Here is a 67,662-nt window from a genome sequence, read left to right as displayed (position 1 = left end):
CCTTGATACCTAACCCGATTTTTCAAGGCCTCCCAGTGACCTTGCCTCTGCACAAGTCCGTGAAGCAGCCCTTCCTTGCATGTAGAGCCAAATTCATAGGTAGCAAGAAAAAGAAGTGAGATGGAGGGGGATTCTTTGGCTGAGGAGAGGAAGGTTGAGCTCCTTTTTCATTATTACCTTCCATGAATGCTTCCCTGATGACTATAATAAATGTCACTTTCCTGCCTTCACATCTCCTCTGTTCCCACCCCAGCCATGAAAGGGGTCTTAGTTTATTCACTCTGAAAATCTGGTCATGCTAAACATTTAGGTTAAATTAAGACCTGCCCAACTAATCATCTGGAATGGTTGTGGAGATCAGGGGACTTTAGGACAGAATGAGTGGTTACTGTTACTGTGAAGCTGTTACCAGTATCAGCATGGTAGACCTTTGTGCATACACAGGCTTTCGCCACATGAAAAAACAAACAAAAATTCCCCTGATGGATGTTTTGGCAAAGGAAAGTGGCATCTGCCTGCTCGTTAGACCAAGGGCTTCCCATTTTACAGCTTCTAGGACTTTTATATTATATTATATTTCAGCCTTGTTACCAATTTCAAAAGCATTGAGTCTTAGTTTACATTTGTTCATATTCTTGACAATTTCTGATTTGCATTTGAAAATACATTTAAAAAAATCATATCTATTAAGAAAAGTGTGTATTTCTGTTATGAAGTATAATTTTTCTCCGATAGTCGCTGAGTCCCAATAATGTCAAGTGTAATTTTTCAGCAGTATGTTGCTAGTCAAAGATGTTAGCCAGTTCTGTCCATCTCTGCTTCTTTACTGCATTACCAAATGGAAGATAAACTTTAATATGCATTTGAATAATAACTCAGTATTGAAGCTGAATAAAAAGTGACTTGCCAGTTTCTTCAGTGCCACCATTCATTTAATGAATAGTTACCAACAGGAGGTCAATGTTAATTGAATGTCAATTTTAATCAAAATTCAATAGCTGCCATTGTTGTTTGCAGTGTTGTTGTAGCTGTGTTGGTCCCAGGATATTATAGAGACATAGTGGGTTAGGTAATATCTTTTACTGGGCTAACTTCTGTTGGTGAAAGAGACAAACTTTCAAGATATAAGGAGCTACACAGGCCAACCAATCTTCTTCATGCTTCCCAACATATACAAACAATGGCTGCCTCTGTGAGTCGTCAAAGCATGTAAGGACACGTGATATACTCATGTGCCTCAGGACTCCATCTTGGGCCAGTAACTTTCCACAGACAGGGGCTGTGGACTTTGTTTGAGACAGTAAAATTCCTTACATATGGCAGAGGATATAAAAAGGCTCCTCAGACAGCTCCATTTTGTCTTCATTTTCTGCTTCATTTCTCTGGACTGTATTTCTAACAAGGAAGCTCTAAACAAGGACTGATGACCCCCAATCTGTTTGTGTGATTCCAGATTATCACTGCTACAAACCTGATACAAGGACTTTGCAATCACTTGCATGTGTATGATCTACTAACCATTTATAACTCTCTTCTTATTTTCTTTTATTAATAAACCTTTAGTTTTTACTTACTAAGGGATTGGCATCAGCGTGATTATTGGGTAAAATCTGAATTATATATTGACCTTGCTAGGTGGCTAGTCTCTTGGGATTGGAAGGACCCCATAACTGATTACATTGGTTTTCAGTAACCACTCAGCATAAATCTGGTGTCTGGGTGGTGAACCAAAGGTTGGAATGCCTAAGCAGGCTGTATTTTAGACTTCTTGCTAACCAATGTGGTGATACAGAAGTTCTATCTAATGATAGAATAACCACCAGTTTGGGGTGAATCTGCCCCATTTCTCAGCGGTCTGTCCTGAATTTGGAATCCTCAGTTGTGACCCACTGAGACACAGTGACACCTAAATGCCAATCTCTATCATAATGATGGCATCACTGCCTGCCTCAAATATCTACAAGGTAATGCACAACACTCAGATATCCACTCAAAGCATATTGCCAAACTCACCCATTTCATCCTCACCCATAACAATTTTACATTCAGTAACAAACACTTTGTCCAAATCATGGGAACATTCGTGGGTACTAGGATGGCTCCCCATATGCCAAACTCTTCCTGGGCCACATTGAAGAAGAATTTCTGGACAAGTGCACCACAAAACTAATGATATAACTGAGCTATATCAATGATATTTTTATGCTCTGGAGAGCTGACCCATATTACCTCATAGATTCCCACCAGAAGTTCAACAAGCACCATGAATCTATCAGATTTTCTCTAGAACAGTGCAACACGAGCACCAACTTCCTGGACACCACAATCTGCTTCAGCAGTGGAACTTGTATACAAGAAACCCATGGATCAGCACACCAACCTTCACAGATCCAGTAACCACCTCAAACACACCAAGAAATGTGTTATCTACAGCCAGGCACTTAGATACCACAGGGTATGCTCTGAGAACAAAGTCCTGGATGCATACCGTAACGCACTTAAAACCACCTTGTAGCAAAGAGGCGTGGATGCCCTCTGAGATTGACAGTGAGGGATGGCCAGATGCCCCCTGTGGGTGGAAACAAGGAAGGCCATGCTTACCATGCCAGAAGCAGAGGGGACAGGAACAGGAAGTATAAAAGGCGGGCCCTGTAGCTCAATTGAGCAGCATCTGCCAAAGGAGATGAATGTGTTCTCCCCACTGCTGATATAGGAGCCTGCAGAAGATTTCAGTTACCTTGAGGACTCGCCCGAGCTGCTTGACCCAACCAATGCTGAGGAGATGTTGGGGTTGCCACTGGTGGTGTACCCCGAAGAGACACCAGACTTTCACCACACTGAGGTGCCACCTCCTGGACCATTGCAGCAGAACTCCTAAAGATCTTCGCCTGGGTGGACATGCCCATGACATCCTCATGGACCAGGGCACAAACTTCACATACTGACTCCTTCGAGAGGTCTGAGGCCTCTTGAGGATCAAAAGACTCCAGACATCCGTATACCATCTGCAGATGGATGGTTTGGTTGAGTGGTTCAACCAAACATTAAAGCTCATGCTCTGGAAATTTCCCCCAGAAGAACTTCACCACTGGGACCAACTTCTTCCTCCCCTGTTGCTCGCTCTTTGGGAGGTTCCACAGGCTTCCACTAAATTTTCTCCATTCGAGCTGTTATCTGGCTGTGGGGATTGATGTATCTCATGAGGGAGATATGGGAGCAGACCTCATCCTGAGCCCAGGGCATATTCCAATATGTACTGCAGCTCCAAGAACCCTTGGCTCCGGTAGGGGCCCTCATGAAGGGGAATCTCCAAGGAGTCCAGGTGGGAGGATATGATCGGGGCACATATGTTCGGACCTTTGAACCGGGAGACTGAGTCCTTTACTGCTACTCTCAGATGAGTCAAAACTGCTAGCATACTGGCAAGGTCCGTATGAGGTCATCCGCCAGACATGCCTCATCAACGATGAGGTCTGACAGCCTGACCGGAAAAAGAAGTGCTCGATTTGCCATGTTAATCTTCTGAAACCCTGGTGCGAAAAGGAAGGGCTGTTAATAATCCTGCAACCCCTCCTCCCCTGGAACCCGAACTGGGGCCACAGGCCCCCGTGGGAACAGAACCTGAGATGGTTAGGGATACGCTCTCGGAGGAGAAGCTAAAGCAGGCCAGATGTCTTATTGAGGCTTTTCCTAGGACTTTTACTGCTGTTCCGGGAGAGACCACCCAGATCCACCATACCATACCATCTACACCAAACCCAAAGAAGTCATCCATGGAACAACCCGACCACTCCTGTGGTCCCATGCAGGACACAGTAGAACAGGAGGTCTAAGCTATGTTTTTGGAACTCGGGGTCATCGAGCAGTCCTCTAGTGAGTGGAGGAGCCCTATAATGCTCATCCCCAAGCTGGATGGGACCCGTCAGTTCTGTGTAGACTTCTGGAGGGTTAACGCAGCTTCTTGATTCGATGCCTACCTGATGCCATGGATAGACAAGCAACTTGATCGCCTCGGGGAGGCATAGTATGTTACTAACCTTGATTTAATGAAGGGATACTGGCAGATCCCACTGGAGCCCAATTCAAGGAAAAGACAGCCTTCGCCACCCCCAGTGGACTCTACCAAGATGCCCTTTGGTTTCCACATGCCCCCTGCAACGTTCCAGCACTTAATGGACCATCTGCTGCAGCCCCGCGGTGAATATGACGCAGCTTACCTGGACAACATGGTCATATACAGTTGCCACTGGGAGGACCACCTGAATCCAGTGGCGGCTGTCTTGAGGACCCTCTGAGGGGCAGGTCTCACTGCAAACCCCAAGAAATGCCAGATTGGATGGTAGGAAACAACTTACCTAAGGCCTGGTCTACACTAGGGGGGGTTCGAACTAAGGTACGCAAGTTCAGCTACGCGAATAGCATAGCTGAACTCGAAATACCTTAGTTCGAAGTACTTACCTGTCCTCACGGCGCGGGATCGACGTCCGTGGCTCCCTCGTCGACTCCTTCACCGCCGTTCGCGGTGGTGGAGTTCCGGAGTCGATGGGAGCGCGTTCGGAGTTCGATATATCGCGTCTAGATGAGACGCGATATATTGAACTCCGAGAAGTCGATCGCTACCTGCCGACCCGGGCGGGTAGTATGGACGTACCCTAAGATACACCTTGGGGTGGGGCAAGCTGCGCCCCCTACTCAGAAAAATCCAGACGATCCAGGATCACTCGGCCTCAACCACTACGAAACAGGTCTGGCAATTCCTGGGACTAGTGGGGTACTATCATCGCTTCATCCCAAACTTTGCAACTATCGCTTCTCCCTTGACTAGGCTGCTTACCAAAGACGAGCCGCTGTGGGTGCAGTGGAACCCCGACTGCAAGGTAGCCTGTCAGGCTCTGAAAGAACATGTATTCCAAGCACCCATACTATAGAGCCCTGATTTTACATACTGGTTCATTGTCCAAACCGATGCTTCAGCGGTGGGAGTAAGGGCTGTCCTCTTGCAGGACATTGACAGTAAAGAGCACCTGGTAGTATACATCACCTGTTAGCTGTTCCTGCGGGAGTGGAACTACTCAGTAATTGAGAAAGAGGCTCAACTTGTCAAATGGGCCTTAGAAGCACTTCACTACTACCTCCTCAGGAGCCCCTTCATGGTAGTGACAGACCATGTGCCACTGAAATGGCTCCAGGAGACGATAGATATCAACTCCCAGTTGATGCACTGGTACCTGACTCTATATTCATTTGCCTTTACCATTCAACATTGAGCCGGTAAGGAGCACGCCAATGCAGACATGTTGTCACGACTGGAGGAAGGGGACCTGACCAGACTGGGAGCTGGGTTTGAGGGGTGTGCGTGTAGCAAAGAGACATGGCTGCCTTTGGAGATTGACAGTGAGGTACGGCCAGATGCCCCTGGTGGGCGGAACCAGGAAGGCCATGCTCACCACACTGGAAGCAGAGGGGACAGGAACAGGAAGTATAAAAGGCGGGCCCTGTAGCTCAGTTAAGCAGCATCTGCCAAAGGAGACGGATGTGTTCTTCTTCGAGTGCTTGCTCATATCGATTCCAATTAGGTGTGCGCGTGCCGCGTGCACGTTCGTCGGAAGATTTTTACCCTAGCAACACTCGGTGGGTTGGCTGGGCGCCCCCTGGAGTGGCGCCGCCATGGTGCCGGATATATACCCCTGCCGCCCCAACCGCCCCTCAGTTCCTTCTTACCGCCCGTGTCGGTCGTTGGAACAGTGGAGTGCGGTTTTACTGACCTCCACCTCCCTAGCTACTCATAGTTCTCTAGTTATTTTTTTGTGTATATAGTTCAAACTTTTTATAGTTGTAGTATAGTTAATATTGTTCATAGTTAGTTTATAGTTAAGAGGGGTTCGGGGATTAGCCCGTTTCCTGTACCCGGTGCCAGGGCCCATGCCCTGTTCACTGGGTTTCAAACCGTGCTCGGCCTGCCGCAAGCCGATGCCGACAGGAGACCCACACGACTCCTGTCTTAAGTGCCTTGGGGAATCGCACCTGACAGATAAGTGTCGCATTTGCAAGGCCTTTAAGCCTAGAACAAAAAAGGAGCGGGACTCTCGGCTAAAACAGCTCCTCATGGAGGCGGCTCTTACCCCCCCATCATCGGCACCGAGCGCTGGACAATCGGCGGGCAGAAGCGCCTCCTCGGTACCGGACCGCCCCGGTACTGCCAAGACTTCCCGGCACCGGCCGTCGCCGGCACCAAAGTCGACTAGACACCGCTCCTTCTCCCCGAGGTCGAGGAAGCCTAAGACTTCTGCTGCTTCCATGCCACCTGCACCGCAGCCAGAGAGCTCATCTAAGTCGGATCGCCCAGCACCGACGACGTTGGCACCGTCGATTCCGGTCCCACAAAGGCCGTCAAGTCCGGTGTCTGTCAGCTCCCCGGTGCGAGCCGTGGTTGAGCTTACTATTCCATCTATGCCTGAGACATTCTCAACGGCGCGGCATCTGATTGCCACGACAGAGTCGACGCTGCCTCGTCCCCCGGCACCGCCGGTGCGGGTAATTCAGTCTATCGGCAAGCCTGCCTTGATACGACCATCCTCTGTTGGCACACCAGAGCGGCACCATTCCCGATCACGGTCCCGCAGACGTTTTCATCCCGCCGGCGCTCCCACTCCCGACGCCGCTCACAGTCCCGGCACCGTTCTCCTCACCGGTACCGGTCGCACTCGCGGCGTCGTTCAGTATCCTGTTTGCCAGCCCGCCACTCTCGGCACCGTTCCAGCTCCCGGCACTGCTCCAGGCACCGTAACTCCCGTAGCCGCTCCTGATGTTGAGCCTCGAGATCTCGGTCGACCTCCTGGCACCGCTCCGGTCGCAGGTCCCAATCTCGTTCCTGGTACCGGTATGCCTCCTGGTACCGGTCCCTGATGCCGAGTAGGGCAAGGTCCGCTAGAGACAGAGACTCTGCCCAGGGCTTCTCAGGTCCTCCATGGCCATCCAGACACGCATCAGGGTCTTCCCACGCGGACAGCTCTTATGCGCAGGGCCATGACTCTGATGTACCCACCAGAGTCTTCCAAGAGACCCAGACTCAGGACCAAGGCCCGCAGCAGTGGTCATTCTGGACACCCTGGGCTTACCACCAGGCCCAGGGCGTACCAGTAGTGCCGTCCCGCTCTGTCCCATCAGAGCACAGAGCGCCAGAGGCGACGGTCAGCCGTCCTCCTCCGACTGCTACGGAGGACGCCCCAGTTCACCCACCGGACTCCCAGGTTCCACTGGAGCAGAAGCTTGCCCAAGAGCAAGAGGCCACACAGGATCCGCTTGTCCCCGGCATCTCCTCTTCCTCTTCTCCAGATGAGGTGGTGGCAGGAACATCCTCCTCGGGCCCTCCTCCAATAGACCTGAGAGCCCATCAGGACCTTCTCAGGAGGGTAGCGCTCAATATGAACCTCCAGGTGGAGGAGGTCCCGGAGGTAGAGGACCCGGTAGTGGACATATTGTCGGCGGATGCCCCCACTAGAGTGGCCTTACCGTTTATTAGGACCATCCAGGCCAATGCAGACACTATTTGGCAGTCTCCAGCCTCTATCCCTCCTGCGGCCAGGGGAGTCGAGCGTAAATATATGGTGCCCTCTAAAGGGTATGAGTACTTGTATATCCATTCTCCTCCCTGCTCACTGGTCGTCCAGTCTGTTAATGAGAGGGAACGCCATGGCCAGCAGGCGCCAGCCCCGAAATCAAAGGAGGGTAGGCGGATGGACTTACTCGGCTGCAAAGTTTACTCTGCAGGTGCCCTATAGCTCCGGGTGGCAAATCAACAAGCCCTGCTTAGCCGCTATAATTATAACACCTGGGCGGGTGTGGGTAAGTTTACGGAGCTTCTCCCTCAAGACTCCCACCAAGAATTCGCTGCCCTCTTGGAGGAAGGGAAAAAGGTGGCCAGAACCTCCCTCCAGGCTTCGATGGATGCAGCCGACTCAGCAGCCAGGACTCTGGCCTCGGGTGTTGCCATGAGGCACATCTCATGGCTTCAGGCTTCAAGCCTCCCACCGGAGCTGCAGTATACCATCCAGGACTTGCCATTTGATGGTAAAGGCCTATTTTCGGAAAAGACTGACCCCAGGCTGCAAAGCCTGAAGGACAACAGGGTCATAGTGCATTCTCTGGGCATGCATACGCCGGTGACCCAACATCGGCCTTTCCGTCCCCAGCCTCACCGCCCATTCCCTGCGCCTAGACAAAGACAGGACTTTGGCAGGCAGCGCGGCCGAGGTGGTCGCAGGCAACCTTCAGGATCCCAAGCAGACTAAAATCAAGGTCCCTCGAAACCACCACCGGGACCGAAGGCGAACTTTTGAAGGTGCGCCCGAGATCGACGTACCAGTTACAGGCCAGGATCCCTCTCCTCCCTTCTCCAACCGTCTCTCCTACTTCCTCCCGGCGTGGTCCCAGCTGACTTTGGATCACTGGGTCCTATGCACGGTGGAGTATGGCTACCACCTCCAATTTATTTCAACCCCGCCCTCCCACCCTCCAACCCCGTCCCTCTTCAGGGACCCCCTCACGAGCAATTCCTCTTACAAGAGGTGCGGACACTCCTCGCCATGGGCGCTATAGAGGAGGTACCAATGGACGAAAGAGGCAAGGGGTTTTACTCCCGTTATTTCCTAATCCCCAAGTCGAAGGGAGGTCTCAGACCTATCCTAGACCTGCGAGGACTCAACCAGTTCATGATAAAGTTGAAGTTCCGCATGGTATCCCTGGGGACCATTATCCTGTCCTTGGATCCTGGAGACTGGTATGCTGCCCTCGATATGAAGGACGTGTACTTTCACATCGCCATTTTTCCTCCGCACAGGAGATTCCTCCGCTTCGTAGCCAACCGTCAGCACTTCCAGTTTACGGTCCTGCCGTTTGGCCTTTCTGCAGCCCCAAGGGTATTTACAAAGTGTATGGCCGTAGTCGCCGCCTACCTCCGCCGACATCGGATACACGTTTTTCCGTATCTGGATGATTGGCTCATACGAGGGGCCTCCGAGACACAAGTCACTCAGCATGTGGGCATCGTCAAGGACCTATTCACCTGCCTAGGCCTGATGATCAATGTAGAAAAATCCACTCTGGTTCCCACGCAGAGGTTAGACTTCATAGGAGGTATCCTGGACTCCAATCTAGCCAGAGCCTGCTTACCACAGCCACGCTTTCAGGCGATGGCAACAATCATCCGAGGTCTACAGAATTTCCTGACGACCTCGGCTCGCACTTGTCTCGGTCTCCTGGGTCATATGGCTGCCTGCACATTCGTAACCAAATACGCCAGGCTCCGCCTCCGCCCACTGCAAGTTTGGCACAACTCTGTATACCGCCCGGGCAGGGACCCAATAGACACCATTCCCCCGAGCACCCTAGGCTCCCTAGACTGGTGGCCAACTCCCTCCCTGGTGTGTACAGGGCTGCCGTTCCATCCGCCCCAGCCCTCAATGTCCCTGACGATGGACGCGTCATCTCTCGGCTGGGGTGCTCACCTCGGGCACATTCGTACTCAAGGCCTCTGGTCACCTCAGGAGCTGACATTACACATCAATGTCCGAGAACTGAGAGCAGTCCGCCTGGCGTGCCAGGCATTCCAGCATCAATTACAGGGCCGTTGTGTCTCAGGGTACGTCTACACTTACCTGCCGGTTCGACGCAGAGAGTCTGATCTAGACGCGATAGTTCGAACTCCGGAAGCGCCGCGATCGACTCCGGTACTCCACCTCGGCAAAAGGAGTTGGCGGAGTCGACGGGGGAGCCGCGGAGTTCGACCCCGCCGCGTCTGGACGGGTGAGTTGTTCGAATTAGGGTACTTCGAATTCAGCTACGCTGTTCACGTAGCTGAATTTGCGTACCCTAATTCGACCCCCGCCCTTAGTGTAGACCTGCCCTCAGTGTTTACAGACAACACAACAGCCATGTACTACATAAACAGGGAGGGACACGGTCCTCCCCCCTTTGTCAAGAGGCCATCCAACTCTGGGACTTTTGCGTAGCCCACTCGATAGACCTGGTAGCGTCCTTTCTCCCAGGGGTTCGGAACACTCTGGCGGATCGACTCAGCAGTCCTTCCTGTCTCACGAATGGTCGATCTGCCCAGATGTTATTTATTCTGTTTTCTAGAACTGGGGATTTCCCCACTTAGACCTGTTCGCTTCCCGCGCGAACAAGAAATGCCAGATGTTCTGCTCCTTCCAAGGTCTCTCCCCAGGATCGATCTCGGATGCTTTCCTGATGCCGTGGAAGGGCCAGCTCCTTTATGCCTTCCCACCATTCCCGCTGGTTCACAAGGTCCTGCTAAAACTCCGCAGGGACAGAGCGCACCTCATCATGATCGCTCCAGCGTGTCCCAGGCAGCACTGGTCCACCACGTTGCTCGACCTGTCGATAGCCAACCCAATTACCCTGCCACTCCACCCAGACCTCATAACTCAGGACCACGGCAAACTTCGCCACCCAGACCTGCAGGCCCTTCACCTCACGGCGTGGCTGCAGCGTGGCTAAACCAGTCAGAGTTGCATTGCTCTGCATCAGTATGACAAGTTCTCCTGGGTAGCAGAAAACCTTCCAGCCGGTCAACGTATCTGGCCAAGTGGAAGCGTTTCTCCTGCTGGTGCGAAACGCATAATCTTACTCCCACTGAGGTCTCGATCCACTCTATTTTGGACTACCTCTGGTCTCTCAAACAGCAGGGCCTAGCAGTATCATTGCTGAGGGTACACCTGGCAGCCATCTGTACCTTCCACCCAGGGGAAGGTGGCCGTTTCGTGTTTTCACACCCTATTGTTTCGAGGTTCCTCAAGGGCTTGGAGCGCTTGTACCCCCAAGTATGCTGACCAGCCCCGACCTGGGACCTCAACTTGGTCTTAACCAGACTTATGTCTCCTCCATTTGAGCCGTTAGCAACCTGCTCGGTACTCTACCTGTCTTGGAAGACAGCTTTCCTTGTAGCCGTTACATCGGCCAGACAAGTCTCCGAGTTTAGGGCTCTTACGGTAGACCCACCGTACACTGTGTTCCACAAGGACAACGTGCAGTTGCGACCACACCCGGCATTCCTCCCTAAGGTGGTTTCAGCCTTTCATGTTAACCAGGACATCTTTCTCCCAGTCTTCTTCCCAAAGCCACACTCAACGCGAAGGGAGCAGCAATTGCACTCCCTGGACGTCCGTAGAGCGCTCACTTTTTATATCGAGCGGACAAAATCCTTTTGGAAAACGCCCCAACTCTTTGTCGTGATAGCAGACAGAATGAAAGGCCTACCTGTTTCCTCTCAGAGGATCTCATCTTGGGTGACGGTGTGCATCTGCACTTGCTATGATTTGGATCATATTTCTCCAAGCCACATCACCGCGCATTCTACCAGGGCTCAGGCTTCATCTGCCGCCTTCCTGGCTCGTGTACCTATCCAGGAGATATGTCGTGCAGCTAGCTGGTCTTCGGTCCACACCTTTGCATCACATTATGCTCTCGTTCAACAGTCCAGAGATGATGCAGCCTTTGGCCCAGCAGTTTCGCATTCTGCAACATCTCACTCCGACCCCACCGCCTAGGTAAGGCTTGGGAATCACCTAATTGGAATCGATATGAGCAAGCACTCGAAGAAAAGAGGGTTACTCACCTTTGTAACTGTTGTTCTTCGAGATGTGTTGCTCATATCCATTCCAAACCCGCCCTCCTTCCCCACTGTCGGAGTAACCGGCAATAAGGAACTGAGGGGCGGTTGGGTCGGCAGGGGTATATATCCGGCGCCATGGCGGCGCCACTCCGGGGGCACCCAGCCGACCCACTGAGTGTTGCTAGGGTAAAAATCTTCCGACGAACATGCACGCGGCGCGCACACACCTAATTGGAATGGATATGAGCAACACATCTCGAAGAACAACAGTTACAAAGGCGAGTAACCGTTTTTTCTCCCCACTGCTGATGCAAGACCCCGCAGAAGACTTCAGTTACCCTGAGGACTCGCCCAAGCTGTCAGACCCAACCAATGCTGAGGAGCTGTTGGGGTTGCCACTGGCGGTGTACCTGAAGAGACTGCAGACTCTCACTGCACCGAGGTACCAAAGCTAGAGAGAGTAGGAAGTAGCCCAGGGAAACTAGACAGCAGTCTGGTAAAGTGCTGGCCTGATACAAGGTCAGCGTGTTGTGGGTGGATCCCTGCTGACCCAGTGGCAGACCACTCTGCCACTGTTAGGGCCCTGGGCTGGGATGCAGTGGAGTTGTGGGCCTGTGTCCCACTACTCCCTGGGGTAGCAGCCTCCCCAGCTTTGGCCTGAAGGCCTGTGAGAGTCTACAGTCCACTGAGCTAGGATGCTGGACTGTGTGGGGTGCTCACCTCTTCGGAGCCCTCTAGATTGTGTGGGGCGCTCACGCCTCCCTAAAGTCTTACCTGCTCTTGCCTGGAGCTCTAGACTGCTTGGTGCCCTGCTCTGTTAAACAATTGGGTCCACCTTGTATTTAGGTGTGATACTCAAAGTACCTTTCCCAGCCCTGAAGAGGAGCTCTGTGGCACTTGAAAGCTTGACTGTTTCATCCACAGAAACTGGCCAAGTAAAAGATATTACCTCTCCTACCTTGTTTCTCTAATTCTAATTAAGAATTTTATTTTCAGATCGATTGTATAACTCATTGATGTTGAGATGCAAAGTTTCAGGACAGTTCAGTGGAAAGTGGATGCAGCATTCTTTTAAACTGGTTTAACCAAATGTAATTTTTTAAGTACAAATGTCTGTTTTTGTTAGAATATGTAAGTGAGAAGTCAGCACACTGAAAAGATACGTTTTGAGTTTTGCTTATGAAGGGCTGGGTGCAATTTCTATCAAGGGTTAGACAAATGTTAACATCTACTGGACAGTATTTTATTAAGTCAAAACTTGCTGCCATTTGATGGAGGACAGATTTTGCTTAAGGGCATGACAAATAAACAACCATGTATGTTCTGAAGAAGTGTGTCATTGTCATGATAATTGAGAGGAGTGCATAATACATTTGTACACTCCATTCAAGACATGAGGCATATGCTGTGCAACTCGCCGTCATATTAAAGTGGAATTGTTTGGCTGAAGGTCTATACAAACTTATAATATTCTTTAGTGCTATATAATCACTATGAATACAGATATACAACTTTAATAGATTTAGTTAATATTATTTTCATGGAGCCTGAAACCAAAACATTCAGTTTTAATTTGTCAATAAAAGAGTGTTTTTCATTGTTAGGTGAAAATTAACCTTAATCCAAAAGTTTGCATGGCTTGACCATATTGTTATAATGAGTTCCTGATCTGCACTGAATGTATATAGTTTTTTGATAAACAATGTCATGAAATGTCTTGCCCTCAGACTACAGATATTGTCACTGTTAATGCAAACTATCTGTCCTGTCATTTCAGGAATACCAAGAGTTGCTCAATGTAAATTTAGACTACCCTTGCGGTTAATTTGCTTTCCAGCTCAACCTTCAAAAACAGCAAACCACAAACTAACTATTGATACCAATAAATCTCCTGTCAGTCTTGTGAACCTTTTCCCAGGTAGGACTTTTGATGATGATGTGTCTGTAAATAAGAAATGTTAGGAATTCAGATTGGAATCTTTCATCATGAAGTAATGATAGGGTAATTATAAGATAATTGCCAAATGATAAATACAAAGCTAAATATTTTTGGTTGGCTTTAGTGTACGAAGGTATGATATGTATTATCAGGATAAATCAATGTAGGGCTTTAAATTTTGTTAAAATATTATAATAATTATTATGGTTTACTGCGTGGAAACCAATGTATCAAAATGCTTCATTTGTGACTGTGATGTTGCATTACTTCAAGTGAGAATATTTTTCCTTTTATTTATTTGCAAAATACTGTATGTATTGATTTTCAAATGTATTTAAGCTTCAGGCAAGTAATCCTATAAAGACTTGCCTTTCTGAGTTTTTGTGTCTTCTGCATTTAGGTTTCAGTATAGGTTCCAGTGTTATCCGAAAGCTTTGAAAATTTTTCCCTGAGTTTCTGTTTTATAGATTTTTTTTTAAATAGTGCATTTTATTTTATAATTTTGTGATTCACATCAATATTATTTTATTGATCAAATTGAAAAATGTAATACAGTTTTCAAAAAGGTAAACCTATATAGAGCAAAATTTACAATTTGTCCAACGGCCCCAAAACTGTTGGTACTGGTCCAGAACAACACACATAATTACAGTATTTAATTAAAACATATGTTGCAGACTTGTAGCCAAAAGGGTGCATCAAATTGTGTAGCTTTAAATTCATCTTTTTTTACAGTGGCTGAATAAGGAGCTGAATAGATCCTCTTGTGATCTATGAGGAAACTGGGGGTTTGTGTGGGTCCATTAATGCTTATTGGCTATTCTCTCCCCTCCTCCTTCTAATTTTTTTTGCGATGATGGTAGAGTTATGTACATACCCTTGGTCCAGCCCTTTTAAAACCAGGTGTGCTTTACAGTGCACTACATACAGTAGTAAAATTGCATAGTAGCTAATTTAACAAGGTAGATGGTGAAGAATGACTATGTACTGAAAGATGACTGAACTCTGAAAATCTAAAGGTCTTTTTCCAATAGGTTATAGAGTTGTGGGGCTCATCTGTGAAATTTCCACAGAACTTTGAGTAGAGGGCAGTGTGGAATTGCATCTCCCCAGGGGGAGCATTCTGGAGGTACAGTCTCTTCTAGGGCTGCATAGGATTCACCCTATACTATCTTAGGGGATGTTAGGTATCAGAGGGGTAGCCGTGTTAGTCTGGTTCTGTAGAAGCAGCAAAGAATCCTGTGGCACCTTATAGACTAACAGACGTTTTGCAGCATGAGCTTTCGTGGGTGAATACCCACTTCTTCGGATGCAAGGGGATGTTGCAGATTGAAACCCACAGTGTCCTGGTCATGTTCTGTTAGGGTGACCAGACAGAAAGTGTGAAAAACCGGGACAGGGGGTAGGGGGTACAGGAGCCTGTATAAGAAAAAGACCCCAAAATTGGGACTGTCCCTATAAAATTGGGACATCTGGTCACCCTATGTTTTGTGGGCTGGTGCATTGGGTGGGAGAAGGGGCCATGGCCATGCTTTATCTCTGCCTCTTTCTGGATTATTTACTTCTTCTTCGAGTGATTGCTCCTATGCATTCCATTTAGGTGTGCGCGCCGCGCATGCACGGCTCTCCGGAACTTTTTTACCCTAGCAACTCCGGCGGGCTGGCTGGGCGCCCCCTGGAGTGGCGCCGCTATGGCGCTGAATATATACCCCAGCCGGCCCGTCCGCTCCTCAGTTCCTTCTTACCGCCCGTGACGGCCAGTTGGAACTGTGGAGTGCTCTCTGTCCTCCACAACCCTAGCTCTCGCTACTTGTTTTGTACATAGTTAGTTTAGTGATTAGTTTTTATAGTTCTGTTAGTTAGATAGTTAGTGTTTAGATAAGGTTAAGGGGGGTTTTCCCCCTTTGCCTCCCCCGGTGCGGGCTCATGCCCAAAGCACCGGGCTTTAAGCCCTGCGCATCGTGCCAGAGGCCTATGCCTGTCGGAGACCCGCACGACGCCTGCCTCCGTTGCCTGGGCGAAGGACACCGGACAGATAAGTGTTCGTTCTGTTCCGCCTTCAAGCCGCGAACTCGAAAGGAGCGGGACATTCGCTTGAAGCAGCTCCTGATGGAGGCGTCCCTCCAGCCCCCGGCACCGTCCGCGCCGGCACCGAGAGCTTCATCGGTGCAGAGCGCACCGGCGGCATCAAGCTGCTCCGGCCCCGCGGCCTCGCAGCCTCAGACAGCGGCTCCGAAGACCTGGCACCGCTCGCTCTCGCCTTCAAAAAGACACAAGCTGGTGAAGGCACTTGCTAAGGCCCGCGCTGAGGACTCAGCAAAGACGATTGCGCCACCTGCGGCTCCCGCGGTGGCTGTGCACAAGTCGTGCACCGGGCCATTGACTCCGGCACCGCAAGGGCCGTCGAGTCCGGCGCCGCCACGCTCCCCGGTCCCGACCGTGGTTGAGTCCCGGCTGCCATCTACGCCGGAGACATTCTCCTCAGCGCGTGAGCTTATCCAGCTCATAGAGGCACCGAGCCTCCGGCCCCCGGCACCGCCGGTGCGGGCTGTCGTGTCGGCGGGAAAGCTGGCCAGAATGACCCGGCCGCCCTCTCTGGACAGACGACACGGACGACACTCCCGGTCCTGGTCCCGTTCCCGGTCCCATGGCAAGTCTCCGTCCCGTCGTTCGCGATCTCGACACCGCTCGCCATCGCGGTACTGATTGCCGTCGCAACGTCGGTCGCAGTCCCGGTACCGCTCATCATCGCGGTACCGGTCGCACTCCCGGCATCGCACCAGGTCCAGGTCGCCGTCGCGTCGGCACCGGCGGAGGTCTCCGTCCCGGCACCGTTCCCGGCACCGCGACTCGCGCAGCCGCTCCCGGCACCGCAGATCCGGATCCAGGTCGAGCTCCCGGCACCGGTCGAGCTCCCGGCACCGGTCGAGCTCCCGGCACCGCGACGGACGTCGCTCCCGGTCGCCATCCTGGTACCGAGCGGACCAGCATCGATCCTCGCTACTGTCCGGGGACAGACTGCCTTATACGGCGGCGCACTCCGTCAGCGCCTCGGCACCTCCATGGCCATCCCGCCCCGCGTCGGTCGCTTCCGGGACAGACGGCTACGGCCACCTGCCACCTACCCCACAGGGCCATCCTCAGGGGGCACAGCCGTGGGGCTTCTGGGTTCCCTGGGCCCAGTATGAGACTCGGGGTGCCATTCCCCCCGAGAGCCCTGACGTCCGAGCGCAGGGTACCAGAGGCGACAGTCAGCCGACCGGCCCCTTCGCCACCAGGCGCGGGTTCCATACCACCTGAACCCCAGGGGCACACGCAGCCCGACCCTCCTGACGAGCAGGCAGCAGATCCATCGTCGGAGGCGGTCGTCCAGGGCTTATCCTCCTCGTCCTCACCTGACGAAGCGGTGGCCGGAGCGTCGACCAAGGAGCCTCCGCCGATAGACGTGAAGGCGCACCAGGACCTACTTCGCCGCGTGGCGACGGCTATGGCTCTCCCGGTGGCGGAGGTCCAGGAGGACGAGGACCCCATAACGAACATCATTGGGGCAGAGGCTCCAGTGTGCGTGGCATTGCCATTCGTGCGGACGATTCAAAAGAATGCCACCACACTCTGGCAGACGCCTGCGTCCATCCCTCCTACGGCCCGTGGGGTTGAGCGCAAATACTCTGTCCCTCCCACGGGCTACGAGTATCTATATACTCATCCGACCCCGGACTCGTTGGTCGTGCAGTCGGTCAACGACAGGGAGAGGCACGGTCAACCTGCCCCTGCGCCCAAGTCGAAAGACGCGCGACGTATGGACCTGTTAGGCCGTAAGGTCTATTCCGCTGGCGGACTGCAGATGCGTATCGCCAACCAGATGGTCCCCCTCGCCAGGTACGTCTTCGACATCATGGCATCCCTGGCGAAATTTACAGAGCTCCTGCCAACAGCCTCCCGCCAGGAGTTCGCGGCGATGTTGGACGAGGGAAGGAGATCATCTAGGTCCTCCATCACGGCCGCCCTCGACGCTGCGGACTCCGGAGCTCGGACCTTAGCCTCCAGAGTGACGATGCGGCGCATCGCCTGGCTGCAGTCCTCCACCCTGCCGCCGGAGGTGCAATATACACTGCAGGACCTGCCGTTTGACACGCAGGGTCTCTTCTCCGAGAAGACGGATTCCCGGACCCAGACCCTGAAAGACGGCCGCATTGCCATTTGCACCCTCGGGATGCACACGCCGGCAACACAGCGCAGGTCCTTCCGGCAACCCCCCCCGGTCCTTCAACCAACAACGCTACTGCCCATATAATAGCCGGAGACCGACTACAAACCGCCGTCGTCCTTCCGGCAATAGGCGTAGCCAGGGCCAGGCCTCTTTCAAGGCCCCTCAGGGGGCCAAGCAGGCCTTTTGATGGAACGCTCGAGGACGGCCCATCACTCTCCCTACCGGATCCTTCCCCTTTATTTTACAACCGCCTTTCCCATTTCTTTTCGGCGTGGTCCCAATTAACAACGGACAACTGGGTGCTTCAAACAGTCCAGTCGGGATACCGCCTTCAGTTTGTTTCGCCCCCGCCTTCCCACCCACCCTCCCTGTCCCTCTTCAGGGACCCCTCTCACGAGCAAGTCCTCTTACAAGAGGTTCAGACTCTGTTGAGCGTGGGTGCCATAGAAGCAGTGCCTCAAGACAGGCGGGGCAGGGGATTCTACTCCCGTTATTTTCTCATCCCCAAGGCGAAAGGGGGGCTACGTCCTATCCTGGACCTTCGCGAGCTGAACAAGTACCTGCTCAAGCCCAAGTTTCGCATGGTCACCTTGGGGACCATCATTCCCTCTCTGGATCCGGGAGACTGGTTTGCCGCCCTCGACATGAAGGACGCCTACTTCCACGTCGCGATCTATCCTCCTCATCGACGTTACCTCCGGTTTGTGGTCAACAACGCCCACTACCAGTTCGCCATGTTGCCGTTCGGGCTCTCCACCGCACTGAGGGTATTTACCAAATGCATGGCGGTGGTTGCCGCAGCCCTCCGCCGTCGTCGGATACATGTCTACCCGTATCTCGACGACTGGCTGGTTCGCGCACAGTCTCGACAGCTGGTGATGGACCAGTTGATGGACATACTGTCCCTCTTCCGACGGCTCGGTCTCCTCATCAACACCGAGAAGTCCACCTTGATCCCGTCGCAGCGCGTGGAATTTATTGGAGCAGTCCTCGACTCCTCGCTGGCCCGGGCTTGCCTACCGCACTCTCGTCATCAGACGATGATCTCCCTCATCCGGGACCTCGTCTCCTTCCCAACCACGACGGTGCGCTCCTGCCTCCGCCTCCTGGGCCACATGGCATCATGCACGTACGTCACCGCGTACGCGCGGCTTCACCTCCGCCCATTCCAGACTTGGCTCACGTCGGTGTACCTGCCGCATCGAGATCCCATTGATATGGTGGTCACAGTCTCCAAACCAACCCTCGAGTCCCTCAACTGGTGGCTAGACCCAGAGAGTGTCTGTGCGGGAGTCCCGTTCCATCCTCCTCGCCCGTCCGCCACTCTGACCACGGATGCCTCAGCACTCGGTTGGGGAGCTCACCTGGGCGATCTTCACACCCAAGGCCTGTGGTCGCCCCAGGAGCTTGCTCTGCACATCAATGTCCGCGAGCTACGAGCGATCCGTCTGGCCTGTCGCACCTTCTGCACCCACCTGCAAGGCCGCTGTGTGACAGTGTTCACGGACAATACCTCAGCAATGTTCTACGTGAACAAGCAGGGCGGAGCCCGCTCTTCCCTCCTCTGCAAGGAGGCGATGCTCCTGTGGGACTTCTGCGTGACCCACTCCATTCACCTAGAAGCGTCCTTTCTTCCGGGAGTACAGAACACGCTGGCCGACCATCTCAGCAGGTCCTTCTCCTCCCACGAGTGGTCTCTCCGTCCCGACGTCGTGCATACAATCTTCCGCAGGTGGGGGTTTCCCCGGATAGACCTATTCGCCTCCAAGGCAAACAGGAAGTGCCACCTGTTCTGCTTGTTCCGGGGTCACGCGCGGGGCTCCCTGTCGGACGCATTCCTGTATCCCTGGAAGGATCACCTCCTCTATGCCTTCCCTCCGTTCCCACTCGTCCACCGAGTGTTGCAGAAGCTGCGGAGAGACAGAGCCACCATCATTCTCGTAGCTCCGGCCTGGCCGAGGCAACATTGGTACTCCCTGCTGCTCGAGCTCTCCGTTCGGGATCCCATCCCCCTTCCGTTGTGGCCGGACCTCATCACTCAGGACTTTGGCAGACTTCGCCATCCGAGCCTACAGTCCCTCCATCTTACAGCTTGGTACCTGAGTGGTTGACCCACGCAGAGAGGGACTGTTCGGCGGCAGTACAGCAAGTCCTGCTAGAGAGCAGAAAGCCTTCCACTCGCTCCACCTATCTGGCGAAATGGAAGAGGTTCGCGCTCTGGTGTGACCAACGAGGCCTCAATCCCTTCGTAGTCCCTGTCCCTACCATCCTGGAGTACCTCTGGTACCTTAAGGAGCAAGGTCTTGCGGTCTCCTCCTTAAGAGTTCACCTGGCAGCAGTGTCCGCCTTTCGTCCATCCGTGGAAGGTCGGTCCATCTTCTCTAACCAGATGGTTTCCCGCTTCCTTAAAGGCCTGGACCGCTTGTATCCGCCGATACGGCGTCCTGCCCCGACCTGGGATTTGAACCTCGTGCTGGCCAAGCTGATGGGTCCCCCCTTCGAGCCCTTGGCCACGTGCTCCCTGCTCTACCTCTCCTGGAAGACGGCCTTCCTCGTCGCCATTACATCACCGAGGCGAGTCTCCGAGCTCCGCGCTCTGACGGTTAGTCCGCCATACACTGTCTTCCACGGGGACAAGGTGCAGCTTCGACCACATCCGGCCTTCCTCCCAAAGGTAGTGTCGGCCTTCCACCTCAACCAGGAGATTTTCCTCCCGGTGTTTTTCCCGAAGCCGCATGCCTCGCCTCGGGAGCAACAGCTGCACACCCTCGACGTCCGCAGGGCGCTCGCTTTCTACATCGAGCGGACTAAGCCCTTCCGGCGTTCGACCCAGCTGTTCGTAGCGGTTGCTGACCGCATGAAAGGCGAACCGATATCCTCCCAACGGATTTCCTCCTGGGTCACTGCGTGTATCCGGACCTGCTACGAGCTTGCTCGCGTGCCACCATGCCGCCTCACCGCACACTCGACGAGGGCGCACGCCTCGTCGGCCGCCTTCCTGGCACACGTTCCTATCCAGGACATCTGTCGAGCGGCCACCTGGTCTTCGGTCCACACCTTCGCCTCCCACTACGCGTTGGTGCAACAGTCTCGAGACGACGCAGCCTTCGGCTCCGCGGTATTACACTCCGCCACGTCTCACTCCGACCCCACCGCCTAGGTAAGGCTTGGGAATCACCTAACTGGAATGCATAGGAGCAATCACTCGAAGAAGAAAAGACGGTTACTCACCGTAGTAACTGTTGTTCTTCGAGATGTGTTGCTTCTATCCATTCCAGACCCGCCCTCCTTCCCCACTGTCGGAGTAGCCAGCAAGAAGGAACTGAGGAGCGGACGGGCCGGCTGGGGTATATATTCAGCGCCATAGCGGCGCCACTCCAGGGGGCGCCCAGCCGGCCCGCCGGAGTTGCTAGGGTAAAAAAGTTCCGGAGAGCCGTGCACGCGCGGCGCGCACACCTAACTGGAATGGATAGGAGCAACACATCTCGAAGAACAACAGTTACTATGGTGAGTAACCGTCTTTTCCTGAAGGCAGTATGGACCAAGCAATCTCCGCTCAGAGGGATGGCTGCTGTTCTCTGCCTTTGCCTTCATATGCAGATCCCTCATATGTGTTACCTGTGCAAAGACAGTCTACCCTTTAATGTGGATGAGAAGTTTGCTGCAATCTTTTACCGAATTATAGCAAGATACTTATGTAGTTTATTTTGAATTTTCTCTCGTAGACTTTGCTGATCAGTCTGATGAAGATCAAGTAAATGTTCTGGGATTCCAGTTCTTAACTGGTTCTAGAATCACTCTTCTTGCTTCAAAAACCTCACGTGAGTAATATTGGAAATCATTTAGTTATGGATTAAGATAAGATTATGGGCCAGATCATAAACTGGTGTGTGTATGCCAATTTCAACCAGCTGAGTGTCTGTCCACATGTAGTATATTAGTTGCTGCATGGGGAATTTTACACAGAAGTTCTCTTAATGTGAATAGGCGATCCCTTAGCAAATTCCCTGAACCTTCCAATAATATTTTAGAGAAGCAAGGAAATGCTGAAACTAAACAAAATCCTACTTAGTGATCATATAGTAGTTTTCTGAAAATCACTAAAAGGGTGTGAGATAATTTGGGTTTTTTAAGTTATAGCATATAAATTTTATAATGTCATAGGTCTTTATTCAAGACTGAAAAATTTCAGAGAGGAAATGGGCTTTTAGCCAGGTATTTAGGTGCTTCAAGATGCAGATAGGCATCTGTTGGAATTTACAAAACACGCAAGCAGGTTAGGTGTCTAATTCCACTTAACTTTCCATGCCCCTTGACTTTCAGTGGGAGTTAAAAAAACACCTAACAGATTAGGCACCTGTCTACATTTTTACATGCTAAATGCCAAATTTAAAAACTAAAATACTTGTTGTTGAACACTACTGAGTTCAAACCGGAGGACATAGAATGGATGATATATGAACACTATCTTGATTAAGTGACAGACATTAAAGCTAGTTTGTTGATCTGCAATATTTTTATCCAAATAAAATTACAATTATAAAAATTGGAGTTACGGACACGTCAGGAATGGAGATTGTCTGTAACTTGGAAATGTTCATAACTCTGAACAAAATCCAGCTCTGGCTCCAGCAGTTCAAACTCCAGGCCAGGTTCCAGAGGCAGCTAGGCAGCTTCCTTTCAGGCAGCTTCTTTCCCTGGCCTGGACAAACTTGTATCCACCTCCTCGCCAGGGTGGAGCGGTGAAAATAGTGCATTTCCCTCCTGGCCAGGGGGCAAGGAGGGAGGGTGAAAAACAGCACCCATGGCCTACAGGAAAGCAGCGCAGACCCCATTACTTCTTCTGGTCCGGCTGCCTTAGACGCACCGGGCGCTCACAGCTTTGCCTTTGAATCACAGCATCTTCACTTCCTAGCTGCAAGTGGGTGCCCCGTGTGTGGGGGTGGCGATAAGGGTGGGGAAAGACACCTTTCAGATGCAATACAGGCACAATACAGTATTTGGTTGGGTTTTTTTGGTCTCTGGTGCTGCCTGATTGGTTACTGCCAGTTTAACATGGTGTCCGGTTGACCAGTCAGTTCATAACTCTGGTGTTTGTATCCTTGAGGTTCTACTGTAATCCAAATCACTAAGAAATATGTGTTTTTAAAATAATTTATTCAAGATGGCTTTTATAAATATCAGTGGCATCAAGGTAAGACATTCAAAACTGTGAGAAAATACTTAATACCTTTTAAACAAAGCCATCAAAGCTATTAAAGACTGGAAACATCTGGACAGTGGTTAATAAAGACGTTTCACAATATCAGTCATTTTACATTTATAGGATTCATATTTGTTTGAATTAGGTTATGTGTGCACTATTTGTGTGCTGTGTTTTATTGTTTGTTGACTTTTAATATTTGTTTAAGTTGACAGTAGAATTTAAACAGTTTGAAATAACTGGAACATTCAGTAATAGTTTCTAGGAACCAAATAATTTAAAGGATATGTAAATAGAGTTTTACTTATAAACTGAAGTTAAAATCAGTTACTTAGATTCCTGTTTTATGGAATTGTTGTATTAAACATTTCACATGTATGGAATAGATCCATGTTGACTTACATGAGTTGATGATCTGACTCGCTAGACTGAATGTATTTTAACGTTTAGTGAGGACATGATTTTCAATCCTTCCACTCTAACCCCCAGGTTTTTCCTCTCCATTCTGATTTTGTTTATTCACAAGCTAGGAATGATGCTTCCAGTCTTAATATAAACTTTCCCACACTACCCTATTTGTTTCTTAGACCTGACTTGTAAGGATCACACTACATAGAAGATTTAAAACATTTATTCTTCCCCCTAATCTGACTAGGCATCATTTTTCTTGTCTTGTCTGGGAAGCCTTTTGAAAACAAATGAGGTGTTTCATGCCACTTTCCATGTAGCAACCTGTCGTATGGCTAATATCTAATTCAGATTGGCTGGGGTAGCTACAAAATACATCAAATCTTTTTTGGTTAAGTTGTATCTTGGAAAAAAATCTTTAATGTGTATGAAACACTTTGAAAAAATATTATACATAAGGAAAGTCCATGTAGTGGTATTTCATTCTCAGGGCTTCTATGAGCAAAGGTTATCAATAATACAAATGCATTTAAAATTATGTTGTTTGGTAGAATTTCATACTATTAAAATTAGTTGTGTTTGAATGGCTAAGTTGTGTGTGTCCTGGAGTGCAGACTGAATGTATAAGTATTAGGGATCACTCATTATCCTGTAATCATGTATTAGCTGTGTGTGTTTGTATAATAAAATTTTCCTTTTCAGTGAGATCATTTGGAAATTTTCTTTTTTTTTTTTAAAACAAAAAATGTGTAGAGCAAGTGACCTGTACCAGATGAACTAATGGTCCCTGGGGAAATATCAGTGCTTTGAGATTGAAGTCCTTTGCTGATGGAACAAGTACAGCATGGACCAGAGGAAGTGCAAACTTCTTCTGTGTTCCACCTCAAAGGTGTCTCAATGCTGATCTGGAAGGGCTTGGTGCAGTGGTGGTGAAAGTCTTTGTATCCATTTAGTTGATAGTTTCTTTGTTAAGGCTGCAAACAAGCATGCCAGTTACTGTGTCTGTTTTTACAATGTATTAGCTAATCCATTTTAACTAAGAATTAAAAAACCCTAATGTAGAAAAAGCATGTTCATCACATTAACTGATCAGTTTGAATCCTGGGGAGGAACTGGAGTTTCACCTTGAATGTATGTTAAAATTCAGCTTGCCCTGTATGCACTAAGATTTTAAAATGTGTTAGCCAACATATTTTAAAAATTAAACCTTTTTATCCTAGTCTAGAAAAAGCCTTTAGTGCTAATTGTGTTGGAATTTTTTGTGATATGGATGCTTGTCTCCTACCCACTGGACTGGAACTCCTTTCAGATAAACTACCATTGAGTTGTGAACACTTTCAGTCACTCTCATCCTCGGTTGGATTTGAAAGAGTTTGTAATCCATTTTTCCCCCGAGTCATCTGCTTTCCTATGTCAGAAATTTCTGAAAGAAATGTACTTGTAACTTGCAGTGAACAGCTTTTTCTACATTTAAATGTTAAATTGGTTGACTATTATAAAGGCACTTGGAAAGCAGAAATACAGCTAATTGTTACTGCTTCCATTGAATTTCTATTTTTAGAGCATTGATACAGTACAATTGAGGTTTCTCAGTTTCCCTTGTTCATATACACTTTTTCTCCAAATCTAATTAAACTTCTCCTTCAGCCTAACAGCCTACTAAGTCACATAGAGTAAATGACTATCTTGCCCCCAAATCAGGGGCGGCTCTAGGATTTGCGCTGCCCCAAGCAGGGCGGCACGCCGCGGGGGGCGGTCTGGTGGTCACCGGTCTCGCGGCTCCGGTGGACCTCCCGCAGACGTGCCTGCGGAGGGTCCGCTGGTCCCGCGGCTCCGGTGGACCTCCCGCAGACGTGCCTGCGGAGGGTCCGCTGGTCCCGCGGCTCCGGTGGACCTCCCGCAGGCATGCCTGCGGATGCTCCACCGAAGCCGCGGGACCACCGGACTCTCCGCAGGCACGCCTGCGGGAGGTCCACCGGAGCCGCCTGCCGCCCTCCCGCGGGACGCGCGCTTGGGTCTGGAGCCGGCCCTGCCCCAAATACAATTAGATTGTGTTTGTATTGACCAGCAAAAAATGTATTGAAACTATTTTAGGGAAAACTGGGTGGGTGGTGCGTCACCCCCACTTTAACCATTAATGTATTAGTTATGTCAATTATAAATGAAGTGGCTGTTGATTTGGTCTGAAACTTTCCAAGCTCATTTCATTAAAAGGAAAGAAAAGGCAAAATCCAATGCTGTATCCACTAGGCCCAGCCATTTCACTGTGAGATTTAAAAAAAATGGAAAGTAGGTTGAATGTTATCTTTAACAGATGGTGTTCTTGTCTTTAATAGACATGTTTTTAAATAAAACTTGCTTCTTTCCTGTAACTTTGTAAACGGAATTTGTCATTCTCCCTTCAGTGAAATGCATATTCTGGGAGTAATGCCAGTGTTCATGTCAAACAATCTTGGATTACTAATCTTGAGAAAATGTTTAATAAGAATACGAATGCTCTAAAAACTTCTGGTTCATTTGATTTTACTGTGAACTTTGCTAACGAGTAAAAAAAATTGATTAAAAACAATCTCTATTTTTCTGTATCCAAAACCTCAGTGACCTTTTGCATCACAGCTGCACTTTTGTATTTCCTCTCAGACAGTGTATTGATGGATGAATAATGAAAAGAAATATGGCAGTGTTGTTTAAAAATGTCTCTCTGGATAACCATTATTTAAAAAAAAATTATTATGGTTTTTAACAGCATTTTCCTTTCTTTACTTTTAGTTAGTGTTGATTTGCTGTACAAGAAACTGGAGAGAGAAGAATTGCATACAAATATGATGTATAATCAGAAGTGTAGTTTTTTTCTGTCAGCTGTATGATCTGCAACCTATTAAAATAATATTTAATTAGGTGAATTTGATGTTAAGGATGACATGGGCTAATGCCAATAACTGTTTTTTGTCTCAGTTTAATATTTTATTCTTACATTAACACCTTTTATCCAGCAGGATCACAGATCACATTACAAATTCTTTCTATACATTGACATAATTCCCCTATTATCTAAATTAACAACCTTTGAGGTGGTGTGTGCAGCCATTCTTCGTTAGGAAAGCAACACAATGCTTTTTAGGAGTTGAAGTGAAGAATGGTTTTCTGCTTGAAACTGTTGTGGGAATGTTGATGTAATGTAAAATGTAATTATTCAAGATAAAATAGCCATGACCATATATATATATATATGGTCATGGCTATTTTAAATGAAGGTTGTCAGGACCTTAAATGGAATGGGGCCTGGTTATCACTGGTACCACGACTTTGCTTGTATGATAATGCAGCAGTTTAAGTCACCAAGAGTGCTCAATCTTAACATTTTACCTGATTTAATCATGATGAGGCTAGAGTCAGTGAATTTTAAATGGGGAATCTTCAACTGGTAACTTCTCTTCCCCAGTTGGTTTATCAGAGTATAAATGAGCCAACACTGATCACACTGCAAGTTGTATCCGTGCTCCAGGGTTTTTTCTGGATGAATATTATCGATGGGTGATGGTGCTCAGAAAGGTTTAGTTTTGAAGGGATTATCATACATTGGTAAAATGTCATTGTGTAGTTTTTATAAAGATTGTGCACGAACCCAGAACACTGGATGGATACATTTTAAAAAATGAGATAAATAAATACGAGAAAGATGCCACCTCTGTTAGCACAGTGCTTCCTAATAAAACTGAAGTGATACTTGGGGAAGGAACTGGAAGATATGACAAGGTTTACATCTGCCCCTCTTATTGAGGGTGCATATCTGTCGTTTATTCCTAAAGTTCACAGTCTTGGTGCATTATTAAATTTCTAACTGCGGTTGAACAACTGTTTACCAGTAATATCTAGGCAGGTCTCCCTTTAATCTCAGCCTGCCCAGAAGTTTTCAACTGTTTCTTACAGATACAGATTTCGATACCATAATCTATGCTTTTCTCAAAATTAATTTACTGCAATGCATTCTGCTCTGGGATCTGTACTTGTTGCCTGATGGTTTCTCGGTAGAATTTAATTTGTTGATTTTATCTATATCTTTGGACATACAGGTCTAAGAGAGCCACATGTTTGTTCCCCTGATTCTTGACCCATACCATAACTCAGAGCATCCTAAAGGCTACTTAATGTTTCATTAATAGAGGTTCCGTAGGGATTGCTGTGCTGGCCTCTTGTTACTGGAGTGCATTGAGCTTGAGCTCTCATCCTAATCTGCCCAGGAAAGCTCATTAAACCTGGGTTGTGGAAGTGAACAGCATAGCGCTAGTTATATTAGCTTTATACCGCCACCCGAGGATTCCCCATACATCAGGGTAATCACTAGCTGCCATGTTAGGGCAGTTCTCCATCCCCTTTGTGCTCCATGATATAGCCCTTAGTTTACAGTAAATAGCATTCAAGCAATAAATACTTTCATACTTTGCTCGTGGTACAACAAAGTCAAGTAGTCTGATATTGCCCTTGTAGAATTAAGACTATAACATGGGACTAAACAGAAATAGCATTTAAGTTATGTACTTATTTTGGTGAAATCATATTTTGGGGACTTAGTTCTGCATAAAACAACTGACCTGGTTCAGGTCCTAGAAACTTGGGAATCAGGCTACAAAATTTTACCATTAAGTGTTGGAAAAACATGGATAAAATCACAAGGACTGGTAACTTAAAACTACCTTAGGTAGATGAAATGTGAGAAATACTTAAACAACACCAACAAAATTGTTTCTTTTATGAAGACTTTTATTAAAGATTTTGGAACTATTTCACAACTTGAACTAATTCCTTTGTATAATGACTTATCTACAGAATATGAACTAGTATATATGGCTTCACCTTTCTTTACTCCTTTTTTTGTTTCTTTTTTGTTTTTAAAGAGCGGTATAGAATCCAGAGTGAACAATTAGAAGACCTTTGGCTAATCACAAAAGAACTCACTTTTCGTCTTGAAGAACATTTCAAGAAGCAAAATAGCAAAGACTTCACTTGTACCTTTTCTGGTTCAGTTCCTTTACAAGAATATTTTGAACTAATTGATCGCCATTTTGAGGTATGTCTCATAATATTTAAGCCGTTGATACATATATCATTAATTTCTAATATTCAGTTTTGCTCACTATTAGTTGTCCCTAATCCCTACCACAGTATTTCTGTTTTTTTCAAATGTTAACCGGGGCAACCCCTTGCTACCTTAATGATGGGCTTCTGATCTAGTACATAAGAGCCTGCAGTGCAACAGAATTGAAGCTTGGCTTGCCTAGCGATCTGAACTCAGGAATGGGAATCAGGATATCTTATCTCTGATTTGACTCCCTTTGTGATGTTGGGCAAGTCACTTAATGTCTCAGTTTCAGTTTTCACATGTGGAAGATGGATATTTATGTCTTTGCATACTCTCACAGTCCAGGGCAACTGCACCTGTATTCCCCTTCCATGGTCCATTAAAGGCACTCACTCTAGGCTCCTGGCACCTCAGCCATCACCTCTCTTCTGTAGAGACCTGCGTGTGTCTCCCTCCTGACTGGGGTTTTGCCAGGCTTCACAGTCCCCTGTTGTGATATCCTCAGCAAACCAGACTTCCTAGAAGGCTGGCATCTCTACTTTTCTTTCTCCTTAGAGGTTATGAACAGTGTAATTGCCCACAGTTACAACTTACCACACAGCTCTTTCTAAGCACATGTATTCTTAAGGTGAAAGCATTACAGACAAAACATATTAAAAACAATAGAAGAACCTACCTGGATGCTAAAAAGCTTACCAGAGGTCACCCTAACTCCAAATTTGGTCTCTGGTGGGTATCAGTTCTTCAAAATCCACAACGGGGTTTTCCCTGAGGTTACAAGTTCATAACTGTCTCTAATTCAGAACCAGAACAACCATGAATAGTTTGATTTTTCTCTTATAAAGCTTGGGCCTGTCATCTTGGTCTCATGTAGCAGGTGACCCATTCCTCAGGGCATAGCTTCAAAAGGCATTTTTTTTGGTATAATCAAAGGGGGTCATGAGGCTATTACATGGGGGGGGGTCGCAAGCTGTCAGTCTTCACCCCAAACCCTGCTTTGCCTCCAGCATTTATAATGGTGTTAAATATATAAAAAAGTGTTTTTAATTTATAAGGTGGGGGGGGGGGTGTCACACTCAGAGACTTGTTGTGTGAAAGGGGTCACCAGTACAAAAGTTTGAGAACCATTGCTAGATATTCCCCAGGAAAACCACTTAACAAATTTTGTTCCCAAAGTCCCTTCTTGTCTGGGACATTGTTCAGTATAGTCCTTTGAACCCACAGGTCTAACATATGTCCCATTTCCCACCCACCCCATCCCGCCGGTGAGAAATTATATGCAAACCCACCCCACAATCATATAAAACCCATTAATTTAATACAGTGGACTCTGAAAAGACTTAAACTAATTCAGTGAGGTCTCCCAAGGATATGGCAGGAAATTGTCATATCTGTCACACCTACATCTCACAGCTATTAAGATTAATTAACTTTTTTATAAAGGTCTTTGAAGGTGAAAAGGTCGGTATTAGTGGTAAGCATTTATTTATTATGGAAGTTAATTTCTGAATACAAAATTATTTAAGTCAGTGATGTTTAAATGTAATAAAACCTAAAATTCTCTAGTGCTTGAAGTCACACTATGTTAGCCATTACTGTCAAAAATGTACAGTTGTTGAAAATTATTCTAAAAACCATTATTCTGTGTTTAATTTCTGGACATGTGTTAGCCTTGAGCGACCCTTGTGACTGGGGAGCATATGGTTTCACTGGGTAAGTGATACAAGTGGGGATGATACTCTGTGTACTCTCCACATTGTGCATGTGGACAGGAGCTGACCATAATCTGGCTCTAAATTCCTCACTTATTCACTTCATTTTAATGGTGAGAGTCGCTCTGGAATTTGTTACTGGTGATGTGCCAATTTACATTTGCTATTTTTAATAATTTAATGCCATGATATTGAAGCCATGAACATTTGTTTTGACCGACTCATTTTGTTAACCATAAAAAGTCCCTTTAGACTGAAAAATATTGACTTCCAGTTACCTCTTTTGTTAAGGCAGCATTACAAAATCATCACACACATTCGTTGGCCCAGGCACAAACTCTGCACAATTTCCCTCCTGACCATGATGATAAAAAAAATCCCAATATTTTAGCTAGCTTGTGTAAATTAAATAAAAAATAAAATAAACCGAACCAAATGTACTGCCCACTGCCCCAGGTAAGTTAGAATTTGGCAAGCTGCATGAAAGAGAGAGCTCTGTGAATACTGTTTCTTTTCAAAGGTAAAATACCACAGGGGTTCTCAGCTTTTTTCTCTCTGAGGCCCCCCCCACCAACATGCTATAAAAAACTCCGTGGCCCACCTGCGCCACAACTAGTTTTCTGTATATAAAAGCCAGGACCAGCGTTAGGGGGTAGCAAGCAGTGCCATTGCCTGGAGCCTCATGCCACAGTGGCCCCCAGGAAGCTAAGTTGCTCAGGCTTTGACTTCAGTCCCAGGTGGAAGGGCTCAGGGCCCCAGACTTAAGCCCCATGCAGTGGGACTTTAGCTTTCTGCCCTGGGCCCCAGCAAGTCTAACACTAGCTCGGCTTGGTGGACCTGCTGAAACTGCAAGTATGAATTTTATCATCTGGATATTTGATATATAATTTTGCCAAGTTTTTGTGGTTATTTCAAGAAAGCTGGCTCCAACACTCGACCTCCGGATACTTGGCGTGGGAGTGGGAAGGTTTCCCCAAAAAGAGAAAATCTAATCTCAGCAAAGGCAGAATTTATTACTTTAAATCATGTTCAGAGACAGTCATAACCCTTCTCTTTTTATGCAGTGAATATTATATTGAATATGTTATATGTATGTGCCACAGACACAGCATACTGAACTAAGGAGAAGTCCTCATATGCCAGTGGTGATGAGTTAATTTCAATCCTGTCATAAGACCTCATGATGAGATTTTTGTGCCTTATCACAGATTACTGTGGCTGTCAACAATTATTTTCGGTCTCAATAATAGCTGGCATTATTGCAACCCATTGGTAGATCTCATGATGAATGTGAAATTAACCACACCAATAGAAGCTGCATATAGTTACTGTGACCATAGAAGGTGGCTATTTGAATTGATAAATACTCTTAAATTTTCCAAGAATTTTATTATTATTCTACCATTTCATTATAAATGTGTGTTTTTGAAGGTAAAAATCTATCTACTGGATCAGATTATCTAAATTTTTGAAACTCCATCAATTGTAGCTTCGCTTGAATGCTGAAAAATTTGAAGAACTGTTGTCTGAAAGAGCCATACAATTTAGAGCTATTGAACGACGATTACTAACTCGATTCAAAGACAAGACACCTGCTCCCCTTCAACATCTGGACACCTTGCTAGAAGGAACTTACAGACAGGTCAGTGCTGTTTGTTTATGAACCCATTACATTGTTGCTAAAACTTAGTTTCAAGCACATAAGTTGTATTTTACGTTTACCAGCCAAGAGACCAGGAAACTGAATTTGTTTAACCTAATATTCGCTGCAAGTTTTCAGATGATTTGCAATGGTTTTATTTGATCTAAAGCCACAGAATTTCTACTTCTGGGTCACACCAACATAACAGCACATCATTCTTTCCAAACTGATGTGGATAGTGTAAATATTTTATAGTTCATGTGAAAATATTTTATAGTTCATTGCTTGTATAAATATTTTATGGTGCACTGTAAACTGGTGGGAATGGTTTGGCTGGTGAAACAGTCACAACAAAATAATCTGAGGCTGACCATGTCCTTCCTCAAAGGTTATTATTCCTGAAGGTTTCAGAATGCAAGAGCTACAATAAAAGTAGTAAAAACTTGTTATTTGGTGTTATCCTGCCAGAAAACAACAGAAAAACTCCAGTGTTGGTTACTACCTGAGCCCATATTGCTTGAGTCATCCCTGTCCCAAGGCATGTTCCTCTTTTGTCTCCCAAGCAGTCACTTTCTTAGCATTTCATATCTTTCTGCTAGGAAACCTGATTAGTCTGTCATCTACAGCCTGCCTTGTTGTTGCCTCCTGGTAGGTGCATGGCTCTGAGATGCTTTTAAATAGCATTATTGAATCTAATTTTTAAAAGAACTATCAAACAAAGTCTGATTCACCACATGGATAGAATGCTGCGCATATTGAAGTCATTGTGGCTTTGCATAGGCAAGCAGTCCTCTTGTGTCCTGAGAGTTGCTGGTTTGAGACCTAAGAATATGATCAGAATAAAATAGTTGAACTATGTTTGATCTGACATTCTGGCTTTATACTTGTGTGGGCACTCAACTCAATATCACATTTCTGACTGAATTTTTTTTTATAATAATATATAGAGATATACCTATCTCATAGAACTGGAAGGTTCCCTGAAAGGTCATTGAGTCTAGTCCCCTGCCCTCACTAGCAGGACCAAGTACTGGTTTCGCCCCAGTCCCTAAGTGGCCCCCTCAAGGATTGAACTCTCAACCCTAGATTTAGCAGGCCAATGCTCAAACCACTGAGCTATCCCTCCTGCCCTTTTTAAATCTACTATTGTTGGAAGTTATATTTACTACTACTGTAACAGAAGGAGAGCAAAGAAATATTTCTCTCTTCGGTCTATTTACTTTGTATATTTGACAGCATTTTCTGTATAACCAGTTTCACTGTTTCCTCGGTAGAGTCAGTTGGTCATTATCTTTTGTTTGTGTGACTCTCACACTGCCCAGAGGAGAGAGGCTTTTTTAAATTAAGAAAATATGGTACTAAAATCACAGTAATTAGCATGGAGATTTGGGCTGGGTTGTTTATAAATGACTAGATTTATTTTGTTAAATATTCTGGCATCTTGGACAAAAAAGGTTATAACAGCATTCTTATTAGCAGAATTTGTCTTGAATTAAAGTTAGAACTAAACTTTGGTGATAGTTTGGTTCTTGTTAGACATGATATAGTGAAAGGACTTTGCTTCATAGAATATTCGGGTTGGAAGAGACCTCAGGAGGTCATCTAGTCCAACCCTGTGCTCAAAGCAGGACCAACCCCAATTAAATCATCCCAGCCAGGGCTTTATCAAGCCGGGCCTTAAAAACCTCTAAGGATGGAGATTCCACCACCTCCCTAAGTAACCCATTCCAGTGCTTTACCATCCTCCTAGTGAAATAGTTTTTTCTAATATCCAACCTAGACCTCCTGCACTATAACTTGAGACCATTGCTCCTTGTTCTGTCATCTGCCACCGCTGAGAACAGCCTAGCTCCATCCTCTTTGGAACCCCTCTTCAGGTAGTTGAAGGCTGCTATCAAATCCCCCCTCACTCTTCTCTTCTGCAAACTAAATAAGACAGTTCCCTCAGCCTTTCCTCATAAGTCATGTGCCCCAGCCCTCTAATCATTTTCGTTGCCCTCCGCTGGACTCTCTCCAATTTGTCCACATCCTCTCTGTCGTGGGGGGCCCAAAACTGGATGCAATAGTCCAGATGTGGCCTCACCAGTGCTGAAGAGAGGGGAATAATCACTTCCCTCGATCTGCTGGTAATGCTTCTACTAAAGCAACCCAATATGTCGTTAGCCTTCTTGACAACAAGGGCACATTGTTGACTCATATCCAGCTTCTCGTTCACTGTAATCCCCAGGTTCAGTTTGGTGTTTTGTGTTAATTTGTTGTTGAAGCCAAACCCAAAGAACTGAGCATGAGTTTTAACCCTTCATAGGCTGGAGCAGGAGACATGCCTCCTGCTCATGTAATTAACCTATCTAGATATTTTATCCCATGTCATCACCACACCTTACAAGAAAGTAAAACATGGTTCATTGCCCACTTCTGCAGTTATGGTTTTGTAATTCCTTCGATCAGGCTAAACCTTTTCAAAGCATCTGTTTGTTCAAACCCCCCCCCCAACCCCCGGAATGTGCATAAAGATACGAAACCTGAGTGGGGCAAGTCTCTATGTGAAAGCAGCGAGGAAGCCAGCAGAACAGGAACAGGCTGGTGCTCTAAGGCTTGCTGCAGGACTGTGTGGAAGCAGCATGGCTCCAAAAAAGCAGCAAACAGTATTGGAAACAGCATGGTTCCAGGGGCACAGAGAAGGGTAAGCTTGGGAAAATGTGGGGGGGAAGGGTGTTATCCCCCTCCCCTGGCCCCAGAGACAAGGAAGGGCAGGCACAGGCAAATTACACAGAAGGGGACAGTGAAAAGAAGGGGAACTAGCGTCCCCTGCCCCAGATACTTCCAGCCACAGGCAGGCTGTGTAGGCAGGATGGCTCCAGGGCAGGGCTGGATTACCCAAGAGGCAGACTAAGCACGTGCTTAGGACAACAGCAAAGCAAGGGGGCACCAAAAACAATGTGATTTTTTTTTGAAAAAAATTGATATTTGATATTTCAAAGAAAGCATCAAAGTAGTCATCAAGGGAAAAATCAGAACTTTGTTAGACTTCCTTACACTCCACTACACACACTTCCCCCATTTTTCTGTTCTCTTTTTATTACTTATCACCACCTAAATCAGGGGGGCGTCCTACTAACGTAGATCGAAATAATGCAAGGAAATCAGCGACTGTAACTGATCATCCTACTCCTGGTGGGAAAACAGACATTGTTCTAGAAGGTGTGGATGTGTCAGAGACTGAACCTGCTCATGGTGTAAATAATAGGAGAAAAGATCCTGGTATGTGGGTTGATTCAGTACTGATGATGTAGCTTACTGGATAGATTGTGGACCAAATGACGTCGGACTTTTACCAATGGCAAACAAACAAGATATTGTCCACAAAAAATATTTTTCAGCATGAAAGCGAATGGTGAGAAATACACTCAAAAATGGCTACTGTATTCACCATCAACAGGGTTTGTGTACTGTTTTGTTTGCAAACTTTTTGCATATAAACCTTCAACATCCCGGTTTGCTGCAGATGGATTTAGTGACTGGTGGAATACTGTTTTAATTGAACAACATGAAAATAGCACTACTCACAGAGATTCAATGTTGACATATTTAAATTGAAGACAGGGCTTTGGATTGACACAAAAATTGGAAGAACAAATTAAAGGAGAGCGTGAATACTGGCAACATGTCTTGCAGCGTGTTATAGCTGTTATTTAAACATTAGCTGAACGTGGTCTGCTTTTCCAGGGATCAAATAACACATTTAGATTATTGCAGAATGGAAATTTCTTGGGATTGTTGGAGCTTGTGGCCATTTTTGGCAGGCCATATTTCAAAATATGGGAATGCTGGTAAAGGTAACCCTTCATACTTATCCAAGACAATATGTGATGAACTCATTGGTCTAATGAGTGACAAAGTTCGTTCAGCTATTGTGGATGAAATAAGTACTGCTGGGTACTTCAGTTTATTTGTCAACTCCACACCTGATCTTTCACATATTGATCAATTGAGTATTGTACTAAGATATGTGTCTCCCACAGATGGAAAACCAGTTGAACGATTTATAACATTCTTCAATTTGAAAAGCCACACTGGTGAAGAAATAGCAAATCAAGTACTGCATTATCTGTGCCAAGTTTGCAAAATAGATTTCTGAAAGTGCAGAGGTCAGTCTTATGACAACGTTGCCAACATGTCAGGGCGTTATCAAGGAATGAAGAAGAAGCTTTTAGAACAGAACAAATATGCCATATTCATACCATGTGCTGCACACTCTCTCAATCTTGTTGGCCGCAGTGCTGTTGATGGTTGTCCAGTGGCAGTAAGGTTTCTCTCAACAGTCCAATTACTTTATACATTTTTCTCTGCCTCAACACACCGATGGGCAGTTCTTAAAAATATTTGGGCAATGACTGTGTGTTGAAATCTTTCTAATAATCGCTGGGAGGCATATGCGGTGGCAAAAAGTGCAATTCTGGAGTCCTACTCAAAGATTGTGGATGCATTACTAAGGCCAATCACAAAAGGGAGAAATTATACGAGAGGCAGAAAACATTGCAAACAAGATGCAAGAACTAGAGTTGTAGTCATATTGACCACGTGGAATGAAATTTTACAACACTTTTACCACACAAGTCAAGGTCTCCAAGAAAAAGAATTGGATTTGAAAACGTGCAGATGTCTGTCAATCATTAGCAGACCACTTACACACTTTGAGGGATGATTTTGAAAGATTTGAAGACATATCAAAAGATATCTTGCCTGATACCAACTACAAAGAAGCCCAGTCCCGCAAGCAAATCAGGAAAAAACAAGCAAATGATAGCAGTGCAACAGAAACAGCATTGAATCCTAGAGACAAATTTTGTGTATCTACACACTATGCTATAATTGATATATTTGAAGCTCATATGAAGAGGAGAGGTGAAGTGTACAAAGACGTATCAAGTAGATTTTCTTTTCTAAATGATATGACTTATCTGACAAACAATATTCACAAGTATCAGAGGGGTAGCCGTGTTAGTCTGGATCTGTAAAAGCAGCAAAGAGTCTTGTGGCACCTTATAGACTAACAGATGTTTGGGAGCATGAGCTTTCGTGGGTGAATACCCACTTCCTCGGATGCATGACACCCACGAAAGCTCAGGCTCCCAAATGTCTGTTAGTGTATAAGGTGCCACAAGACTCTTTGCTGCTAATATTCACAAGGTTTCCAAAAGCTAGTTGACTCATACCCTGTTGACTTGAACATGAATCTCTGTGGAGAAGTATGGCAGTTCCACTGTTATATGCGCGCAAAGTTTAATGAAACAGGAAAAATGAAATTCAGTCACATTGATCTTCATGACACAATATTGAAAGATGTGGAAAGATACACAATATGTATTTTCAAATGTAGAGCTCGCACTACATATTTTTCTAACATTGATGATTACTAACTGCTTCGCAGAACGCTCTTTTTCTCAGCTGAACAGAATAAAAACCCTCAGAGAACAACAATGTGTCAGGATAGACTTGATTCACTTTCCCTATTGTGTATGGAAACAGACATGCTTTGTCAAGTCAGCTTCGATGAATTTATCCAGAATTTTGCAATCAGAAAATCTAGAAAGAAGCTATTTTAATTTCAGCATACATGTAACTTTTGTGTCATTTTGAAAAATAAAATTTAATTTTACGATATAGTATTGTTTTTATTTTGAATTACATATGCGGGGGGCACCATAATCTTTTTAGTGCTTAGGACCTCTAAAGGTCTTAATCTGGCCCCAGAGTTAGGGAAGTGCAGGCACAGGCAAATTACACAGAAAGGACAGTGCAAAGAAGGGGAACTAGTGTCCCCTGCCCCAGGTTCTTTCACCCCCAGGCAGTGAAGCTGCAGCCAGGGAGGGTGAATTTGCAAGTGAGGGGAAGCAATCAGCATTTGCAAAGCAAACAAGCAAGGAATTCAACGTGCATGGGGGGGAGGGGTATAGAGCAAGGCAAGGAAACTTTAACTGTTTCAAGTACCAGCCAGCCTTGCAATTCTTTAGTAGGCAGGCTGCAAGCTGCAGTCAGGAAAGGGGACTTGGCAAGAACACAAAATATGCAAGTACAACATAACAAGGAAAGCTCATAGTTACCACCCTGCACTTTAAGCAGGGTGGTGGTGGGTGTTTTCTGATTGGCCAGGAGAAAAGCAGTCAGCGCGGTGGATGACTCACCACCTAGGAATGAGGAGTTACAGTACAGACCCGTTTACCCACAAATCCGCTTAAAGCACAGTAGCGCCAGGCCTCTCAGTGCTACCTATTTAACACACGAGACCCGTTAACACGCAGTACAGGAACTTGCTATGTAGTGCTACAGATTTGCTCACTAACTCACTGACATAGAAATCAACAGGAAGTGCGGAGCGGAAACGTGTTGTACGTCTTTACTGATATTGGTAAAGATGTATCACGCATGCTTAGTCATTGTCATGCTAGAGATATATATAATATATAGTAGTTATATAGTAATATATATATACTACATTAGAAAATTTTAACCGTAGACTTAATATAATGGCAGAGGGCAAGCGTCAGCGTTCCTACACTGTAAAAGAAAATCTAGCTGCAATAGATCAAGTAAACAGTGGAGAAACCCAGGCCGAAGTTTCAAAAGATATTGGGATTACCAAATCTACTCTCCAAGGATGGCTAAAAAGCTAATCTAAACTGAATGGCTTTGTACAAAATATCGATTCTGCAGCGGGGCTTAAGCGAAAATGTGTGCGCTATTCAGCAAAACCCACAATAGACAAAGCCACGTGCACATGGTTTGCTCAGGAAAGCCTGAAAGGAATGCCGCTAAGTCGGCCAATTCTTCAAGCCCAAATGACAAAATTTGGAAATTTAACGGGGGATGAATCATTCCAAGCCAGCAAGCAGTTTATAAGTCGTTTTAAAAAGCATCATGGCATAGCGCAGGTATCAATTTCTGCAGAAAGCCGATCAGCTGATGAATCGGCCGCAAACGCGTTTCCCACCAAGTTAAAATCTCTTTTGCAAAATGAAGACTACCATGAAGAACAGCCTTATAATTGTGATGAAACAGCTTTATTTGCAAAACTGCTACCTGATAAGACTTTAGCCTTTAATTACGAGACACAGAAAACAGCTAGATTTAAAAAGATAAAAGATTGTGTGACTTCTTTTTTGTAGTAATAAGATGGGCAGCCATAAGCTTGCCCCCTCTTCTCGTTGGCCACTTTCATAACCCTCGCTGTTTTAATCAGCTCAGTAGACCCAAACTGCCAGTAATATATGCTAACAGCAAAAATGCTTGGATGGCGAGACACATTTTCGACGACTGGTTCCACAACAGCTTTGTTCCAGCGGTTCGTAAGCATCTGCAGTCAAAGAAACTCGAAGCTAAAGCACTTTTGCTACTTGACAATTATCCAGCCCATCTTCCAGCTGAATCACTGGTATCGAGCGATGGAAAAATTCAAGTGCTATACCTACCATTCAACACAACATCAAAAATTCAACCTTTAGACCAGAGCATTATTCAGAATTTTAAAAACAATTTATCGACTGGAGCTGATTTCAGCAATCGTGTCATGCACGTCTTCATTTCCGAATTCCTGAAACAGTTAAACATGAAGGAAATTATTTATTTAGTTAAAAAAGCTTGGGATGGAGTAAAACAAAAGTCCGTTGAAAACTGCTGGATGAAGGCTCTCGGTGTTGCCTTTTCTGTCAAAGACAGCTCAGACTCGGAAAACTCCAGTAGTGGCACTGATTCAGAGCCAGACTTTGAAGGATTTTCGGAAGAAGATGTCCTATAAACATGCATGCAGACAAAAGAGGATAAAGGTAAACTCTTTCAAATGGTAAAAGATCTTAGTTTGGATACGTTGCCGGAAATCATTACCAAGTGGCTGGAAATGGGTGAAGATTGTCCGACTTCAGAATTTCTGTCTGAGGAAGAAATATTAACTGGCTGCGAGGCTATGTCAGACTGCGAAAGTGATGGTGAGAATTCTAATAACGCAGGCCTAAATGACAATGACGAGGATGTCATTGAAAAGGTCAAAATTTTGCCCACAGAAGCACTTAGTGCTTTAGAAACTGTTGTAAGATTTATGGAGGAGCAAAATGCAGAAAATATCAAAATCATTCATCTGCGCCAAATGACAGACTTCATAAGAAGGAAAAAAAATGCGAACCACAAAGAGCAGAAAATAACAGCGTTTTTTTTCTAAGTAAATCATAGACACGTTGTTCAGCAAGGCCCTCTTAACCCACGGTCTGTTAACACACGGTCATGATGGCTTGACTCCCGACATCCTCGGGTAAACAGGTCTGTACTATATAAACATCAGCATCAGTTTGGCCCCTCCTCTCATTTCACTCATTTCCTGGGAGGGAGAGGGAGCAAGGCAAGGGACAATTAATGTGGGGGGCAGGAGGGAAAAGGGAATAAGGCAAGGAAAATTACCTGTTTCATGGCTGTGAGCAGCAAGCAGCGCACAGCCATGAAACGTGCCTATACCTTTGCTGGAAAGAGGACAGGCACAGGCTGAGCAGCCCCAAGGGAGCCCATGGACTGGAAGGAAACCCAAGACAGACAGTATTGCAGCGGGGGCAAGAGGGCTCACAAGTCTGTAGATTGCTACTGCCCAGGGTGGTGTGTTTAATAACCCCAGGCATAACCCAGGGCAGCCTCATGGACTAAGGGAGGAAAATGATCATAGGAAAGTGTCCACACACTCAGGTAAGCAGGCTGTGTGCATTAATGGGCTGGTCAGCTAAGATGCGCAGCAAATGGTCAGTGATGTTGTTTCTAGAGTGACCAGACAGGAAATGTGAAAAACTGGGACTGGGAGTGGGGGGTAATAGGAGCCTATATAAGAAAAAGACCCCAAAATCGGGACTGTCCCTATAAAATCGGGCATCTGATCACCCTAGTTGTTTCTGAGGTTTTCTCCACAGCATTACAACACTTCAAAGGGCACAAAGTCACCTAAAAAACCAGGATGTTTTCTTCCTCCTAACACAAGGGATGGTGGTAATGCTAATCCCGGGGGTGACCACACAGAGGCTGGGGAAATGGGTGGCAGAGGTAGTATCTGGCGTTCCAGCCTGGCAAAGGGTGGCAGTTGCAGGGGCCACAGCCAGGTGCAGGGACCGTGCTCAACCAGTCACTCAGTGAGTTCACCTAAGGGGAACAGGAGTCAGCCGATTGGGATATTAAATACTCTGGGCCCAGGAGTGGAAGGTCGAGAAGCCTGGGCAGACCCACCTAGGGGTGGCACCTTCAGTGGGGGGCATTGATGGTATTAGACAGCTGCTGCAAGCTAATTTGCAATTACAGCAGCAGCTTCAGGCAGCTAGATGTGAGGGGTCTGCACTGGGTGACAGGGTAGGCTCAAGTTTCATCAGCAGGACAAGGAAGCGACATATGGCAACTCATCGGCCATCAGGGCATGTAACCGCAGGGGACAGGGTAGACACTCCCTGGGGTGCAGGGCTCTGCAGTACGGTTATGCCAGTGTAGCTTACGTGGTATGATTTTTCAGAATCTTTTTTGGGAATAGTCATGTACATGAAATAGCTGGTATTTAGGATTATGCTATTTCTATGCATGTATCATCTTGGTATCTGAAGTTATGAATATTAGCTATGTTTACTACATGTTTGCTACTGTGGTAACGCCCACAAAGTATTTAGCCAGCACATGAAGGGACAAGTCAAGTTGAATGGCCCATTAAGGAACACTTAGCTCACAATGGACCCTGGAAAACGCCTGTCTACACTTAATAGACTTTTCCTGTGAACGTTCTAACTAGAATATGGGTGGGGGTGATGGACATGTAACTTGTCCATGTGACTTCAAACATCGTCTTTCTCAGTGAGAACATACTTCGCTTCACTTGGCAGAAGGCGAGGCCACACGCTGGGGGCAGGGCAGAGTCACATGCTCCCCCTTGTGTCCCTCCCATGAGTGCAGTACTGGCAAGAAATGATTTCTACTTGCACAACTGCTTGCCTCATTTGGGATACCATGAACCCCAGAGCAGTAATAAGACTGAAGTTACTGAAATTTTGTTCCGCTTTTACCCAAACCACCTAAAGCAGAAACTCCTTACTCCTACCTCCAAGCTACGCTTCTATGGAAGGGCTAGACAGGTAGGCAACCTATGGCATGTGTAGGTTGCCTACTGCTGGCACTCACACTGCCCGGGTCCTGGCCGCTGGTCCGGGGGCATCTACATTTTAATTTAATTTTAAATGAAGCTTCTTAAACATTTTAAAAACCTTATTTACTTTAAATCCAACACTAGTTTAGTTATATATTATAGACTTCTAGAAAGAGACCTTCTAAAAATGCTAAAATGTATTACTGGCACGCGAAACCTTAAATTAGAGTGAATAAAGGAAGACTCGGCACACCACTTCTGAAAGGTTGCAACCCCTGCTTCATATGAACAGAACAGACTCCTGAAACTCTTACCTCAAAAGTGGTCCATAGTCATGCAAATAGTCCCATTGTCTTCAGTGGGATTGATCAAATGATTAAGGGTTTACAGGATTCGATTCCAAGTTTGTAAATTGTTCTGGATGAAACGGCCAATGCCTGAGCTGTCAGATCAGAAGGAGTTTCATTTGAATAAAGGTGGGCAGATGTGTGATAAGTCTTAGCTTTGTTGCTAAGATGAGGAACATATTTTCAGTAAAGTTCTTTGCAGATTCCTGAGGCAGGTGGTTTAAGGCCGTCAGTGTCCGAGCATTATAATCTTCACTTGTAGTTCTCTCACCCACAAAGCTGGAAAATGAGGCATATGTTTTCTTTGTTTTGCTGCTCCAGTTCCAGTTAAGAAAATGCATGTTAGACTAGTTTGACTGCAAAGAAGAATTCTGTGTACACTGGGGACAACACGTGATTCCTGTCAGGCTGCAGAACGGGCTGACATCAGAATCCAAACATCCTCTGGTCAAAGCAAGCAGAGGCATTCCTCTAATGATTTGGACTTGATGTGATGCAGTATGAATGTCATGGATAATTCAGACCGATGCGGAGAAACAGAATAAAAAACACTCTTTAAACACTTTCCGTCTCCCCTCCCTTCCCATCTTTCTAACAAACTTAAACAAAAACTTTGTTTGTCTATTAGCATATGTATTGTGCTGTTAAAGACATCTAAAGAATGAATGTCCTCCCTAGCCACGTTCTGCTCCTTTACTCTTTCCAGTACCCCGTACCCACTAAAAATCTCTTGCCAGTACTGCGTACTGGAGGGTACTGTCCTACTTGCACTACTGAGGGCAAGAGAAAAAAGTAAATGAGAAGAACTCTGTCACCTGCACAGCTGCCAGGAGTATGCTGCATGCTTGTGAAGGTGCAGCAGTGCACATATTGCCCCTCTGTCCCAGGAACGCTCCAGTAACTCTGCAGTGCCTCTAACTCAAAACTGTCTCCAAGTGCCGCACTCTGGCCTTTGACTTTTCCCATTACCCTTTTAATATAAAGATTTTGGGGGGAGGATGATTGTAAAAACAACATCTTCTACAAGTATTCCAAACTTTTTCCTCTAGAACTTGGCAATTTGAAGCTTATTTGGTATTACCCATTATACACTTTTTCAGTCACTCTGAGACAGAGACTGTTTGAACTGGGATTTAGACCTAGTCTGCTTAAAGTTTTTGTACTGTGGTATAATTATTTTGATAATGGATTGGACTTTTTACTAAAATAGTTATACTGGTACAACACCTAGTGTAGATACAGTTATACTGGTATAAAGGTGCCTTAGAGTAGTATAGGTTATTCCCTTTCTTGTACGAGAATTGCTATATATCAACACTGTGCGTGTGTGTGTGTGTGTGTGAGAGAGAGAGAGAGAGAGGGAAATATGGGCCTAATGATGATTAGTACCCAGCTAGTACAGTTTATTTTCCAGATATGCTGGTATCTGTTTTAAATGAACTGTGTGTAATCTTTTATCTTTGCATTCCTTTTATATCATGGTGAATATTTCAGAATTAACTTCTAAATCATGATTTCCATAATGCATGTGGAATTTAAATGCTAATTTTCAGCTTTACAAATTAATTAGGTACAAAGTTACTTATTTGAGTGAAAATACAATCTCCTGAGCCAGAGAAAATTAATCAAACCACACTTGTTTCCTTTGTAAAAATACATTTTTGTGATCTAATCTTTTTTTTATTAGTCCTTGGAGATGTAGAACTTGATACATCCTGCCTCAGTGTATAATAAAACTATTAATGGGTCCATTATAAGGAAATGGCAATCTTACCTCTACATGATGGGAGCAAAACATATAAATAGCCTTCAACTGTCTATAATTGTGAGAGGTTTTCTTTTGGTTGTGTTTTCTGTCTTCCTGTTTAATCTTGTCTGGTGTAATTATTCTTTTTGTATTAGTGTCCTATAAATGTAGTTCTAATAGATTTGATTGAATACTGGCAATTGTAGCTGCTACATATCTCTCTTAGGAAAAAAAGAGCTATTACACTGGAAAGTATAAAATCATTATGAACAACAGAAGAAAAAAATTTCATTCTCGCATGAGGTTACCATGAAAATAGTGGGTCACAACTGATGGATTTGTGTGTCTGTGAATTATAGTGCCCTGAGTGGTGGTTGAAAGGACCAAACACAGCAGAATACAATATTAGCTTTCATTTTAAGAAAGGATTTTGTCTGACAAATGTATGGAAAACTACGCAGCACATAAGGTTGTGTAAAAGGTTTGTTAGCTTAAAAAAGGCTATGAATATTGAACAAGACTGAAGCATTCTGAGTGTAATTTTGTAAATTGTGTGTGTTGTGTGTGATACTCACTCACTTGTGTTGTGTTGTTTGCTTGAAAGGGTAATGTGGTCTTTATAATATGTTTTCTGTCATCCAAACTAAAAGCTTTTTTTTGTAGCTTGATAATAGCTGAAGTCTTAATTCCCAGAAAAGGAACCAGATCTTTGCATCTTGACATGCAGTGTTAGGATTTTCATGTATTAGCTGGAGTCACTAATAGACATCATGGAGGAAGAAATTTATATGCCAACTGGTCCTTTTAGTCCACATGGATTTTAGCCAGTAGATCTAAATGGTGCAAAGGCCCATCAGCCATGTCTAGAATGCCCATACAATGCCAATTTTGGGGGAAAGGATAGGGAGGATTACGGATGCTTTACTACAGAGATCTTTTGTGAGGAGTGGGATAGAGTCCCTCTCAGTGATATCTCTGCTATAGTCCATTCTGTACAACCAAGCTGAAATATTTGAGTTTTGGGGCCTTCTATATTTGAGTAGTGTGTCACAGGAATTTGTCTCAGAATTCATAACTTCATTGTAAAGATTTTAATCATACAGAATTTAGGGATTTTGTGGCAACTTAACTCTGTTCCTTTGCACATCTTTCCTCACATAACCATAAAACATAGACAAATTGGCTATTAAACAGTAAGCTTGCCTCAGTCTTAACTATAGTGGTGCTCCTAGCCCACTATAAAAAGTGAAATACTACATAATGTAATGGTTCTCTATATTGTTTGACTGGTAGCACACTTTAATTCACACATTTTAAGCCATTCCTTTCTAAATTTAAAAGACCCTACTTGCCATTAGTGGGGAAACCTAACTTGCTTTTTCGTTAGAGCTTCTAGAACTGGAGTTCAGTGGCTGTTAGTGCAAACTCGCTTCCTTTTCTCCAGACTTCAGTTGTTCTCTTATGACGATCTTTATTGTCATCCTTGTTGGAAAGCTTATCTCTCAGGAATACATAGTTGCAAACAGCAACAACAATAACACAGCTTGAGTGATACAATTTCACTGTGTTTTCTCTCCAAGCACCTAGAATTTGTCCAATGCCTTTCACTCTACTTTATCTTTAGCATATGCTCTGCCTATCTTGACTAGTTTTCGCTTGAACAGATTCATGGGTACATGAGTTTCTCACCTAATATAACTCTGTTACTTGCAGTGATGGAGAGGTGGTCATAGTTTACTGTTTCCAGTATGTCTCCACTTAAGTCTGCCTCACAGTGAATGGGAATATACCTGATTCCAAACTTCCTGCCTCTAAAAGTCATCTTCAAAAATTAATTTCATATGAAATCTACTAGTATTTCACCTTGCATACTTGCATTGAGTCGGTTCACATAACTAGCAGTATTGGCACCAAAAAAATCACCTATTAGAAGGTCAACAAACATTGGTTCTTCCTGAAATACCATGAGTTCTCCCTTACTTTGAACAAGGAACATTCCCCAAGAGAAAGCCATCTTACTTCTGTGTGTAGTAACAAACTCTGATAGCCTGTGCCTTTATGCAACAAACCAAAAATGGTGAGACTTCTGGATGTTTACTTTATGAGGCTGTGTCATTTTCACAACTGCCCAAACACTTACCTTAGTTCAGTGGGCACTGTTGTGGTAATACGGCATTTAATATGAAGAATGCAGTGAGTCACGAGTATTAATGCATTTCTTTTTCTTTCCTTCACGATTGATCCCAGTCCCTTCATGTTTCTGTTGTCATAGCCATTCCATCTGTCCTGACAGCAACATAATTGGCCCAAAGAATTTCTCCTCCTTTCAGGTTGTGACAATTCTTGGGGCACCAAGGGCTGTGAGTCATCTTGTTGCCACCTGCCTCCAATGTAAGGGAGTCTTGCCTGTGCCAACTGGTTGTTAGCTTTCAGCCACTCAAGTACTCTTTCCTACCTAGGGAAATAGATTCTCATGCCAAAGTTCAGTCTTTTCCAGCATTTGCTGGCCCCAAGGAGCCATGATCCAATTATTTGTGAAGCACCCCCCACTCATTCAATGTACCTCATCAATGAATGGATGTCTTTCTCCACCCTGTGCGATACTGAATCAGTCTTTTATCTTTAATCACAGATAGGGCTATTCCTTCACTGTCATCTAGTTCCTTTTCACTTCCAAGCAGTTTCAATGTTTATAGTTTCTTTGATGGTTTTCCATTGACTTTGCTGGGTTGCAGTGATGAACAATTGAGCAAAACATTAGGTAATCCACTGGCTAGGAAGAGGTGACAATTCCCTCCTAATTGAATGCCACCACTGAGACATACTATTCCTTAGTGACTCACACCAAGACCATATGGGCATAATTTTCAGTATAGTTACATTATTCCTTAAATATTCCCTGTACACGCATATTGCAATGATTATCAGTATTGGTAAGTGACAAGCTTTCAGAGATCTTGATAGATAAATATTATGAAAGTGGCATATTAGGTGTAGTGAGTTTGTGAGACATGAGTTGCTTGTAAAGAACAGTGAATCCTTTGCCATTTGGCACCAATGGGCCTTTGTAATACAGGTAGACATTTGTTAAGCTTTTGAAAATTGTTGCAAGTTGCCCACTCTGATAATTCCTTGCAAAAGAGTTTAACTTTTTGACATTGTCATCATTCATGAAGTCACTATTTGAGGCCTACCTACTTTTATCCACCGATTGGTCCAATAGAAGTGCAGATCTTCTGGCAGCTTCTGTATTGTGGGCTGATGGTGAACTCCGCACATGTCTTCAGAGCACTGACTGATTGTATCATTAAACAATGGAACTTTAGAGCAGACATTTATTTAGATTTTTGTTTCAGTGAATTTAACTTTACACTTGAATACTTTTTTGCACAAATAGGTTGTTAATTAAAACCTATGTTCTTTTAATCATGCACAAATAAAGCCTTAAATCTCCAATCCCACCAAACATCTGTGTTCAGAATAGAACATCATGTGGTCTGCTGTCAAAATCAGCCTGTGATGGAAACAGCATCAAAGTCCACAGATATCCTGAAACCAAGATGGCTATTTAAAAAAAATAGTCTTTTGTATGTTGTTGCAACCATATATTCCTAACTACTGTATCAATATGTGAAAGAAAGAGAGGTGAGTGAGGGTTATTTCAGAGCTTAAATATCTCTCCATCCCTATTAGATACACCTGACCATTTCCTATTTTCACTGAGAATTTCATGTGATGGAATGGCTATTGTTCCAGGGTACAGTCGTGACTTGCTCCCTAGCTTAGACTATATATGGGAAAGCACAGTTCTTTTTTTTTGCATGTGTGTTTCTCACTGAACTTGAGTCTCACGGCATACTCAAGCTGTGTTGGTGGCAAATTGTTTGAGAACCACATTCCTACCAAAATACTTCTATGGTTATGTGGGGAAAGGCAGTTTCTTTATATTATTTGCTGAATGCTATGTGATCTTGCATGGTATTTTTTCAGTAATGTAGTAAGTGTCCCCCCTCTTGTTGTAATACACATGCACTAGGTCAGTGTGTGTGTATGTGTGTCTCTCTCTCTCTCAATCTTGACTTTGAACTTCCTGACACATACATGATTTAAATGCAGTCTTTACTCGTGATAGGGTACCTATTCATATCCTGGAGAATTTTACTTGAGTAAGGACTGAGTGATTGGGCCTGTAGTGTTTTGCATGATTTCCTTTTTAAAAAAATCAAGTGCAAAAGCATTAAACAGATAAGGCATTATAGAGTTCTAATGGAAACTGTGTTTCCAGTCTTACCTATAACAACTCTACCTCAAAGGAACAATTTTTGTCTCTAGAGTTTAAATTGATACTCAGCATGGTGTAAAAGTTAAGTTACAAATAAACAAAAGCTAATCATACATAAGTACATTCTGGCAAGAATACATAAAAATCACTAAGCCTTATGAGGACAGTGCAGAATACACCAATGGTCAGATTTTGATACTCTTGTTGAGTATTGCCTTACTCCATTGAATAATCAATAGTCCCAGTGGTCTCAGTGAGACTATGCTGCAAACTATCTTAAGCACGGACAGCCAAATTCTCACCTGTTGTAAATCATTGTAGTTCTATTGACTTTACTGGAACAATGCCAATTTGAACCATCTGAGGATCTGTCCTAGAAATTGAGCAAATTTGTTAGTCAAAAAGGATGCCTGGAAAAATGTACATAAACCTGGATATTTGTCAAAAGTTAATTGAATATTGGTTTTCAGTTAAAGATGCCAGACTTTCGGAGTTGTCTGATTCAGCTTCAGACTCAACATGTTGTTTGACATCCTGATAATGGCTTCCATCCAAAACTAATTTTGTCTGATTGTATATCAAGTTTAGTCATGAAATGAGCAAGAATTGGCACTGGTATTTTAAATATTAAAATACTTGCTTAACAAGGTTTCAACAGTCTTGCTTGTTCACAAATCTCCTTGTTAGGTATGCTAACGGGGGAAAAAAGCTGTAATCTAACAAAGCTAGAACGAAAACTCCCTGCAGTTGTTCTTGTTAAACAAGCTGAGTTCAAAGAGATCCTAGCTTTGTATGTTCTGTCAAAAAAAAATTCAGATTAATTCAGATTAATTACGCATTCTGCTCAAATATCAAGAAACATAACAAACATTTAGTGCACTTCCTGTGGTGCCTCTAAAATTAACTTATTCATGTGGACTCAGAAAGGGCTATTTTTCCTGCATAGATCCAACTTTGAAAGCTCACTATATCGTAGCTTTCTCTTTCTGGAGACTTTTCTAGAAATCCATTTATTTTATATTCTAACATGAGATGAGTGCTGTTCAGGGGTGCGGAATTAATGAACTTGATTAGAGTTGTAAGCTAGATGATTGTTGCTTTATTGGTGTTTCCTTAAAAAGCCAATACTGTACATTGTTTTTCTTTAAAAGTGAAACACAGTGAAACTACCATGTCAGGCAGTAGATGTGATATATCTCTACTTTAGTAAGGCTTTAAATACTGTGTCATGTGACCCCCCCCTCATAAATCAACTAGAGAAATATAGCCTAGATCAATGGTTCCCAAACTTGTTCCGCCGCTTGTGCAGGGAAAGTCCCTGGCAGGCCGGGCCAGTTTGTTTACCTGCTATGTCTGCAGGTTCGGCCGATCGTGGCTCCCAGTGGCCGCAGTTCGCTGCTCCAGGCCAATGGGAGCTGCTGGAAGTGGCGCAGGCCAAGGGACATACTGGACGCCGCTTCCAGCAGTTCCCATTGGCCTGGAGCAGCGAACCGCGGCCACTGGGAGCCACGATTGGCCGAACCTGCAGACACAGCAGGTAAACAAACCGGCCCGGCCCTGCACAAGCGACGGAACAAGTTTGGGAACCACTGGCCTAGATGAAGCTATTATAAAGCGGGCACACAATTGGTTGGAAAAGTTTTCTTGGGGAATAGTTATCAATGATTCACAATCAAGCTGGAAGGGAATATCAAGTAGGGTGCTGCAGGGATTTGTCCAGTTCTGTTCAATACTTTCATAAATGATTTGGACAATGGTATAGAGAGTATGCTTATAAAGTTTGCAGATGATGCCAAACTGGGAGGGGTCGCAAGCTTTGGAGGACAGGGTTAGCATTCAAAATTATTTTGACAGATTGGAGAAATGGTCTGAAATAAATAATATTAAATTCAGTAAGGAAAAATTCAAAATACTAAATTTAGGAAGAAATAATCAAATAGAAATTGAGCAAATGCAACATGACTACATAGAAAAGGATCTGCGGGTTATAGTGGATCACAAACTAAATATGTCAACAGTGCAATAGTATTGCAAAAGAAAGAAAAAATTATTTTGGGATATATTAGCAGGAGTATTGAGAGCAAGACACAAGAAGAAATTTTTCCACTCAACTCAGCTCTGATAAGACTGCATCTGGGCACCAAACTTGGGAAAAGATGTGGACAAATTGAAGAAAGTCCAGAGGAGAACAACAAATGATTAAAGGTCTAGAAAACATGACCTATTAGGAAAGGTTGAAAAAGCTGGGTTTGTTTAGTCTGGAGGGGGATATAAGTCTTCAAGTATGTAAAAGGTTGTTATAAAGAGGAGGGTGATGCATAGTTGTCCTTAACCACTGAAGACAGGACAAAATGTAATGGGCTTAAATTGAAGGAAGGGAGATTTAAGTTAGACATTAGGAAAAACTTCCTAACTGTAAGGATAGTTAAAGCACTGGAATAAGTTAACTAGGGAAATTGTGGAATGTCCATCATTGGAGGTGTTTAAGAGAAGTTCAGAAAACCCCTGTCAGGCATAGTCTAGATAATACTTAGTCCTGCCTCAGTGCAGGGGACTGGACTAGATGACCTATCGAGGTCTCTTCCAGTCCTATGATTCTCTGTGAACATAAAATTGTACACATTACAATAGAACCTATGACTTGGCATGGTCACTTTGTGCCACACTGGCTGTAAACTGGCTCCAGGAGGATCATCGCATAGCAAGGGAGATCAGTCTAACAATGTAGAGCCAGCATTGAGGCTCCTAATTGCCTGACACCTGCTGCTGGCACAGGGATTATGCCTATTCCTTGTCTGCTGTTTTGAACCAATGGGGCTATTAGCAACAGGCATAAATTAGAATAGCTCTCAGGCTGCTCCAGTTTGTGCCTGGAACCGGTGCTGCACAAACAGCATATTATTCACTTGTCACGGTGCCTCAGTGGGTCACAGCTGAGAATGTCAACTTCAGGACAGATCACTGAGAAATGGGGTAGACTCATCCCACACTGGTGGTTATTCTATCATTAGATTATACCAAGCCAGTAACAAAAGTGAACTTTTGTCTTACCACAGTCTCTTTAAGCATTGCAGCCCTTGGCTCGCCACCCAGACACTAGACTCTGTGATGAGTGGTTACTGAAAACTGTTTTCATCAAATATAAAGTCCTTCTAATCCCAAGGGATCAGCCACTTAGCCAGGTCAATATATAACTCAGATCTTACCCAGTAATTATGCTGATGCCAGTCCTTTAGTAACTAAAAACTAATAGTTTAATAATAAAAGAAAAGAGAGTTAAAAATGGTTAATAGATCATATACTGTAGAACTTCAGAGTTATGAACACCAGATTTACGAACTGACCAGTCAGTCACACACCTCATTTGGAACCAGGGGTATGCAATCAGGCAGCAGCAGAGAAACCCCCTCTCCCCCAAAAAAGAAAATGCAGTATTGTGTTAAAAGTAAACTACTAAAAAACTAAAGGGAAAGTTAAAAAAAGAGACTTGACAATGTAAGGAAACTGTTTCTGTGCTTGTTTCATTTAAAGTAAGATGGTTAAAAGCAGCATTTTTCTTCTGCATAGTAAAATTTCACAGTTGTATTAAGTCAATATTCAGTTGTAAACTTTTGAAAGAACAACCATAACGTTTTGTTCAGAATTATGAACATTTCAGAGTTTTATGAACAACCTCCATTCCCAAAGTGTTTGTAACTCTGAGGTTCTACTGTACATACAAGTGATTTTTCAATGTTCATAGATCAGGATCATAGCAGTGATGGAATAAACTGCTATCTTACGACAGTTTCTCTGGAATTACCCAAACATATTGGGGGTCATCAGTCCTTGTCCAAAGGTTCCTGGTTAGAAATCCAATCCAGAGCAATGAGACAAAATGGAGATGTCTGAGGTATCTTTTTATAACCTTTACCATGTGCATGGAATTTTACTGTCTCAAACAAAGCTCACAGCCCAGGTGCCAGGAAAATTACTGGCCCCAAATAGAGTCCAGGATCACACGAGCATATCACATGTCCTTACATGGTTTACTGAACCACAGAGGATGGTCATTAGCTCCTTGAGTCTGAGGGGTCTGCAGGAAAAGCCATCTGGGCAGAACAAGTTTCTTCTATGGCTTATTGTGAGAGCTAAGTATCTTTGATGGGCCATCAATACGTAGCTGTCTGGCCTTAATGTAAAGTCTATCTGCGGGGTGTTACTCAGGAACACAACACATATATAAGATACCAGTACATACCAGTATTCCTAACTTCAGATACAAAGATGATACATGCATATAAACAGAATAATCTTACTTAGTAAATCATAACTTTTCCATTGATACCTTACATGACATATTTTATACAAGATTTGTTGCAATTGTATAAGAGCGGTAATATCAGTGGTATTATCAGTCATATGTAATCATATAGCGTCACACCACTGTACTGCCCTTGACCAGATTTGGCCCAAGCATGCATGATGAAGCTCAAGAAGCTCTAAAAAATGTTTGAACCACAACCTAGGAAATGCATCCTGGTACCCACTACTAATTGAAATAGTATCAGAGGGGTAGCCGTGTTAGTCTGGTTCTGTAGAAGCAGCAAAGAATCCTGTGGCACCTTATAGACTAACAGACGTTTTGCAGCATGAGCTTTCGTGGGTGAATACCCACTTCTTCGGATGCAAGCAGTGGAAATTTCCAGGGGAAGGTGTATATATAAGCAAGCAAGAAGCAAGCTAGAGGTAACGAGGTTAGATCAATCAGGGAGGATGAGGCCCTGTTCCAGCAGCTGAGGTGTGAAAACCAAGGGAGGAGAAACTGGTTCTGTAATTGGCAAGCCATTCACAGTCTTTGTTTAGTCCTGAGCTGATGGTGTTAAAGTTGCAGATGAACTGGAGCTCAGCAGTTTCTCTTTGAAGTCTGGTCCTAAAGTTTTTTTGCTGTAGGATGGCCACCTTAAAATCTGCTATTGTGTGGCCAGGGAGGTTGAAGTGTTCTCCTACAGGTTTTTGTATATTGCCATTCCTAATGTCTGATTTGTGTCCATTTATCCTTTTCCTTAGAGACTGTCCAGTTTGGCCGATGTACATAGCAGAGGGGCATTGCTGGCATATGATGGCATATATTACATTGGTGGACGTGCAGGTGAATGAACCGGTGATGGTGTGGCTGATCTGGTTAGGTCCTGTGATGGTGTTGCTGGTGTAGATATGTGGGCAGAGTTGGCATCGAGGTTTGTTGCATGGGTTGGTTCCTGAGCTAGAGTTACTATAGTGCGGTGTGCAGTTGCTGGTGAGAATATGCTTCAGGTTGGCAGGTTGTCTGTGGGCGAGGACTGGCCTGCCACCCAAGGCCTGTGAAAGTGTGGGATCATTGTCCAGGATGGGCTGTAGATCCCTGATGATGCGTTGGAGGGGTTTGAGCTGGGGACTGTATGTGATGGCCAGTGGAGTCCTGTTGGTTTCTTTCTTGGGTTTGTCTTGCAGTAGGAGGCTTCTGGGTACACATCTGGCTCTGTTGATCTGTTTCCTTATTTCCTCGTGTGGGTACTGTAGTCTTGAGAATGCTTGGTGGAGATTTTCTAGGTGTTGGTCTCTGTCTGCGGGGTTAGAGCAGATACGGTTGTACCTCAGTGCTTGGCTGTAGACAATGGATCTTGTGGTGTGCCCGGGATGGAAGCTGGAGGCATGAAGGTAGGCATAGCGGTCGGTAGGTTTTCGGTATAGGGTGGTGTTAATGTGACCACCACTTATTTGCACCGTGGTGTCTAGGAAGTGGACCTCCCGTGTAGATAGGTCCAGGCTGAGGTTGATGGAGGGGTGGAAGCTGTTGAAATCATGGTGGAATTTTTCCAGAGTCTCCTTCCCATGGGTCCAGATGATGAAGATGTCAACAATGTAGCGTAGGTAAAGAAGGGGCGTGAGTGGACGGGAGCTGAGGAAGCGTTGTTCCAGGTTGGCCATATAAATATTGGCATATTGTGGGGCCATGCGGGTGCCCATAGCGGTGCCACTGATCTGGAGATATATATTGTCATTAAATTTGAAATAGTTGTGTGTGAGGATAAAGGCACAGAGCTCAGCAACCAGTTGTGCTGTGGCATCATCAGGGATACTGTTCCTGACAGCTTGTATTCCATCAGTGTGTGGGATGTTTGTGTAGAGAGCCTCTACATCCATGGTGGCTAGGATGGTGTTTTCTGGAAGGTCACCAATGCATTGTAGTTTCCTCAGGAAATCAGTGGTGTCACGGAGATAGCTGGGAGTGCTGGTAACATAGGGTCTGAGTAGAGAGTCCACATATCCAGACAGTCCTTCAGTGAGAGTTCCAATGCCAGAGATGATGGGGCGTCCAGGATTTCCGGGTTTGTGGATCTGTACCCAAGATCCAACCTGCCAACCTGAAGCATATTCTCACCAGCAACTGCACACCACACCATAGTAACTCTAGCTCAGGAACCAACCCATGCAACAAACCTCGATGCCAACTCTGCCCACATATCTACACCAGCAACACCATCACAGGACCTAACCAGATCAGCCACACCATCACCATCACCTGCACGTCCACCAATGTAATATATGCCATCATATACCAGCAATGCCCCTCTGCTATGTACATCGGCCAAACTGGACAGTCTCTAAGGAAAAGGATAAATGGACACAAATCAGACATTAGGAATGGCAATATACAAAAACCTGTAGGAGAACACTTCAACCTCCCTGGCCACACAATAGCAGATTTTAAGGTGGCCATCCTACAGCAAAAAAACTTCAGGACCAGACTTCAAAGAGAAACTGCTGAGCTCCAGTTCATCTGCAAATTTAACACCATCAGCTCAGGACTAAACAAAGACTGTGAATGGCTTGCCAATTACAGAACCAGTTTCTCCTCCCTTGGTTTTCACACCTCAGATGCTGGAACAGGGCCTCATCCTCCCTGATTGATCTAACCTCGTTACCTCTAGCTTGCTTCTTGCTTGCTTATATATACACCTGCCCCTGGAAATTTCCACTGCTTGCATCCGAAGAAGTGGGTATTCACCCACGAAAGCTCATGCTACAAAATGTCTGTTAGTCTATAAGGTGCCACAGGATTCTTTGCTGCTTCTAATTGAAATAGTGCCTTCATCTGAGAAGCATGCCTACCAAACTCCTTGAAAAATACAGTAGTTCACCCAGTCCTCAAGAAATCCTCTTTCAGTCTTGAAGACCTCCCTGACTACCATCCTCAGCAAGTAATTGAGACACTTGTACTTCTCAGGGACACTATAAGTCACAGAATTCAGGACAAAGCATGTACAAACTGGGAATAAAGCATTCTTGGTCAAGGGGATCTGGCTATGGAATAAATTTCCAGAGGAAATTAGACCAATCCATAGCTTTTAGGATATGTTATAGAACTATCCTCTTCTAGAAGGCCTTTCCACTTACAACAGTGATACCCTGTTCTCCTCAAACCAGTGCAATAAATAAATAAATACATGTTACCCTCAAACAAATCAACCTTAAAAAATGAATAACCCTACCTCAGACAGAGTTTTTACCCTGAAAAGGAAGAAGTTCCAGAGATTCCATGAAATCCACTAGGATTTCATTATAGTTATTGGTTTTACATTCCAGGCACTAAACGACCACCATGATGGGGATAGACAGCAGCTTCCAGATTCTGGGAGTAGAAAGATGAGCGTTATGCCAAATTTGCACACACTCCCTTTCCTTGATTTATGCTCCATTTTCCACTGGGGCCTTATATGATCTAGGATGATAAATAACAGTGCGTAGGGGAAAGCAAAATTGTAAAAATAGCTTATTTGTTCCCTAGCTACATCATTATTTTTCTGTTTAATTTTCATGACACTTGATTTCAGAATGAGAGTTCCTATTACAGCTTAGGCATGTAAACTATCAATTCTCTGACAAATGACTGAGAATCAGATACAAGAATCAGAAACATTCAAGGAATTTTCCTTTTGCCTTTTATTACATTTTTTATTACGCTTACCAGGCTGATGTACTGGACTCAGACCTTGTGTCCCATGTGCTCTTGGCTTGCTGTGGCTGGGCAGAGTTTAGGCACTGTCTGTCTGGCTCTCTACATCTAGATACACACTCCGGGTATAGGCCTTCTTGGTAGTGGAGACCCCATGGTCCAATTTCCTAGGCTCTGAAACTGGTGTCAGCTCTCACAAGCCTCCCAGTACCTGTTGCCCACTCCCAGAGTTCCTCTAAAGCTATGGACCTTCTGGTTTACTGTTTCCCTCTCCTTGGACTATGTGACAGTGAAAGCAAGCAACACACAGTCTCCTCAAAGAAACTTCTAAACACATACATGCCCTTTACTCTTAGGCCTGGTCTACACTGGGATGGAGAAGGACGTGAGCTAAGTCGGTCTAAGTTACGCAACTTCAGCTACGAAAATAGGGTAGCTGAAATCGATGTACTTAGAGCTACTTACTGCGGTGTCTTTACTGTGGTAGGTCAACTGCTCCCACTCCCCCATCATCAACTCTGCCTACGCTTCTCGCTCCAATGGAGTACCTGAGTTGCTGGGAGAGTGCTCGGTGGTTGATTTATTGTGTCTTCGCTAGACGCAATAAATCGACCCCTGCTGGATCGATCGCTCTGGAGGTAAGTGTAGACGTGCCCCTAGAAGCACAAGAGATATACAGGTCCATGGAAAACAACAAAACCTGCACACAAATACCTGCTCACTTTCCTCACCATACCAAGAGCCCTTTGGGATTTGGTCAGTGGGTTTTCAGGGGGTTCAGGATTCTCAGCTCCTGATCAACCTTGTTTTCTTCTGGTCCTGTTTCTGCTGCCCTTTCTAAGATTGCTGGGAAGAGAGACACCCTTTTAGAAGGAACCAGTTCAACTAAGTCAGCTTGTAACCAAGCAGTGGATCACCTGTCAAGCAACTTGAAGTCACTGAGGAGAGTAACCTGACAGGGTGGGACTGGAACCATTGCTTGGTTACAAGCTGACTTAGTTGAACTGGCTCTTCAGTGTTGGGACAGTTAGCTCATTGTCTTACGGAGGGTGCTTGCATTTGAATGGGAGGCCCTCTATATTAATGGCCCAGGAGGTTTCAGTACAAGATGGAGGGTAAAAGGCAAAAGTGTAGGCACAGCTCAGTCTTTCAATAAAATGGTGCTCACAAAACAAAATGGAGTTTGTAGTTTGATACATATTGACATACACTAATCTGTCTCACCTTTGTTTTGGTCACCATTTCTAACTCAGTTTCTAAATCTTTTTTCTCAAAAATCCCTTTCTCAGCATCATACATCCAGAGATTACAGCCAGTAATTTACTTCTATGAAAACTGATGCTATCTCAACTCCATAATCAGCTGACACAAAAGATGTTACAGGTGTGAATCAGGAGCTTCTGTCTCCTTAATGATCTTTCCTCTCACCTTGCTTGCTTCACTATCCATTGATTTTTGACAGGAAGATCCTTATATGCCTATAACTAAATCATAGTCTCTTAGAAGGGCAGTGAATGGTGGTGCTGGATGATGTCAGATAAGTATGTGTCACCTACAGTATTTTAAACAGATGTAGTTAATCTGTCTGTTTACCAAAAAAACCCTTTAAACAGTTATTATTATCCAACTTCTGAAGTGCTTTAAAATAGTCATTACTGGAAGAGTATAGAATAAAATAAGCTTCAATGATGAATATGCTGTGATTATTTTTTAGACCTGCAATATATAGGACACTGAAGAAAAGTTATGGGGTGGTTAGAAAAGTCATTACATTTATTCATTAAAATAAATTTAGAATGTCATCAAGGGTCCATAATTCTTTGCCCAAGCCACTTAACTCCTTTACTTGTCTATTAATTGACTGATAAAGACCTCAGAACCAGTCATCGATGATAGAGTATTCTCTCTAGAGTCATATTTTTGACACACATCGCCTCAGAAACATGCCATTGTGGGAATGATTCATAGTTTGATTAGTAAGGACTTTTACCTCAAAGCAAAAGCATTAGAGTTCACCATGCAAAACTCAAAAGGCTATATATCACACCCATTGGTGTAATAGTCATTTTCCCCTGATACTGTCAGTGAGATCTACACCCAACACATAAATCTTTGGTTTAACTAAATATGCAGTTTTTTTGAGGAGTTATATATAACTTCTCCTGTTTTATTGCTTTTCCTGCTAGCTATAGTATTTTAATAGCCACTAAAGTGGCTTAGTGGGTATTAAAAATAATTAAAGTACTATGTTTTACTGTATTCAGAATAGGATTATATTTCTATTTGCATAGGATCTATTTAGCTTTAAGTGTGTTCTCATTCGGATGTTATCAGAGTTCCCCCCCCCCCATCTCTTTGCTTCAAGAGATAGTCCAAAGGCATCCAAAAGATGCTGGTCACTCTTGAGAAGCATATATTAAGGTGGCTGGCACAAGAATTCTGTATTTTATGTCAGTAGCAATTACTTGCTCCAGTGACAGACAAAAACCTTCATACAACATTATTCAGCTTGCAATACACTATCTTCAACTGATGAACAATACTGGAGCAAGCAAGTTATTTTGTTATGGGGAACAGGAGAGATGTCCAACTACTGAAAAGCAAGGTATTCTGTGTGAAATGTGCCTGTGTTTTGATGGCACAAAATGTTAGAGCATCAAGGCCCTGGTGACAATTGCTTTGCATTGCATTGTTAACCCTGTGTGGTTTGAAGCACTGTTGAACCAATGCGTAGATGTGCTGAGGCATAACATAATGGTAACCACTTTTAAGGTCAAATCCTGTTCCGCAGCCTTAGCCCAAGTAGATAGACTGATCAATAGGAATCACTGTAGAGATTGGGAGAGCAAAAGCCTGTCTACATTTGATGGAGTGAAAGAGGAACTAGTCTGCAGCTCCTACAACAGTCGTTCCCAGGAATGGAGAGTCAGAGTCAGTGTCAAGAGATAATTTCTTGATGAAGAGTCATTTATGTATCATATAGAGTGCCAAGTTTAGGACAATTCTGAAGTTTAAATTATTGACAGGAAACATTCAATGCTCCTTTTATTGTGTCAAAATCAGAGGAAAAAGCTGTTACTCCCAGCATGGAAAGGCAGAAAGTTTTGGTATTCCATACCAACTGCACAGTCTCAGCTCTTATATATTAATTATTCTAGCAATTCACTGCACAGAGTAACAAAGGGATGTAAGTTTGCAGTAGCTTCAGCCTTCAGGAATTTGACAAGCAATATCCAGGTGGCAACTTCTTACTTCAAGTCAAGTGTTTGTAAGTATCACTAGGCATACATATATCCTCATACCTTATTCACATAAGGACTCGGATGACTGTTTATCTGAGACATAACTGACTTGGAAGAACCAGTCTCAAGAACACCTGGTGCACTTTCACTTAACCAGACATACAGGCCATGACATTTCCATCAGCAAATATGATAGCTCATCTTACTTCCTATTTCAGGAAGTCAAAAGATGGAGTTGAGCTGTGTACAATTAATCTTTTTTAGTGACTACCTTTTTAAGGAAGCCAATCTAAATAACAGACTAACTAGATTGGTGTTATCCATAAGTAATCTTTGAATTGGGAAGTGGGGATGAAAGAACTCTGTCATCTCCAAACAAAATATTACGGTGTTCTGTGCTCAAAGTCCAGGAAGTACCGTAACTGCAATGGATTTTTTCTTTCTTTAAAACAAGAGACTTTTGCACATGATTTCCTTCATTTAATCTCTGTGATGTAGGGACGTCAGTGTTATCCAACCTCCACAGTCCCTTGCTTGATAGGCAAATTTGAATGATCACTACAAATGAAATGATTTTGTCAGTCGCTCCAGGTTACAATCTTACTACATCTGATCACCATACACTAGAACATTGTCTGTATTCTAAACCTGGCTCTTTATCTCTGCTGGAATGGACTTAGTGAGATGATGTTTACAAGGACTAGATGCTCCAAATCCTCCGAAATGCTTGGAAGGGATAGACTGAAACTGTACATCTTCAAATGGAAAATGTCTGTAACCTGGCAGAATTTAATCTCCATGTATCCTTCCCTGTGTTGCTTGAAGCAGCTTCTATACCTGTCTAATGACGGTATACGCTCTCCAACTGTACTTTCACAATCCTTTTTTTCTTTTTTACTGAATTAGTGCGGATATGCTATGTTTATCATAGTCAATTAATGAAATATAAATGATCAATTAATGAATCATCTTTTGGATCCACTGTATTTTTGTGCCTTTTGTGGTGTTTTAGACGTTATCCCTGGCAGAAGACACTGTATCTTGTAGAATGAGTGACTTTTTGCCTCTTGTGACTGATGTGTTTTCACTAAGTGGTGCAGTGGAGTCCTTCTAAATCCTTCTAGAGCCAGTTTCAAAATTCCATGTTAATCTGTCAGTTACTCATCTAACATTTTTTTCCTCCTCGTTCTAGTGAGTGCTTCTTGATTACATCAGTGATTAAAGGTCTCTGGGCTTCTGTCTAAAGTCTTACCAGTGTCTTCCAGTTTACATATTTCAAGATCAACACTGCTCAGCCTTGTCCAATAAATGTCTGTCTTTGTATTGCTTTTCTAGGTTATTAACAAGACTCGTCCTTCAAAGATCAGTTATGATTTATTCTATGATGATAACAGCCTCAGGAGTTTTATTATCAAATACCTCAAGGAATTCTTGACATCTGTTTTCAATAAGTTAGTAATAATTCTAAATGGTGGCCCAGTGGAAGAATTATATTTCAATGACAATTTGATCTGTATATTGTAGTAGAGAACTTTGAGGAAGATTTTTAACATATAAGCGGGATTCTGACTCTTCCAGTCAAGATTCACGTATGTCAGTTTTACTTGCAACCTCTTGAGAGATGGCTGTGTTTAATCTGTAGTTCAGGGACTCTCAGTTATGTCACCATGAAAGTTTCATTGTCTCCTTGTCTGTTAGTAACCTGGAACAGGGCTAAATTAATTGTATTTCTCTTGTTAATTTTCAGGAAGTGTTAAGTTTTATCATTTATTCATTTAGCTTTGCAGTATATGCTGACATTTAAAATCTTCATTGCTTAGTGTTTCTTTAGACAATTATTCATGCAGTATTATGTATGAATCATTATGCATTAAGTGTTTTCCCATTCTCTTAAATGATTTCTTCATTCCATTGGTTCATTGTTTCCCCACCCTTTTTTCTGTGACTCATGTGTTTTAATATATCCAGCATCACAAAAAATGAATGAACTTATACCAAAGAAGTTAACTGCAGCAGTATTTGATATAGAAAGACAAATTTTACTCAGTTACACAAGAGTAATTCTGGAGTGACTACAAAGGAGTTACTTTAGATTTATGGCAATGTAAATGAGAAAATAAAGTGGTCCGGAGAATGTATATCAATATAATCAGAATGCCAGCTCAATTAATTTCCCCTAAACTTTTTGGGAGAACTCCTATTGAAAGAGCCTTTTGGGTGTTTTGGCCTGAAATGGTAATAGCTCTCTTTATGCTTGTATTCAGGATTTTGTTTGTGTATTTTATGTACTCATTCTAGTAATTGTCACAATACTAGTTCTATCATCATAGCAACTAAGTGCTTCAGCTGCAAAAATTGTTTACATAAGTTACCAATGCTACCTCAAGAGGGATGGATGCACAAATTGAAACTGCAACTTCCGTAACTCTGACTAGCAAGTAGTGATAGGTCTTTCTGATACAAAATGCAAAACAGCCCAACAGAACCAGAACAAAGCAAGCAAACAGAATAACACATACAATAATGAAAAAATAAATCAAACTAAAAAGCAGACCAAAACATTCAATCAAATGTTGACCAAAATAAAGGGGCATTTGCTCATTTCCTGAAGCTCACTAAACCTGGATGCGGAAGAAAGGAAATTTCAAAGGCAGAGATGCTTCATTGAGCAACAGTCTACAAGTGTCCTAGCCACCATTAACTGCTTTGACAAGCTATAAGATTGGAGATGGTCTCTCAGGTAACTGGATTCCATAGCACTAAGGGCTTTAAATTTTAAATAATATCAACTTGTCCCTGCTGCTCCTAGGTGGAGGAACGGCTATGGGAGCTCCATGCGCTGCCCCCTCCCCGAACGCTGGCTCTGCAGCTCTCATTGGCCAAGAACCGTAGCCAATGGGAGCTGCAGGGGTGGTGCCTGTGGGTGCAGGCTGCGCACGGAGCCACCTGTCCGCGCCTCTACCTAGGAGCGTCAGGGACATGTCGCTTCTTGTGGGGAGCCACACAAGGTGAGTGCTGCCCAGATCCCACGCCCCAACCTTTTGCCCCAAGCCCCCTTCCACACCCCAATTCCCTCCCCGAGCCTGCACCCCCTCTCGCGTCCCGACCCCCAGTCCTGAGCCCCCTCCCGGACCCAAACTGCCTCCCTCCATTGGTAAGTATAACTCCTAGTTAATTGGAATTTTTGACTAACAAGCACCTGCCATTCCCCCAACATGCTGGGTAACAAAGCTTTTCATGTACTTAGCAAGCATCCAAATTATGATATTGAATAACCCATAATAATATGTGCAGAGTTCATAGTCTTTTTCTCCCCAGAATTGAGAATTACTCCATTTTTTTCCTGAGGTTTATTGCAAATAGATATTTAATTCAGTGGGCACCTCCTCTTCTTTTGATGGGAATGGATTCAGAAAATTGTTGCTGCATGTTGGTCAAGCCCTGCAGAATGGCCATGGAAAATTTCAGACAGTTGGATCAGTCTTGAGTGGTCCCAGCCACGGAGAACAGCCACTGCTCCATGGTGATTCTTTTTATGCTAGCATGCAAGGGGATTTTGAGGGAGTGGTGGAGAGGCCCTTGTGATACAGTAGCAAAGAAAAACATTGAAATCTGTCAGTTTCAACTTTCTATGATGTATTCTGTTTGATAGTCGGTGGTAGGTGAAAAGAAAACTAACAGTACGTGAATAGATATTGCATACTCTGGCATCTTGCCAAAGCTGGGTAAGTTTGAGGTGAGGGAGTCTAAACTTACTTCCAATCTCTGTATTGTGTCAAGAATCAGAAACAAATCTCCTTGTTAGATACTTATTTTTGCATGACTGCACGCAGAGGGGAGAACACCATAATAACAGGCATTTTGATGCTGGAAGATCTGCTGCTTTCTATTCTAAGGAGACAGCTGTGTGGTCTGCTAAAGCAGCATGGATGGAAAGTGTAGATGAGCCACTAACAGGCCCCAAAATGCCCAAAGTATTAAAAGCATTTTAACCCGCATTCACGGCAGTAGAAAAGCTGATTCTGTAGAGAGGGGTGTATGTAGTATCATTTCAACATTTTACAGAAGGGGAAACTGGGGCGCAGAGATGTCACATGACTTGCCAAAGGTCACCCAGCAGACCATAAAATAGAACCCATGTTGCCTGATTCCCAATCTAGTACTCTAGCTACTGGGCTACATGGCATATAAAATCATGATTATGGCACTCATTATGGGTACCCTAATAGATTTTGCTTCTGGTTAATTGTGAACAATGAATTTTTCTTGATGCCACTCACCAGATGCAACATAATCCAGGACTATGGATCCTTGAAGAAAAACAAAAGAACTCTCCATAGGAAAAAATAACCCAGCACTTACCTATTATGAACTACAAGAAAAACAGTTTTAAATAGCAGATTCGCTCTACATTTATAAATTTTTTTTGTCTTCCTCTGGTTCTGCATTCCTTAAAGTCAGCACAATCTCAGCTCAAACTCCTGGTCTCACTACTACTTCTCTGAGGAAGAACTTAACTTGTGTGGTCATTTTCCCAATTTAGATCTTTTAATAAAAAGAAAAAATTATGTTGGAGCTCAAATGTAGGTTAAATCTGTAAACTGACAAAAAAAAATAGAGAGAGAAGCTTATTCTCAATTTATTTTTGCCGATTGGCATCATCTCACAGACCTAACTCATATTTTAGTTGTGCTTAACTAGTAACTTTCATATAGTTAGTAATTCCACATTGGGAAGCTTTTAATTATCCTACTGTGGACAATTTTAGACAGCATTTTCTTCAGAAAAGGTTGTTAGTGCTTGAACAGTGAGTGCAATACAGTGATGTTGGGGGCTGAGGAATAAGAAAACAGAACAGTATATCCCATTATCTTTATTCCATAAAAACTTTAATATAGCAATTACATAAAGTATTTTTTTCTGTTCTTATTTTTGAGTGAAAAATAAACCTTTTAAAAAGAAACGTAATTGCAATTAGACATTCTGAAACATGATGAAGAAGGATAATGAGATTTCTTGACGCACTTGCAGGAATGTTACACTGTATTCAAGATGCAATAATGCATAATTCCGTATTAAATAATGTTGCTTTTCAATAAATTTATTGTATGGTTTAGTACTGAATAATTCTTACAACCCTTTCTTAATTACATTGAATTACTTAGAGGAGTTTTACTAATAAGTCATCAATAAATGATTAAATGACCATATAAGCCTTCGGGTACTCTGGATATATTCTCTTCTCTCAGGCCTGGTCTACACTAGGACTTTAATTCGAATTTAGCAGCGTTAATTCGAACTAACCGCTCAACCGTCCACACCAGGAAGCCATTTAATTCGAACTAGAGGGCTCTTTAGTTCGAATTCGGTACTCCACCCCGACAGGTGGAGTAACGCTAAATTCGACATGGCTAGCTCGAATTAGGCTAGGTGTGGATGTAAATCGAACTTAGTAGCTCCGGGAGCTATCCCACAGTGCACCACTCTGTTGACGCTCTGGACAGCAGTCGGAGCTTGGATTCTCTGACCAGCCACACAGGAAATGACCCGGGAAAATTTGAATTCATTTTCCTGTCTGGGCACTTTGAATCTGACGTCCTGGCTGGACATCGGGGCGAGCTCCGCAGCACCTGCAACGATGCAGAGCTCTCCAGCAGAGGAGTCCGGCCAATCCAAGAATAGAAAGAGGTCCCCAGCATGGACAGACCGGGAAGTCCTGAATCTGATCGGTGTGTGGGGCGAGGAGTCTGTGCTGTCGGAGCTGCGCTCCAGCAAGCGGAATGCAAAGACCTTCAAGAAGGTCTCCAAAACAATGATAGAGAAAGGATACAGCCGGGATGCAATGCAGTGCCGCGTGAAAATCAAGGACCTGAGACAAGGCTACCAAAAAGTCAGAGCGGCAAACGGACGCTCCGGAGCCCTGCCCCAGACATGCCGCTTCTACGAGGCACTGCATGCCATTCTAGATGGGTCTGCCACCACTGCCCCACCAGTGACCGTGGACTCAGTGGATGGCATAGTGAACCTGGACAGTTCCTCCTCGATGTTCGCCGATGGGGAAGATGAGGAAGGGTCTGTGGAGGACGGCGCAGGCGACAGCGAACACAATATCGCTTTCCCTGGCAGCCAGGATCTCTTCATCACCCTCACAGAGATCCCCTACCAACCCTCCCCGGCCGTTAACCCGGACTCTGAATCAGGGGAAGGATCAGGCGGTAAGTGCTATAAACATGTAAACATTTATTTTTTATAAAACAGGTATAAAAAAATAGAAATACTATATATAAAATTTTCAATGAAAAACTATATGAAAAGTAGGTCCACACATATAGGGATTGAACAATAATCCTCCAGGGACAATTCAAGAAAGGTCTCATTTAGGTCCTCGAAAAGCCTCGGCAGGAGGTTCCTGGGGAGAGGTGCCTTATTGGGTGCTCCGTGGAAGCACACTCTTCCGCGCCAGGACATCCTTATGTAGATGGGAATCATCGCCTCCACAAGCATGGCCGCATATGGTCCTGGTCTCTGCAGGGCTTCCCTTAGCATCCGCTCTTTGTGACTCCGAGGGACCTGCATCAGGGTGATCTCGTTCATGAAATGCTGCATCTAATTAGGGCAATTAGTGTATTGTTACTGTTGTGAATGGTTGACTTTTACTTTGCATAACAATGACCCTCGCTTAACAGCCACGTGTTGTAGGCCACATAGGAAAAGCATACATTGATCTTTCCCGTGCACTGGTGGGAGTGGCTGGAAAAGGGTCAGAGTATATGATTTCCAGATTGCCTTTAGCGGGAGGGCACAGCTATCCATTAACTGATAAGCAGAATGTACTGTAAGGCTTACCAGGACTGTCTGCTAGACGGATTCAGCTGTCTCTCCCCACTTGTCCGCTCTCCTGTGCAATGCCGCAGCCAATGAGAGCGTATTCCGAAATCTCGAACTTGTCCTGAGATCTCGTGAGACTTGTTGCCCTGTATGGTCTTGTTCAGAGAAACTGACTAGACTGTGTTCACTGTTCGCAAACATGTATCTGTTCAAGGAAATCAGTTACTTTTCCCATCACACAGCTTCGGCTCTTTCCCGGACTGCCCCGGCATCCCCCTCGCAGAGGCTGGCGCAGATTAGGCGGCGAAAGAAAAAGACTAGGGACGAGATGTTCGCGGAACTGATGGCCTGCTCCAGAGCCGAGGCGGCAGAGCAGAGACAGTGGAGGGAGACCCTATGTCAACAGCATCGCACACACATCGAACGGGAGGACAGGTGGCGGCAGGAAGACCAGCAGGCGACTCAAACGCTGCTTGGGCTAATGAGGGAGCAAACGGACACGCTCCGGCGCCTTGTTGATGTTCTGCAGGACCGCAGGCAGGAGGACAGAGCCCCCCTGCAGTGTATCTGCAACCGCCCTCCCCCGCCAAGAAGTCCTGCCCCCCCCTCACCCAAAAGTACAAGACGGAGGGGCGGTAGGGGCCGTGAGAACTGTCACTGCACCACTGCATAGCGCTAATGTACCACACACCTCTCACGCTATAAATTTGTAGAAGTGCTTCCCTTACAGGCTCACCCAGTCCCAAATCCAAGTTTCATCCCCCCACTGTGTATTAGATTATTAAAAGCTGTTTGCTGTTATTCACTGTTTCGGTCACGTCTTTCGTGTCAGAGGATTTTTTTGTGTATGGGGGGGGAGGGGATTTATAATTGCACGGTATAGCCTACATTACCAGGGTACAGACTTGGGGCCATGATCAACTGCAGGGCACACACACACTGCAGTCAGTAGGCACCAGGGTCACTCTGTGTGGTGTATGCTGCCCCGGGTCATTCTGTGATGTGTATGCTTGTCCAGGGTCCTAGCGCCTGCCACCACCTTAATGTTAAGGCACGCTGCCCTTACCATGCACTTCCACCGTAGCAACGAGCCTCTCCGCTGCCCTGAGCCCCAACAAGAGCCCTCATCCACGGACAGATACTCACCCTTCCCCCACACCCCTCACCCCTTCCTACGCCCAAACCCGCAGCCCACTGCCGTCATCCAAACCCCTATCCAAAGAAGGCACCACTCGCCCCTTCCTGCAAACCCACCCCTTCCT

General features: G+C 44.7%; 1 protein-coding gene across 1 annotated transcript; it reads left to right on the top strand.

The window, feature by feature from the left end:
* Positions 1-7,943: 7,943 nt before the first annotated feature.
* Positions 7,944-61,509, top strand: LOC123363329 (protein PTHB1-like). Its single transcript, XM_045004187.1, has 7 exons — positions 7,944-8,070; positions 8,219-8,341; positions 13,410-13,550; positions 21,507-21,602; positions 28,288-28,460; positions 31,674-31,826; positions 60,908-61,509. The coding sequence occupies exons 1-7, from the start codon at positions 7,944-7,946 to the stop codon at positions 61,094-61,096; spliced, it is 1,002 nt and encodes a 333-aa protein (XP_044860122.1). The 3' UTR covers positions 61,097-61,509.
* Positions 61,510-67,662: the final 6,153 nt, after the last annotated feature.

Source organism: Mauremys mutica, chromosome 2 (assembly GCF_020497125.1).
Source record: "Mauremys mutica isolate MM-2020 ecotype Southern chromosome 2, ASM2049712v1, whole genome shotgun sequence".
In the NCBI taxonomy this organism is placed as follows: domain Eukaryota; kingdom Metazoa; phylum Chordata; order Testudines; family Geoemydidae; genus Mauremys; species Mauremys mutica.
Note: the sequence above shows the minus strand (reverse complement) of the source record. Positions and strands in the feature narration are given on the sequence as shown.

Bases quoted from the DNA above. Each gene is read 5' to 3' on its own strand.
- LOC123363329 (XM_045004187.1), top strand. From the start codon at position 7,944: ATGGATGCAGCCGACTCAGCAGCCAGGACTCTGGCCTCGGGTGTTGCC. The intron at 21,603-28,287 runs GTGAGTAATATT...TTGTTTTTAAAG, and splicing joins TCTTGCTTCAAAAACCTCAC to AGCGGTATAGAATCCAGAGT. The intron at 28,461-31,673 runs GTATGTCTCATA...CATCAATTGTAG, and splicing joins TAATTGATCGCCATTTTGAG to CTTCGCTTGAATGCTGAAAA.